Here is a 62,102-nt window from a genome sequence, read left to right on the forward strand (position 1 = left end):
TAAGCGGCTCGTACGTCATGTGGCGCTTGAACCAAAAAGCGTGCGTATTATTCACCACCCGAGGGGGCCATAGCTCAGCCGCAAACACCAAAAGCATGCCTAGAGCCGTATTTGAAGAGCACCTACTCGCTAAATATGTGTTTTACTCGGTGAATAACCGATTAATCGGAACAACAGTTCTTTTTAACAAAATTTTCGATTTGAGGTTGATGAAAATGAATATGAAAAATTTGTCAACCGACCACTTCTAAATTATAATAAAGCACTGTGTCCACACTATTCACTGTATCACATTGTATTCGATTGTATTGTACCGGCACTACACAATGACAGGTTCAAACATCAACACTTTTTCGCAGAGGCACGGTAACTAGGCAGAGACTACCAATGAGAAGTTCCTTTTTCGAAAACATTTCTTTAAAAAATCACTTAAGTTCCAAATTCAAAGTATAGTTCCAAAATACTGAACTGTCCTATGCATGACATTGACAGTGGGGCGCCACCGTCAATACCGGATCGCTAGTTCCGATTTTTGCCATGTTGGAAACCATATAGTTGAACGATGGTAGCGCCCCCCTGTCATTGAGTTTGGCGGGACAGTTCAGCGTGGGTCAACTATAATCAAATGCGGCTCTTTTTCAACCGACTTCAAAAAAAGGAGAGGTGCAGGCAAACTTTACATGTTTCATAATCTTGGCACCGACTCCAGAAGTATCAATCATGGTATACCTACATAAATATTAATTCGTCCTAATAAATAAGTAGGTTATTAGTAATTATTTTTCTACTTTTTAATGTAGGTTTTTTGGAGTCGGTTTTATTTTTTTTTATAAAATTTTTAATTTTCAAGCTGAATAAAAAACAATACGCGATGTTTGTTCCAAAGAGGTTGAAAACTATTTTTGTCAACTTATTTTATACTAATTTTGACATTCCAAATTCAAATCACTATTTCTGGAGTCATAATGTAAACTCTCTTGTTTTAATTATAATAAATCATGGCTTTATTGTGTTATTTTAGAGTACTTTGCATGACATAAACTAATAGACATCGTCAAGCAGGTGGTGTGAAAAGCTATTTCTGGTATGATTCGGCATAACATCATAACTTCTAACGCAAAGTAAAGCCGCTAACGTAAAAACTGTACATTTAACAGACCTATCAGACTTTTGACGTTTGTTAAAGTAAAAGTAAAATGGTGCAACCCAGCCTTAAGGTCATTATTTACTTTTTTTATTTAAGGACTTTTGTTGAGGTCATATTTACTTGTAATTAGAGGATGAATAAGGATGCATATTGTTAGGTTAGGTACATTTAAACCCTTAAATCTTATGTGTTAGACAATATGTGAAATCTCAATTGTAATTTGTCATGCTTCTTGAATAAATAAATAAGACCTTCGGCCTGATTATCACTTAACATCAGGTGAGATACAGGCTGAGAGCTTCCTCGTTGTGGATTGGAAAAAAAAAGATAAGAGACACGTATTAAAATTATGAAAATATTTTAGGTACAGGCAACATCGACAGCACATCAAGGAAACACTGTTAATTGATTGTAATACAATGATGCTATTTTTTTTTTTGGGTTGTTCGTTCGTTCTTATTTTTTTTTGGTAAAACAATGATAATTGAATGTAGGTAATGATGCTATTTTGCAACAAATTATGTAGTTTGTTAACCCTTTTGACTGAATTCACATTCATAATTTGTAATACCAAATGATCTCTACCTTAATCCACCTCTCAGATGCCCCAAATCTGGTCCTAACGTTACCTTTTCCAGGCTACTTAGTGTCTGCTTCAGAGGTCGGAGGAATTTCATAAAACGACGAGCTGGTGGATGCAGGTTGACGGCGCGTCGCCTCGGGTTTGTCACGCGCCACTGCGCTTGAGATGTGTGAAGATGTTTGGAAATATCGTTTGCCGTGAAGTTTAGATACAGGTTTTATGTGTTTCATGTAACCAGAAGTATGTTACTCGTGGAACAATAAGTGGTCGCATGAGATCGCGGTAACAATCGATTTCTAATTGTGTCTCGATTCACTGGTACTTGAAGGGTTAACGAAATTACCTCACTTTGGAACTAAAAAAGCGTATGAAAATTCGGCTCGTACAAACAGTTCATGAACACATTGTCATGTTTGCACGGTGCAGAATTCAAAACTTTGGCTACTACGCCAAACGCCTTTATTTTGTGGTAGAGGTACCTACTACTTTTTAAGCTCATTCATAACTACCATAATTAAATTTCTTGTTTATTTAAGGACGTGTGACATAGAATTATGACTAACGCCCGTATTCACAAACATTACTATGAGGTCTCACAGTGTGCGTGGACGCACAGGTTAACACACGAACCAATCACAGAACTTTATTCAACGTTGTGCGTTCGATTCAAGCATCATTTGTGAATACGGGCGTAAGTACCTAATCAGGAAAACATGGTAAATGAGTAGTACTTAATCAAGCTTTACTACAAAGTTTTCAATGACAATAAATAATCTCACTTCTATTATTACAATTACAAATTAACGGTCATATTGGAGCCTTATTATTTCTTTCCCACTAGCGGAGGCCGTTAACAACAAATGTTACATGTGACGACCAACTTCGGAACGGGTGCTTCAACTCAGGAGTTTCCAAACCTGCCCGACTCGCCTCAGTTCGCCCAACAATCGAACCTGCTTTATTTTTGTCACGAATGTTCAACGTGTCACGAGGTCCTAGTTTGTCTTCCATTCATGGTAACTTTTTGAAATCAACGAGTAGGTAAGAGATTCAAAAATCGGTGAATAATAAATTTTAACTCACACGGACTCTGTTAAAAAATTATGATTTTTCCCTCAAAATGAAATATTCTACATTCTGGCTAAGTGATGAATGTTATCAGTAAAAAACTCCGGGTTAATTCTAACAAAACAGTTTTTCCAAATAAGGTACTGAGCACATAAGGAATATGAGAGCACGAAGATATCATTTTTTATTTTCAGGATATATTATTTTGTAAGTAACTGAATTGATCTTCGAAGAAAATATCCCTAAAAACTGTCAAAGTTGCCCACAAACTCAAATTCGCCCCGTTTTACGGAGCCTCATTGTTCTCTAAAACACAGTTTCCTGTTTTAAGACAAGGGGTATAAAGTCTGAGGGTAGTAACTTTCTTTATTGGCATAAATAAGTAGCTCGCCAAAGGAAGGTGTGGGCAGCAATGGCTTGCAGACCATTAAGTTAGTCGTTGCCTTCATTATTCGCGAGAGTAAAATATTGAAACGTTCCATTGAAACTTTTTCGAACTCTTTGTGCCTATTTGAGAGAGGTCTACTTAAAGGAATAATGTTTAGTTATAAGTTTTTGTTCAGCTGTACCATTAATTATTACAAACTAGGTATGCTTGTGAATGTGCGTTCCGTTCGAGAGGCCACTGTGGAAAATGAAGGTTTCGTATACATAAAGATTTAGCAGAACCTCTAAAACAAATGTAGCCAGAATGATAAATTTGTAGATGTTGTAAGTTGGACGCTACAACTCGCCGAATGTGGTCCCTCAGATGAACTATATCAAATACCTACCAAATTACTGAATCTTCGACGTAGTAAACAATTACTAATACGGTGGTAGTTAATATTGGTTGAGGAAGAAACGTTCAGAGACGAAAAACACGATATCTCTGCCAACAAGGTACTCTCCTTGTAAACACCGATTCATGGTCCTTAACAAGATAAGAAGATACCGAAAATATTATCTAATTGCGCTGTAAGCTAAATTATGAATAGACATCACTCTATATTCTAAAGCTTTCGGCAGTGCTTTCGGTCTATATAAATGACTAGCGGCCGCCGTACGCGTGGATTTCGTTTTACCCCCTTAGGGGTGGAGTTTCCTAAAATCCTTTCTTAGCGGATGCCTACGTCATAACATCTACCTGCATGCCAAATTTCAGCGTTGATAGTCATTATGTCAGTAAATCAAGAAACTTACGCCCGCATTCACAATTGTTTGTGAACAATTGCTTGCTTAAGTGAAGCAGCAAATCGAAGCTCTGTGATTAGTTTGTGTGTCACCCTGTGCGTCCACGCGCACTGTGAGACCTCATAGTAATGTTTGTGAATACGGGCGTTAGTTACATCTTAAACTGTGTGAACCTTTTATATTTAAAAAGAAGACGAGTCACGGTCACACTCACAGATCACATGAGCCAATTCCTAGTTCTTTATGACTGATTGTAAGATTCAAATACCAATTATTGGAACTGGTATTAAAAACACACGAGAACCTTGTCTGCTAATATTGTAACTCGTGGTTGCCGGTAGAGTTTATTTGCCCAAAATAACCAACCGCCTAATGGCCAAATTGTATGTGATTTCGAGGCAAGCAACACATATCTTGCCGGCCATTGGTCAAACTGCCCAAGGCAAACGTAGGGCGGAGTTTCCCGACAGTGATAGACAACCGCGGGTCCTATTCGGATAAAATCAATTTATAAACTAGTTCCTAGACTGAATTTATTTTGGCTAATATCAAATTTCATATTGATATTAAGTTACTCGTACATAAATACAGGAGTTTTCAGTTCGACTACTTTCTTACACTTCAGGCTTCAAGATTCTATAGAGTCCAAATCAAGTTGAACTAACAAAAAGTCACTGTGCTTCAATGTTTTGAGCTCTCTATCAATTCATTGAGTATATTTACTTTATTAAAACAGATCGTTAAGCTTTCTCTATACTAATATCAATCGCAATCACTATAACTATGTTGGCGGCGTGCTCAGATGCCCTCAATGTGCGAGGGGGTTTGCTGCGAAGATCGGCTACGTAAGCCATCTTCGGGCACACCAGCGCCGCCAAGACAGCTAGGAGTCGGAGTGGTCGCCATGGCCGAAATCGGTCGGTGAATATGCATATATGAGTAAGAAATGCTAATGTGTGTGAAAGGGACAGAAGATTCGAACACTACATGCAATTGGAAGTAGACCCCTGTCGAGTAGATTCCTTTCTATCTTGGTATTGAAGGTTGGCAGCACACACTTTCATTTCAGATAGCGAGCTGTCCACTGCACTGGTTTAATCGTACACTACAACCCTGAAACCTTCCTAGTTTAGTTAGAGGCTACCAACTTGATGGATTGTTCACAGGGCGAACCCTTGCAAAAATAGTACACATTTTTCAGTTAAATCAAAGGTTAATAATAATCGATATTGTCTTCTCAGTTGTTACACTTTTGACGTGGTTGTGGCCGTCTTAAGTCAACATTTGGCTGGCCTGATCATACAGGCCAAGAGCGTCCTCGTTGTGGATGTACAAAAAAGTGTGATGGGTTGTGGACGGATGATGCTCGCCTTATGATATCTCACCATCTTTCCCTGATATAATCCTATCTTTAGTTTGAAAGAAAGAAATGGCGGACTTCAGACGGTTTCAAATTATAAAAATAGTAAAGTAATATTTACACGAACCTCAAAACCGTCATCAATTAATATAAATTTAATTATAGCACAATATAACTTGAAGCAAACGATAATGTTGTTAAATGGGGTCCAAAAACGATGCACAGTCAGTTAATGCAGTCGTTACCGTCCGCGCCTCATTACGATCGAGGGGGCTGTACGTACGCGCGGTAGGGGTTCCATACGTCTGGACATGTTTGGGAGGGCTTACTGATCTACTATGAGTATAATGCCCGTTTTCACCATTAATCCCTAATTTTTAAGTGACCCCTATGGTAACACAATAAGGGTCACTTAAAAATTTGGGATTAATGGTGAAAACGGGCATAAGAAGACTTCTAATAGGTAGGTACTAGTAGTCCGTTTACGAATACGATCGTACGAGGGGGCTGTACAAGAAAGGTTGTTGTTGTTGTTGTTTCAGCCAAATGACGTCCACTGCTGGACAAAGGCCTCCCCCAAGGTTTTCCACAATGAACGGTCCTGCGCTGCCCGCATCCAGGCTCTTCCCGCGACCTTTACCAGATCGTCGGTCCGCCTAGTAGGAGGCCTGCCCACGCTACGTCTTCCAGCCCGTGGTCGCCACTCGAGAACTTTCCTGCCCCAACGGCCATCGTCTCTACGAGCTATGTGCCCCGCCCACTGCCACTTGATTTTAGCAATTCTGCGAGCTATGTCGGTTACTTGGTTCTCCTACGGATACAAGAAAGGTTATAAGCCTAACATTTAGACTTTTCCGGGACAAGCTAGCAATAAATTGCAATTCATTTTACATGGAAACATCTAACTAGTTTTTTTGGAAATAGGCTAAAAGAAAGAAAGAGCTCAGAAACAAAAAAAACAATATCAAAACTGTTTGCAGTGAGCCAATACTTATTACAGTTTTGCTGTAGTAAATACTAAGTTCCCAAGTCACGTTTTTGTGTAAAAGGCAGCTAAATGCTAAAGTTTTTGTTGGTCTTAAGGTGTTTATTAAACACCAAACTTTTTCGGCCTTAGTACCGTAGAATGGGGTTACTTTGGCCAATTTTGAAATTTGAAGGTCCATATCTTTTAAATTTGTGGGTGTAAAAAAATAAAAAAAAGTCTAATAATCGGTTTTTATACTACTCTCGATTCGTGTAATAAAAAATGAAAAAATATCGTCGCTTGTACACAATTATAATACCAATAGATTTTAAAAAATCAAAATCTGCCAACGGGATAAATAGTTATTGACATTTTTGTCATATGGGGTAACTTTGATCTAGTAAAAGTCATCAAATAATTAACTGTATTTCGTTACTAAAATGTTGGTATTAAAATTTTAGCATTCAATGAGTATTATTTATTGATTTTACGAACGAAAAGAACTTAGTGCAATAAATTATGTGAACTGACATGTCTAACTAACCTTAGAAAAACATGCGAAGAATTCGATATTAAGTATTTATAAATAACGTGTGCCTCGGTACTAATAATTTATTTTTCCGATTTAATTTTGCCTTAACCTTGTCTTAAATGTCCGGCTTTTTGTTATTTGATGTTAACTCTACTTGTAGGCATCTCGGGTAAATGTAATGACCAGTGCTTTAGGGTTTTGTGACGGCGCTTCAGTTGAGCCCGAATGTAATTCAGTAAGCACCTAACGTCCCAGAGTTCTCATTTTTCGTGGAAATTAAAGGGTTTGTAAAATAATGTAACCTGCAGACACATTTACTTTTACTTTGTGGTTATTAGTTTCAAAATACCTACTGATACAAAAAGTAGAAAATAGAGTCAATAGAACTCTGTACAAGATACAAACAAACAATCTGAAATTTCATTGAAAACCATGCATTTTTCATGATTTAGATGCTACTCTACGTGTTAAAGTTTGCTCCTGATAAGTAGGTAATGCAATTATTAATCAAGAACCTGCATAATAGTTGCTTAAAATTAAATATATCATACAGTTACATGCTGTACACAATAGTTATTGAAGAGTTTTTGAATTCGGAATAGTCTGGCCCGCTACATAAAGAAAATGTTTGGACTTACTTGGCCAATGCTGATTCGTCGCTAACTTCTTGGATATATGATTTAATCGATTGGTGCTTAAATCCAATTAACAGGTCACGTAAAGTCACTCACAACACGGAATTTATTAATTTTAACAATTAGTTTTTACACAGACACCATTGTACGTAGTACGTGCGCAAGCGCCGTTGAGGCTTGACCACAGATTATGTGTTGACTGTCGTAGCTTTTCCCGTGTTTTCTTTTTGAAAACGCGCAGCGCCATCTCTCGACGTACGTGCGAACTGTTTAGAGGGAAATGGAATAAGATAAGTTTATTCCAAATTCAAAAGCTCTCTTTACTGCTCTCTACTTCTTTACTATTTTTTAGTTTAAACTTTGAACTTTCCCTTTCCGTGAAAATATAGAGCAACTAGCTTTTGCCCGCGGCTTCACCCGCGTGAAATTTAGTGCCACAGATTGGCATAAATTATAGCCTATATGTTAATCTGGGTTACAAATAATAATATTGTAAAGTTTCAACCAAATCCCTTCAGTAGTTTTTGCGTGAAAGAGTAACAAACATCCACACAAACTTTCGCCTTTATAATATTACTTAGTAGGATTTCTGTGGCATTTTCTTCACAGTTTGATAGTAAATTGCATGAAAGAGTGAAAGGTCCCTAGAATACACCTTTATTGATATAAAATCGCCGAATAGCAATAAATTGCCCTGCGGCCGCGACGCCTCGAGTGGGCCAGCTCAGCGCGGCCGAGAGTCCTTCGCAGGTGGCCCGTCATACGGTTTCGAGATACGACTGTGGATTGTGTAGTGATGTTCATGATTGATGTATTGTTAGATATATCGATGATTAGAGATTTTTTAAATTACTTCATTAAGTAGATTCAATTGTGTTTTTAAAAGGGACTTTAGAACGATATCAATTTAGTTAAGAGTAAACCTTTTTTTGCAGAAAATACTTAGGTTTAGTACCTAGTTTCCTACATTATAACTACTATACTATACTGACTGTCTATTTAACTCTTATTATGTAAGGTCTTTCTATTCCAATTCCCAAAAATGTACCGAAGAGGCATAGATAAAATTAAACACTTCACTATCACAATGCTTACATCCTTATCTAGGTATTCCACATACCTACTTACCAGCCACAAAAGGATAAGCTCGAACAATAACCATTAGGTACACAATCCACATTATCAAATTCCCGACCAACCAATAAATCTCGCACAAATTAACTAAGCTGGGAACGTGTGCCGAAGGACAATATATTGTCGCTTGTACACAATTAAACATATTCCTTATCCACCATCGAGACGCGCAATGAATCCACAGCTCGGGCGGTGCCAAATTCACTGCCGCTCGAGCGCCGATACCCGCCGTAAATCGTTTAATTGAATTCCGATTATATAACAATTGTATCGATACTTTGGCACGCGCCCAGCGCGTCACTAGCGCGTGGCCCAAGACACAGATCATGCATCACGCTAACACTTACAGAAGCTGATGTATCGGAAAGCAAAACTTGAGTTTGTATTTATTTTTATCTTTGCTTTTGGTTTGTGAATTATTTTATTTCAGCGAGGGTTTAAGTTGACTGAGATTGTTAATCTTCACACGCACTTCGCCTTAATTGATGATTCAAGTCAATCATTTAATTTTATAACCAATTCAATCATCACGTAGAAACAAATTACCATACATAACATCAAGACTGAAGCATTGTTTTAGGAGAAAATAACTAATGCATGCCGCTGATGCCACTACCAACCGCGCGATATGGAAATCATTGGGGGAGGCCTTATGTTCAGCAATGCACGTCCTGTAGCTGAAATGATGATAATGATGACGAGACAAAGATGCTGATGTGTTAATGTTTATAGTGATTTAATTTGTAATTTTCTCAACTATCGATATAATTGTAAGACGGTGACATGACTAGCACTCGAGCGAAGACGGCCACGTCAGCCGATGCGCGATGGCTCGGCCGAAGATTAAAACGGATTTTTTTTTTTTTTTTTTTTTTATGCTATCCAAGGCAGGTATTTGACCGCAATCGCACCTGGTGTTAAGTGAGATGCAGTCTAGGATGGTACATATCTGCCCTGTAAGTGCCTATTCACTCTCGCCTTGAAAACGCCCGGATTATAGTGTTCAGGAAATACAGCAGCAGGCAGCGGATCCTATTATTGTGGAGATTGCAACATGATGGAACCTCCAATTGCATAATATTTCTAGGGTTCCGCATGCTTTTGATGGCTTTCATTCTAGAAGTAACATAATTATTTCTTGAGGGTAATAGAAAGATGTTTCATCTTCATTTGTTGGTAATCATAATCACAATATCTTTACAACAAGGTTTTCAATCAATAAAAAAAAGATAGGTAGGTCCCTGAAGGTTGATTCAACTGCCTAAGCTTTTTAAAATTACAGACAATTTACTTACGGCCATACATTATAGTTAGACGTCATAATTACTTAAAAGTTATTATTTACATAATTATGTATTTGGGAAAATATTAGGGCCTAATCGCCTTCTTTTAGGAATACGTCGAACAACGATTAGCTCTTGCCTTTAACATGCATGCTTTCCTCCTAACATAAAGCCCTGTACACACCCAGACTTAGCAGCGCTTCTGAAGCGATTCAGTTGCGATGCAGCAACTACTTTCAGCCGTCCATAGATATGATAGAGCAGCTGCGTGATGCAGTTAGATCCCTACATGATTGAACATGACTAGAGTCACTAGCCACCAGCGCTTGTTCCCAACCAGTCACTACAACGCGTGACTCATCATCATCATCATCATCATCATCTCAGCCATAAGACGTCCACTGCTGAACATAGGCCTCCCCCAATGCTTTCCGAGTGACTCGTTGGGGGAAAATGCTAAGTCACACAGTGTCACTCGTCAGAACATCTGTTTTTTTAAACTACAACGAGGAAGCTCTTGGTATCTCGCCTGATCTTCCCAATAAGTAACTACTTACTATCTTCCCAATCGGTCACTACAGCTACAGGCCAATTATCGGGAGGCGCGTTTATTTCGCTGAAGTGTTTCGTGTGTCATCAGCCTAAACCGTATGTTCGTTTTCACTTTCGACTGGACGATAAGGCGACTGTAAACGACCCCGTTGACAGCGTGCTCGATCACCGCCCTAATACCTAGGTACTAATTTGCATCTCTTGCATGTTATAAATTGCACTGAAAAACCCAGGGTTTGTTATTATGAAAGTCAACAGGCGGGCGGTTTGATGACATTTTGCCAAGTGACGGACGCAGAGAATGCGAGTGGCATGAGAACTCTTCCATACAACTACCGCTCATCCGGCATCATGACAATGTGTGTAACAAATAAGTAGCAGTAAACGTATGTAAGTAAATAGTATGTAAACGAATCTTTAGCATATTTTAGATTCCAATGGTCCTTAAAACCTGACGCGTTTTTCACTACTTAATATCGCAAAAGATCAAGTCTGATACCTTCCTATCACCCGCTTTTGTGCCCGCTGCGTCTACGCTTACTATAATAGCAATTTAACCGGTCCAATACACCAATATTAATACCGTACGCGTGAATACCGTTTTACCGCCAGTTTCGTAAAATCCATTCTAGCGGGTCTCTACACCCTTTAACTTTAAGAAACCCTGCCTTTCATGTTTGCTGGTGTTTTAGTTTCTGAGATTTCGTGATTAATCAGTGAGTTTTCCAAGTTATTTCCTCTATCAAGAACCACTTAAGGCCGGGCCACTCTGTCCTCAGTTTTTGTCTACATCTCAAAAACTCGTTCGGATCCAGTCTAGATTTGTTTTGCGGAGCGCCCGATCTCGTTTTGTTTCTTCGTTACTCTAATGGGATTGGCTCGAGATGTTCCCAGTCGTTTTAGAGTTAATCTACTTGCGTTGCTTTTCTTCTAGGTATCTTCGAGCCAGTTTATATGGATTTGATAGTAGGTAAGAGGAATTTTTATTTGTATTTGCAAAGTTCAATTTCATTTTTTCGCTATTATAAGATGATTGCTGACTGATTCAATACATAATCTCCAATAAGTACCTAAGTAGTCCACTGAGCGAGTAATCACTAGTAAGTCTGCGATTTAGTAAGAAAAGAATAAATATGTAACGCCTATTTATACCAAGTAATTGTAGGAAAGTAATGTTATTCAAAATATAGTTTTGGTTCCTATATCCCCAGACATTAGTGACATTTTTATACCTCTTGTTGACTGCACTGTACATACTGAAACACTGCTATTCCGTGCGCTTTCGTTACAATAATATACAGAGTGTACAGTTTGCACGTCACACTGACACCTAATAAGACTACCTACTGGCATTGAACAAGGTGTCCATAGAAAAGTTTTTTTATAGACTAATTTTAATAGACTTAAGACTATGTTCGATACGTCTTAAGCACATATTATGTACCTCCTGTGTCAATGTGAAATATCTGATAGTTTAGTTAAGGACTGGCCGTTAAAAGAATCGCTTTTGGAGCTAGAATTGTTCCGTTCGACTAATAAATTGAACCTGAGACTACTTAGTTGCACTAAAACTCTACATCATTAGATACATCTCGGCATCTCCCCACCAGAATAATTGTTTTCATTCTTTCTATGTCCATCAAAATCTCTACTAAATTCCTAGAACCGAATTTACCTTTGGCGATAAACGGTAGTCTATGTCCTACCCCTAAATCTCATTCATCCCCTATACTAAATTTAGGATAAATAAATAAAAGAGGCGTATATTTTTTATCATTTATTGTACATTATTCTTTTTGTAACACGATACAATATAAGCATTTCTATAACAGCATGCACTTACAATATACACCCCGACAGACGGGCCCATACATAATGTTACAAACGTTTGAACCGATGTATTGAAGATGACAGATATCCCGATATTGCAAGAAAGGAAACTGTATCAAGCATTATTTACTATACTATATAGCTAATATTATATTACTCCATGTTACGATAGTGATATATTCAAATTAAATAATGTATACTTGCCATACTTACATACATATAGGGTGTAGGACAGGTTGACAAAAACTTATGAGTGAAATCATGAAACTTTTGAACTTGCTATGATAACTTTATTAGTCGTCGTTCTAGGAATTAAGATACGCTTTTTGTTTAAAAATAATCACGATTTAAACTCATTTTTGGTTTTTGTCGACTGTCTGTTACACCCTGTATAAAGGGGAGGTCTAATCCTAAGGAATGGTAAGGTGTTTGACCTTATTAATTGGTCATGATTTGGACATAGGACGCACATTTTTAGACTACGTGTGTAGGTCGTAAAATAAATTGAGTAGTTAAAGTAACTACAGAGGTAGTAGGGCGTTAGTTATGGTTCAATGACGACAATTTGTGTAGTGACAGCAAACCTAATATCGAATTTGTTAATTTTATTCAACATATAAAGTCTACGCTTCCTAATATACAATTAATACTTTTTGGTCTGCCGTTCAAATATTTCATAAGTTGTTGTAAGTAAATAAGAAAATCTGCGCACTCCATTGTCATATTATTTAGTTATTTACCATATTAGGGCGACTACACAAGAACGATCGTTTCTAAACATTACATCTAGCGCATACGTGTAATTTCATTGTATAAAATAAATAGTTTTAGTTGATCAACAACTTCATAAAAGTAAGCTGCCGTTTGTTTAGAAAAAACAATTGAGCATTACTACATTTAAATGATTTTTTGATAAAAAAGTCAATAAAAATCGCAAGTATGCGCCGTCCTTTACTAACATTCAAATATCTTTGTCCAAATAAATAATTTCGAAAACGAATTGCGCTATGAAACAAACTTTTCTACCGATTTGCGTTTTGTGCCTAAAACCAACATCAAAACCGTAATAGTACATTAAAATAATGAGATTCGATGTGGCATTAATGTATTACAATACAAGTATGTGACACCACAACTAAAGCCCGTATTCACAAACATTACTATGAGGTCTCACAGTGCACGTGGACGCACAGAGTCACACACGAACCAATCACAGAGCTCTATTCAACGCTGTGAATTCGATTTGCTGCTTCACTTAAGCAAGCATCGTTTGTGAATACGAATGTGAAGCACCTAGTACTTGACTTTGATCACGTGATATTTGGTCCGAACTCCACAGTTGATGCGACGAAAGTCATAAACTATCCATAGACTATGACGTCATTCACTCCTTGGTCTAACAAAATCCACTTTGTGGAATATGTTTTAAGTTTTTACAAATATTTGATAGTTATTTTTTTTATGGGAATGTATTTTTAATACAAAGGATGTCGCTACCAAGTCATCACAAAATGACCAACTTTCCCAATGAATTTGAAACTTAATACCTTTAGAATAAGGTCCAAAATCAATACAGAAAGTTTGGCATTTCTTTGTTCGGTTGGTGACCAGCATTCCATAATGCGCAGCTCCAGTCTGCGTCTAAGAGTAAACGGACTTTTTATAACAATTAAAATTGCGAAGAAACCTTCGAATGGATATTTTGTATTCAAAATCAAACACTAAGCACCTGCTAAGTGTAAACTGTACCTTACGCTATACAAATATGAAACACGAATAAAAAATAAAAACTATAATACGTATGACGCCTTGACATAACACAATTTATGTAAAATACCTTAAAATATTTCGACAAATCGAATCGGCTTTCCAATATCATAATAAAAAAATCTAAACAACTACTTAGAAAAAACATTTGAGGCCATTCGGACCAGGAATTTGACGTTTGATACAAATTAGAAAAAGCAGATTGATTTGTCGAGTTACCTTCTACTGATATCCATAGAGTAGCAGAAAAATAAAAATCACATTTAAAAATAGAAAAATAAAATCTTTTAAAAGGAATCTCATGTATCGAAGTTGATCAGAATTACTTGAAATTATATACAAAACTATAGTATTATGTAACATGCCATTACTGCTGAATCCCGCTCGCCACGTGTCCTTTCGCTGGCAGAATCCTGCGCACATAAAAAACATCTATTACTTTTTGCTTAGTCACTCATCTTTTTCAGACAGATGAGAGACACGTTTGTTGCAAAATGGTACCGGTTAAAGCCCGGTCTGTGAGCACGTAGAATTTTGTCCAATGACCCCAATTTACCCATCCTTATCGCTCGCGCGTAATATTGCTGTCGCGACTGTGCGACGGGCGCCCGTAGTAAGTGTGCGAGCGCGACAGCAACATAATTACGCGCGAGCGATGAGGATAGCTTGGGGTCATTGGACAAAATTCTACGTGCTCGCAGACCAGACTATAGATGTGTGAAATGATGCAATGAAGTTATAATGGAAGAGGCAATAGCCCAAAGATGTCGAATGTCGGACTGCCGATTCGAATTTTGAGAAACTCTGGTTATAGAACTCGGTGACGGGTATAGACCCGTCACCACTAGACTATTGGGGTGAAACCATTCCAAACACAAGCATACAATCCGGTTGAATTAACTGCGCACCACGCAACCGTGACGTCACATCGACGCTCTGGTACAGACGGGGCGAACGCGGGAAGGTGTGCGAGTAAAGTGGAAGAGTCGCATTCTAGCGAGTTGCGCAGTTAGCTCGATCTGGTTGCTATTTAGCTTACTTATAGGGGTTATGTGCGTATTAGCACAGAATAATAATAAGTACTACGTACAGAAGTTTTACTTCGCGAAGGTATTTTAAAAAATGTATGCTCAATGTCATTAACAATATGGTGTAATTTAGCTTGTCTCAAGAGTCAAGCAAGTTTGTCAGAAGTTTTGTTGACAAACGTCAGTGATCGGTACTGCGCCGAAGCTATAGGGCTGACTTCGGTAAAATGATGTGACGTGAGGTGCCAATCTGCAGAAAATGGCGGAGGAAATACATGATTTAGCATGAATTATCGTGAATAATTATTAACTACTTATTTACCTCTCAGTGTCTTGAGGCAACTTAAAAAAGTACATTCTGTGTTTTTATTATTATTTAGGCAGTTAAATACTGCACAGTATTTAGTACACCATTTTCTTTATCTTCTTCCATCATACACAAGAATACGCGTGCGTGAGTCAATGTTCGCTCGTATGTGAGGCCTTGTCGAATAGTACTCTTGTAGGGGGCAATCGTGCGTGTTTTGTTTTCGATGTAAACTCGCGGAGATGAACAGGCCTGGTATTAGTGAATTGCTTATCACCAATTACTGGTTACTTTTAAAGATATTTACTCACGTTAGCCGGTAGTCCTTAGCATCTGGTCTCGTAGAGCCCGGAGCGGCCGATGTAGCGCACCCATTTGATGACGTCGTGGTCGGAGTAGTTCAGCTTGGGCTCGAACACCTTCAGGTATCGAACCTGCAAACCAACGACACCTTAGGTAAATATTGCAGAACGAAGATCAAATATCGAGCATAGGTTTAGACTTATAATTGAATTTCAATACTAAGAGTTAGACCAAACATTATAACTAACTATTAGTGACAGACCTTTTTAAATACATATTGTTGGAAATAGAGATTCCTTACTCAAATTATTACGTTGCTACTTCGAAGTGGTGGTAGGGCAATGTACAATGTACATAACATTGTACATTAAGGACGAGTATGAGTACTCTGAAAAGCTCCTGAGTAAATTAAGTCCTCTGCTGCCTCTCCCTCCCTCATAAATTAGATAAGATAGTCCTTAGTCCCTGTGATTCTTCCCGTGGATATTTGTGGAGGCGACTAATTAGACTTCCACAATGAAGGCCAAATTCATTTGTCTATGGTAAATTAGAGCAGCGTGTTTTTTCAGTGGAGACTAAATGACCTGACGATGACATAATATTTATATGAAAGTACGAGACTATTCTCACCTCTCGTTCCCACCACTGCAACTCCTGTGTAGCCAGGATCTACAACTTGACCGCCAATAAAAACCGAACCAGTGAAGGTCAAGTTTGTCCCGGGGGAAAGTTAAACTGTCATTGGACCCGCAACAAAAATCAAAAGAACATAGGAGAATTTAATCAGAAGATATGAGAGTAGTGACCTTGAACCCTGAAGGTGCGAAAGGAACCTCGAAGCCCATGGAGATGGGCGGGCGCGTCCACTTCTTCTTGGTGTCCGTTTCCAGAAGCTCGATCTCTGCCGATAGTTGCGTCTCTTTCATCCCCGCCATGCGCTTGATCCTGGGAACACAGTTTGAACCTTGTGGTAAGGGTGTAAAGTCTAAAATTTATTTGAGCACAGCTAGCTAAGGTTCTTTCATGCCCGCCATGCGCTTGATCCTGGGAAAACACGATATTGAACCTTGAGGTAAGGGTGTAAAGTCTAAAATCTTTTGGGAAACAAATGCGTCTCCGTCATGCAAGCCAAGTACTTGATACTGGGAACACACGATTTTTAACTTTGTTATAAAGGTCCAAACTTGTCAAAGGGCTTCTTAAAATTAAACGTTTTGAGCAAGACGTCGTACGTTTGCAAGAACCGACCACTAAGGCCCAGAACAGACGGTGAAACGCAACTGCAACGAAACTGCAACTGCTAGTTACTTTTGAGTTGCATCTAAGTTTCTGCCATAGCGTCCGTTGAGAGACCACACATGACGCGACCAGTTTGAAAGTTTCAGTTTCATTCATCAGAATCATCAGAAAGTTGCAGTTTCGTTGCAGTTGCGTTTCACCGTCTGTTCTGGGCCTTACTGTGTTTGTTGCAAGTTGCTTGTAAAGCAATTTTATAAAATTTTCCGTGTGCGATTCTGTAATGAAGAACTAACGTCCGACTCCAAATGTCTTATTTAAAAGAGCCCTTAATCTGTTCTTACTATCGACTTTAATACAATTCAAGATGACAAAAATGCTTAGAAAGATCAGTTTCACGAAGTAAAAGAACCTTGCTTTTATTAGTTCTCTGTTAGCAAATAATTCTATCCGAAACTTAAACTAAAAGTTGTATTTTATCTGTCACAAAGTTCCTAAGAGGCTATCAAGGATTTCCTCAGTAAGTTGTGAAACAGCTCGTAAGACAAACACAAACAGGACACTTTGGTCGCAGAAATCTTTTTGGCCAATATCAAGTGCGCAGATTTTACACGTAAAAAAGATCGAAGTTTAACAGTGGTCTTAAATTACTATAATTAATGCCGTAACGTTATTATTTGGACACCAAAAAGCCATGAACTAGTCGTAGTTATCACTAATAAAAATTAAGAAGTGAACTTGAAAAAATTAAATACCATCACAATGCACTTTAGTTCGGATGACACGTGAAAACAATTGACAATATTGGCGGACTATGCTGGCAGCCGACCAACTCCCACCAGTGTTTTTAGCTAGTTATGTGTTGTTGTAAGTATAGTAGGAGGTAATAAAGATCGTGTAGTAGAAATGGCTATTGAATCACAGATTGTAACTTTACAATATCTCACCACACTGGGCTACGAGTTTGCGTAAAAACGCAAACAAGCTGATGGGAAAAACAATATAACTTGAAAAAGTTAAATTTATATATTCATAACATTTTATTTTTCTGTGATGAAGAGACAAACCTCTAAGCTAAATCAGTGTTATTGCATTATTTTAGTTTTAATGAACGATAAGGTTACTTTCTTTAAATGACTTCGACATGTATTAACAGCTGACTCTTTATGTCATGTACCTGCACAGCATTGCCCTGTATGCCCTGTATGTATAAATAAAAATAACTTCAATCAACGTATTATATTCAAGCTTTAACGGCTGGTTACTCTTTATATTATGGACCTACACAACATTGCCCTGTACGGCATTGCCCTAAATGACCTGTACATACAAATACAAAATTAGTACTCACTTCCACACGATGGCGTTTTCAGAGGCCTTGTACTTGGCCTTGCCCTTGAGGCAGATGAGCTGCACGCCACTGGTGTTTAGTGGCGTCGGGATTTTCACCTACACACAGAACAACAGGTTATAAATATGGTCATTTGTTCCAAAACATTTCAACATTTACCATATAAACAAATAGGTAAATCTTTGTTAAATCTGTGATACGAACAAGTCTTCCCAAGCACTATAGTGGCTACATTTGACTAATACAACCCAAAGGCATGAATACAGGGTGTCAGGTAAATGGGTATATGAACCAACACTAGCCCATGTTAACATATTTTATTCATACTAAATATTCATACAAAATAAAATTTATAATTAAAATAATTAAAATGATGATATCAATTTTCTGACTTCACCATACCATTTATATCATGCACATGTTAACATGGGCTAGTGTTGTTGGTTCATATACCCATTTACCTAACACCCTGTATAATTTTGTGAAAAGTTTGTATTCAGCAAAATGAAAGACTTAACGTTAGTATAAGTAAAGGATGCACAAAGTACAAACTGTACATGTACGGCCTACCCGCCAGCGACCTAATAAAAATAGCGAAGTTGTAACAACCTGAGGGTTTGAGTTTACATCAAACGTCGTACTAGTGAGCGCGTAAAAAAATTACCTCAAAATTACTTTCAAGAACTAAAATCAATATTTATTAAACGCGCTCACTAGTGACGACGTTTATTGTAAACTCACACTAAGCCCTCTGATGAGATAGCAGATATCACGCTCCAAAGAATCTGGAAAATAGACTCAACGGGACTAAGCAGTGAACTCTAAAGACAAGGGCTGCCACAATAGATCAAACCTGGTCGAAATGGCGCAAATGAAGGCCCAAAACCAATAATAATAATAAAGCCCTCTGAACCTTTATTCAGTTGTTTTTATTTTCTACGGCCCGCTTTTAGCTCACTATCTGCCCGAATAACCCCTGGTCCCAGTAAGTGTGTGCATCCCTGGTGTAAGTAAAGGCTGACCTCGATCTTCTGTCCCAGCAGCGAAGGCTTGAAGTTGCTCTTGAGCACCACCTTGACCTCCATCTTGGTGCGGCCTACCTCGCGCACCAGAGGAATCACGCGGAACGGCAGCGAGATGTCCTTCGTCGTGCGGTACCTGCGCAAACAAAACATAAAACAGCTGTTTTTCTTACTATTCAACCAATGAGGGCTATCGTTTTTATACTTAACAGTTGGCACCCCTGGCGATTGACAGGACCTTACTCTACAGTGGCGCCATCTTGATGAGTGCAAATAAGATAGTCCTCCTACCACTTTCGCGCTCACCAGTTGGTGCCACTGTCTTCGCTACTAGCAAGTGACAGGACCTTACTCTACAGTGGCGCTAACTGGTGAGCGCTAAAACGATAGCCCTCATTATTACAGTACCCGGCATTAAATATTGCACATCGACCTTTGGAAAGAGAATCGGATAATTTCGGCTTGTAGAGCGTTATCTCTGTCGCACACTACCTATACGATGACAAAACGTCATTGACAAAACAATTATTCAATGAAAATATTGTCCGAACCCTTAGTATTTCTCTTCGACAAATACTTTAACACATTGTGAACCACTTTTCTTTCACAACTATAAAAAGTTTTTAGCAATTTAATTTACAAAATCAATTGCACACATTTAAATTCAAATTCAAAATAAAGTTGGTTTACACTTTGACAAAACGTCATTGTCAGTCGTTGTTCAAGTGCGACAGTGATAACGCTCTACGAAACCGAAATTAGCCGATTGTCTCTTTCTAAAGGTCGATGTGCAATATTTATCGCCGGGTATTGTACCAACTCTTGTTCCCACCGCTGCAACTCCTGTATAACCGGAATGTACAGCTTGACCGCTAATAAAAACCCAACCAATGAAGGCCAAGTTTATCCCGGGGAAAGTTAAACTGTCATTGGACCCACAGTGAAATTAATCAGAAGTGCGAAGTAGGTTCGACTTCCCTTTAGTGCAAAGCGGATGACAGGACAGGTGACAAAACAAAGGTTTAACAACCTTTATGAAAAGATACACACCACGAATATAAGCAATACCATTGATGACTGACCTCATGAGCTCAAGCTCAATACAACCTGATCGAACTAACGGCACACCTCGCTAGAATGCGACTCTCCCTCCCATTAGCACAGAATAAGTAATAGTACAGGTACAGAAGGATTACTCCGCAAGACGATTTAAATAAATGCGAGTCTTGCTACGACGTGATACAGTGGAATTCAGCTCGCAAAGCACTACGTACCTACAATTTTATTCACCTACAAGTTTTGTCTCTTTCTATCGCGTGCCTCTGAACTCTTCTTACGCTGTTAGGGTTGCTGTCTAGTGAAAAAATAATTAATCTACTTATTTGTAATGAGGTACGTATGTAGGTAAGTATGCATTCATTATGGAAAACATTGGGAGAGGCCTTTGTCCAGCAGTGGACGTCATTTGGTTGAAACGAACGAACGCATTCTGAGCAGTAGTCATAGTAGGTTAGGTTCCTATACTATCCTATATAAGAATTATTGATTACCTACATGGCCAACATACCTTTCAGCATCTTTGGGAAGCGAAAAAAAAAGATAAATCCGGTAGATTTCTTTTCGAATTTAAACACCCGAACGCCGCACAATATTTCTTTCTCTTTATGTCCATTTTTAAATAATACTTCGATCATAGAATTATAATCATACTACAACGCACGCCAGCGTCCTGACGGGCGCGCGCGTGACACTCGACTGATATAATACCCGCCGGCGGGGCGCTTCGCTGTAGGTAATTATCGGATGTACCGCGCGGAGTGAGCCAGGCCTGCCATTAGTCCCACTTACCAGCACGCCTCCTTGCATTCGCCCTGTCTGTACCAGAGCGTCGATGTGATGTCACGACTATCAGGTGCGCAGTTAACTCGACCTAGTTGTAAGAGGCGTTTTGTTCCACTGACCCCATGAGCTCAAACTCCCCGTCGGGCGGGATCAAAGAGATGAAATGCTCCGTCTCGAACTTGCTGAGCTTGACAGAGCTCAAACTCGACATGAGGCTTTTTGTTCCACTGGTCTCATGAGCTCAAACTTGACACGAGGCGTTTTGTTCCACTGACCTCATGAGCTCAAACTCGACATGAGGCGTTTTGTTCCACTGGTCTCATGAGCTCAAACTTGACACGAGGCGTTTTGTTCCACTCACCTCATGAGCTCAAACTCGAAGCGTTTTGTTCCACTGATCTCATGTGCTTACTGGACACGAGGCGTTTTGTTCCACTGACCTCATGAGCTCAAACTCGACATGAGGCGTTTTGTTCCACTGACCTCATGAGCTCAAACTCGACATGAGGCGTTTTGTTCCACTGACCTCATGAGCTCGAACTCGACACGAGGCGTTTTGTTCCACTGACCTCATGAGCTCGAACTCCCCGTCGAGCGGTATGAAAGAGATGGAGTGCTCCGTCTCGAACTTGCTGAGCTTGACGCACTGGTGGAACTGGCAGTCGTCGATCACCACCACGGGCTGATCCTGGCTGCCCAGGAGTTGCAGCGGTGGGAACGAGAGGGAATAGTCCCGTGACTGACCTTATGAGCTCAAACTCGACATGAGGCGTTTTGTTCCACTGACCTCATGAGCTCAAACTCGACATGAGGCGTTTTGTTCCACTGACCTCATGAGCTCAAACTCGACATGAGGCGTTTTGTTCCACTGGCCTCATGAGCTCACTGGACACGAGGCGTTTTGTTCCACTGACCTCATGAGATCGATCTCGACACGAGGCGTTTTGTTCCACTCACCTCATGAGCTCAAACTCGAGGCGTTTTGTTCCACTGATCTCATGTGCTCACTGGACACGAGGCGTTTTGTTCCACTGACCTCATGAGCTCGAATTCGACACGAGGCGTTTTGTTCCACTGACCTCATGAGCTCAAACTCGACACGAGGCGTTTTGTTCGACTGACCTCATGAGCTCAAACTCGACATGAGGTGTTTTGTTCCACTGACCTTATGAGCTCAAACTCGACATGAGGCGTTTTGTTCCACTGACCTCATGAGCTCAAACTCGACATGAGGTGTTTTGTTCCACTGACCTCGAGAGATTAAACTCGACATGAGGCGTTTTGTTCCACTGGCCTCATGAGCTCGAACTCGACATGGAGCGTTTTGTTCCACTGACCTCATGAGCTCGAACTCGAGGCGTTTTGTTCCACTGACCTTATGAGCTCAAACTCGACATGAGGCGTTTTGTTCCATTGACCTCATGAGCTCAAACTCGACTTGAGGCGTTTTGTTCCACTGACCTCATGAGCTCGAACTCCCCGTCGGGCGGGATGAAAGAGATGGAGTGCTCCGTCTCGAACTTGCTGAGCTTGACGCACTGGTGGAACTGGCAGTCGTCGATCACCACCACGGGCTTGCCTGAGCGCGCCGGGTCGCTGTCCGTATTGCCAGAGATGCCACCTGGAACAATGATACAGGGTGAAAGATTAGTAATACGAGTAGAGCAGTTAGCATCAGCAATCAATGATTATTAAACAAATTCTAATATAACAGAATAATTATACTTCGGGCAGATAAAATTGTTCGCAAAGGTATTTTAAAAATGTCATCAATATAGTAAAAAATATGGTGCAATTTAGCTTGCCTCAGAGTCCGGCACGGCTTCGTTTACATATTAGAGAAATCCACTGCAAGCTAATTTCACTCTTTATTACTCGACAAAACTATTCAAATTACACTAATGAGGGTTTTCGCGTATGAAAGATCCGCTAGATGGCGGGACGTGGATGTGTGGTCTGACTGCTGCGTGATTGGTGGATTTTGACATATCTGTCAATGTCATGTCAAAAATAACCAATCATGCAGCATTTGGACCTCGCGTCTACGTATTGCTATCTGGCGGATTTTTCATACGCGAACACCCTCATTGTCCATGCCGACGTGGCCGCCTCGCGTGTTTTGTTTTCGATGCCTACTCGGGGAGATGAACAGGTCTGGTAATATAGCCCTATTTTACACTCAAATAGGAGTAACCTCATTTTGAACGTTACTGCCTTGTATTAAGGTCTACTCACCGTTGCCCTTCCCCTTGGCCTCCATGACGATCTTGTCGTTGATCCCGAACTTGCACTCAGGCATGCCCGACAAGTAAGACTTCATTACAACCTTGCCTGCCACGTGTGCTGACAGCACTTGACCTGCAGAGTATAATGTAACTTAAGTTAAAGGTGATAAGGTTGAGGATGGGTTGCACAAATGATAAAATAATAGGTTCCTTATCTATAATGATAGTGCATTGGATTTTTTTTAACAAGTGAACATGTCACTTTATTCATACCACTCTAATCTTAATGATACTGAAGTATCTGGAACCAAAATTAATGGTTAAAAATATTTCGTGGGAAAATGCATTCTTCAAAATCACTCAGTCTCATTTTCTACATTCATTTCCACGTTCGTGGGAAGACTGTCGGGGAAGATGGAAAATATCTCTCTAAAATTCAATTCATGATATTTATGGGCCCAAAAGATAAGGAGACATATAAAGTGCCCCATAAGGGCTACCTTTTTTTCTATTTACTATATTTTGACGTTCATAAGACCTGTGGTCTAAATTGAATAAATATTATTTATTTTGATTTTTTTGATTTTGATTTTAATGTACAAATTCTTTAATACACAATTAACCACCATACCTTGCGGCGACATGAGCAGATTGACGTATTCAAGAACGTCTAGGAACAGTTCGTTGCGCCGGTACTTGATGCCTTCGCGTCGCCAGCCGATCTGACCAGTCACCTGCAATGGGAAATACATCAGACTGTTTTTACCCGACTACGGCAAAGCAAAAGGAGGGTTATGATTTTGACAGGCTATGTATGTATGGTATGTATGTATGTATGTATGTATGTATGTATGTATGTTCATCTGTTCCCTCGTAACTTCTAAACTACTTATCAGAATTCGACAAATGACATATTATTAGAAGCGTCTTAATTGTCCGCTGGTTATAGGCTATATGGGGTTTCACAAAATCTAATGTGGCGCCCTCTAGCAGACAAAACATACAGAGTAAAATAAAGTTAAGATAAATATGCCGTGTTTGGTATCATTTGAAAGCGCTTTACTTGTACATTTAGAATATATATATTACTAGCATTTGCTTGTGACTTTACCTGTATTCATGGGCTGATTGCATATAATTCACATCTTTTCGTTCATAACTTTTGTTAATTTTATGCGCCACAAATACACTTTAACACCAAAATAGTACAAATAATAAATAAAAAGTAAAAAAAACTAAAACCCAACTACGACAAAAAACGACGCTGAAAAAGTATAAAACAAGATTTTCAGAATACTGAACTGAACAAAGTTGCTAATGTAGTTGCATAGTAATTTTCATGTTTGGAAAGGCGTAGTCACACGTTATATATACCTACCTACCGTAGCACTTTGACAACGTGTGACTGCGGTTTTCCAAACATGAAAATTACTATGCAACTACATTAGCAACTTTGTTCAGTTCAGTATTCTGAAAATCTTGTTTTATACTTTTTCAGCGTCGTTTTTTGTCGTAGTTGGGTTTTAGTTTTTTTACTTTTTATACTTGCGATACTGGCTGAATATGTGTCCCTCAAGGACAACTGGCAAATGTGGAAACAAATATCGCCATTATGAAAGAAGAGCGGGACCTCTCTCTTTTGTCATTCAGTTATTGCTAACTTCTTTTCTTCTTTTTGCGGTTACCGCGAGCCAACTTATCTATCAACGTGCTATCAAACTGGAAGGCGTTCTACACTGCGTTTTCAGAAATGTGGTCTCCATTCATAAAGAAACAAATCTGATGACCACAGATTTCTACTATTTACATACTAAAAATCTGGTCAAATGTATACTGACAGAAAAACAAAAGGGTTTGCAAAACCAGTAAGATTCCCAAATGAAAATTTTCTAAAAAGGGGTAGAATATCATCAAATTGAACTAAATAATAATAATCTATATATACAGTGTGTCCGGGCATGTAGTGATCAAACTTTAAGGGCGTAATCTATGGACAATTTCATCGATGAAAATACTTCAAATTTGGGGCCTGACCCATTTCTCGAAAAATTACATCGATTTAAGTTTTTAATTTTTAGTTTACACCTCTTCTTTAAAAAATAAGTGAAAGCGTGTGTAGCTTAACATTAATAGGCAAATATTTTATATCATGCGATAGCCAATAAAATTATCTATTAGTTGAAGAAGAAACCAGACACAAGTTTCATACATTTTATGGGAGTAAGAATGGATTTAATTAGAAAAATACATTACTTTTTTCACTTCTTTTTCAGTTATTTTCCAACACAAGAAAAACCAGGTCGTTAAGGTATGTTTTATTTGCATTGTATTTTTAGTATTTGAGCTATTCTATAAAACAAATGTAAATTTATTAGTCTACGTCTATTAGTTTGGACGTAATTGTTGAACAAAGATACCCCTTTCCAGCGGTTTCCATAGCGCACGCGACATGCGAAAATGCACTGCCTGAAAGAATCACACAACCTATTCCGATTACTATGGAAACCGCTGGGAAGGGGTATCTTTGTTCAACAATTACGTCCAAACTAATAGACGTAGACTAATAAATTTACATTTGTTTTATAGAATAGCTCAAATACTAAAAATACAATGCAAATAAAACATACCTTAACGACCTGGTTTTTCTTGTGTTGGAAAATAACTGAAAAAGAAGTGAAAAAAGTAATGTATTTTTCTAATTAAATCCATTCTTACTCCCATAAAATGTATGAAACTTGTGTCTGGTTTCTTCTTCTACTAATAGATAATTTTATTGGCTATCGCATGATATAAAATATTTGCCTATTAATGTTAAGCTACCCACGCTTTCACTTGTTTTTTAAAGAAGAGGTGTAAACTAAAAATTAAAAACTTAAATCGATGTAATTTTTCGAGAAATGGGTCAGGCCCCAAATTTGAAGTATTTTCATCGATGAAATTGTCCATAGATTACGCCCTTAAAGTTTGATCACTACATGCCCGGACACACTGTATAAAAGAAAGTCGTGTTAGTTACTCCACTTATAACTCAAGAACGGCTGAACCGATTTAGCTGAAAATTGTCAGGGAGGTAGTTTAGAGCCAGGAGAAGGACATAGGATACTTTTTATCCCGTTCGAAATAAAAAAAAGTATTGCCATTAAGGCGGAACAAAGTTCGCCGGGTCAGCTAGTAATAAATAAATCTTTGGACAATTTCACACAGCGCCAGCTAGCCCCAAAGTAAGCAACTTAATGCTTGTGTTATGGGTGCTAGCTTAACGGATATACTACTTATATACTTTTTTTTTTAAATACATAAATATTATACATAGTCACACCCAGACCCGTCACAGAAATTAAAATTCATCATTTCAATTTCTGCCCGGCCGGGGATCGAACCCGGGACCTCTCGGCATAGTAGTCCGTTCTGAACCACTACACCAAACGGCCGACATAATAAATAATGAAACAGAAGAGAAGAAAATAAATTATGTGGAACTCTCTCATCACATACCTGTGAGGTGATCTGTGCCTGTTCTTCCTTGGAGGCAGACTTGATGCCCTGCTGAGTGATGAATGTCTTCAGGACTCCAGTGTCTGAGTTCTGAGGGTATCCAAAGTCCAGGATCTCTGCAAAACATTGATTTGTTTAAATACAGCATACAATAGTGATAATTACTTGGAAATTAATAATAGGCTGTTGAAGTTCCGTGTGACGTCACAAAGTGCTACATTTTTAACCACACCTCGAAGTCACGAGCTTCTTTTGAACTTTGGCTTTGTCTATTTCAATTTTCATTAGTTTGAAAAATTAAAAAATACGTTTCGAGTATTTTTTGATAAATTATCTGACGGCCTCATTCAAACTCTTGCTTTTTTACCTAGAAAACATACCTATTGTAAGTGGTATTATACAGAATATCATTTTTTAACATTTTTCTTACCATCAAGCAACTCGTAGATCAGAACGAAGTTGTTCTTGATGTTCTCTTCGGAGATTTTTCCGAAGTAGGACTGCATGACATCGATGATCTTCAGAAGGAACTCGAACACCATGGCAGCGTTCACATTCTGCTTGGTAACTGCAGCCAGCCAGATGTTGGCTCGCTGTGGACAAACATTGGTTCAGTTTTATTTAATACTAGCTTTCCACCCGCGTAGAATTTTGTCTATCACAGAAAAACTTTATCGCGCGCATCCCTGTTTCAAAAACCGGGATAAAAAACTATCCTATGTCCTTTCCCGGGACTCTCTATGCCAAATTTCAACAAAATTGGTTCAGTGGTTTAGGCTTGGAAGTAAGACAGACAGAGTTGCTTTCGCATAATATAATATTAGTATAGAAGTATAGATAGTATAGATATTAGTACATAATATAGATTATTTTCTTCTTGTTCTTCTTGTCTTAACAACAATAAACCTACATAATGTCAACCCAATAATCTGCTTCAAGAGTGGCGTTTACTATTTTTATATGCACTTTTCCCTGTTTGTGAGATAATAATGAATATCTATTTGTGAGAACCTGTTTAATGGTTTCTTAGTTTTTTTTTTTAGTGTTATTTTTTCATTTACCTAATCAAACAGGTATTTTAAATCTTAGTCTTCCTTATCGTACTAATATTATAAAGAGGAAAGATTTGTATTTTAATACCAAAAAAATCTAGCACTATTAGACCAATCAAAAAGTTCTTTAGAATGCTATATTACTTAGGAATTCGTTCATTCGTTTCAGCCAAATGACGTCCACTGCTGGACAAAGGATTTTCAAAAGAATTTCCATAACGACCGGTCCTGTGCCAGCTTCCAGGGGAAGTATCTCACGATCTTTGGTCTGTCCTCCGCTCCGGCCCGTAAACTCAAGAGTAACATAGGGTTATAGCCAAATATTTAGGGGAGGCCTATGTTCAGCAGTGGACGTCCTATGGCTGATGATGATGATGATAGCCAAACCTTTATGTGGAAGAGTGAAGTCCTAGCGATGTTGGTGACGGGCGACCGCACTTGCTGCCGCGCGTGGATGACGTCACAAGTATACATATTGGAGATGTTTGAAACATAATATTGACTTCCTTGCGTTGCAAAGACAGAGACAAATGACTAATAAGCATGGGTACACAGGGGGGGGGGGGGCAATGGGGTCAGGGGTAGGGGGGGCAGCTGCCCTGCTGGAAGTCGCTAAAGTCGAAGTTTGAAGGAACTAAGTCAAACTATCCTTCGTTCGTTGGTTTCAGCCGAAAGATGTCTGATTTTTTGCCAAGGAACCCTAACTGATTATACTTTTCCTAGCGGAACTCCCGTACTACTCCGCCCGCACGCCCTGCCTCTCCCTTGTGCGTAAACAAGTCGGTGCGAGCGAACAACGTCGGTCACGAAACGTGGGATGATATTTTTTACGGAACCCTTGCGCCCTTTCCACGGAACCCCAGGGTTCCGCGGACCACCTTTCGGGAACCGCTGATCTAACCTTTATGTGGAAGAATGAAGTCCTAGCGATGTTGGTGACCGGCGAGCGCACTTGCTGGCGCGCGTGGATGACGTTCACTCGGAAGGCGTCCACAGCATTCCGGCCGATGTCGTCGCGGTACACCCGCGAGATCAACACCTCGCCCTTGTGGTTGTACACGAATAGGCCCCCAATCATGATGGATGCCTGGACATAAATAATATAAATAATAAATAAACAAATATCCTTGGATATTTTACACTGCGCCTCTAGTCCCAAACTAAACAAAGCTTGAAATGTACTATGGGTACTCGACAACGGATATAAACATGCTTAAACGCTATTTTTGTAAAATACATGTTATACATAGAAAACACCCAGACCCGTCATAGAAATTAAAATTCATCATTTCAATTTCTGCCCGGCCGGGAATCTAACCCGGGACCTCTTGGCATAGTAGTCCGTTCTGAACCACTACACCAAACAGCAGACTTAATAAGCTTTAGGCTTATGTAAAACTCATTTTGCAACTATGCTGTCTGTAATTAACAAAGCTGTATGTGTTCCTATAAAAATAAAGAAATGAAAAAATAAATCAGGATAATCTTATCGTCCAAAGCTGCAGTGGTACGGTTAAAACTAAGACATGTAAATGCGCTATTTTAAGACAACTTTTCTAAAAAAATTATTCCCCGAAACAGTTTGTAATTTTCTGAAAAATGTTATTTACAGTAGCTTCTATGAATACTTAAGAATAACTTTCATTGAGTAGTTAAAAAGTGATAGGTACTACAGGTTTTTTTTCCTTAAAAAATGTAAGAAAGAGATTAATACATTCCTCTTATAGCTAATTTATGTCCCAGTATAATTTTACCCCTACCTAGGACACCGTTCAAAAAAAGTATGTCCATTGAAGTCTTGCAATCACTTGCAAACGTTAGTTGTGTCACTGAGCTCTGTCTGTATTATTTCAAAATTCTTACTTCTACAATTTAAAATTACAGAATAGAACCAGAAGTAAAAAATTTGGTAGTTTGGTATTTTCTAATTTGATTGTGGTAAACTGGGCCCAGTTTGATTCATTTGTTGGGATGATTACACCACTGAATATTTTCTAGGGGTTTATTGGGCCCTATGTGACGCTGCCTCAAATAAAGGGAAATTAAAAACAAGTCTTAGACTTGTTAAACCCCTAGAAAATATTCAGTGGTGTAATCGTCCCAACAACTGAATCAAACTGGGCCCAGTTTACCACAATCAAATTAGAAAAGACCAAACTACTAAATTTTTTTGGTCCAAGTTTAAGACAGGAACGAGACACTTAACACATTATGGCAAAAGTCTAACTCGATGATTAGTAGCTAAATATTATGCATTTCAATTTCATTACACAAAGTAGGTATGCAAAAAAGGGGTGTTACAATAAGATTAAAATAATACAAAAATTAACTCCATGGAACTACTACTGTCAACTTCTATATGATATTTAAATAATTGCTGCTTCAACTACAGATTGATGAAGTCCTACGAGGAAATAGATCATGAATCAATAGGACAGGACAGGATATGGCCAATATACCGTAGGCACTGTGAACGGGTAGAACAGAAAAATAATACCTTAATTTATCCACTCACCTATTGTCCTTTACGGTCAGTCATCAGGTACAAAACGGTTCTAAATAATATCCTGCATACAGAGTACGCTAATTATTTCCATTTTTCTATCGAAATAAAATGATACCGCCCCCGAAATGAAACGTCAATAGTGTTTCTGCTAGTGATGTTACGCGATTCGATAATTACGATAAGCCGTTGTCGATACTAGCATGGACGATCGAGATTCATGAATCGTGCGATATAAGGCCGCTTTCTGATTTGTCGGCGTGGCAACGGCACACACGACTATCTGCACGCTCGCCAATCGCGGTAAAGAAAGCTTACCGAATGTCTATATTTCAATGGAGCGTTCCTGGGCCCCGATTACGCTAAATATTTTCATCTTAAACGTGCCCGGCCCGGACGTCAGCTGTTTTGACAAATCCGTATCGCAAAATCGAAGAAGCGCGTCTGTATTGGAGACATTAAAAATTAGCGAAATCGGGGCACTGCCTGGGTGGTGTGGCGTGGCATGCTTGGCAGCGGCGCGGCACACTCAATCAGGAATTAATGCTCCATTGAAATATAGGCGCTCGGCAAGCTTCAGAGTACATTTCAGTAAGTTTTCGGTAACGTGTATGCCGTGCGTCAAGTCAGAAAACGGCCTTAGAAAAATTCCTCACATTTTAAATATAGTGATGACTTTTGCTTGATGCATGAATGATTATAAAATTTAATAAAAAACATAGGTACAGTAACTTTGCATTGAGAAAATCAAAAACAATATCACCTTTACATTTTATAATAACTCATAATCAGATATTTACATTCTTCAATAATGATAAATAGATATTTTCCATTTTTGATTTTATAGAAATTATTATCGAGTTAGTAAATTAATGTAGATATATTAATTTTATCGATGCATACACATCACTATTAGCTATACCATAGACAACTTGTAGACCATCGATGACAAAAAGATAGTGTTAGGATAAAAATGTACTTTATCGGTTTTCTATTTCTTTTTATAATTTACCGGTTTTGAAAATAAAATATATTATTATATGTATTAATAATTAAATTTAAAAAAAAACCCTTTCTGTTGCACTCCACAAAGAAAAAAATTTGTTAGGTATTTTAACGAAAATCCCGATTGCTCAGAACTTTACGTTTTTGTATTTATAGAGTTGACACTAGCGCCACGGCTGATGTCCATATTTTCCTTTTTTAGAACGCAACCCATAGCTGTCGCAACAATACCACGGACAATACTCTTGTCTTGACTGACAGTTATCAACACAGTTATAAAATCTGTCATTACAAAACCCGGGACCTCAATAAATTAAAGTTGAACAATTTAAATCATAGCACTAAAACGCTTAGACTTTTCAGTCATCATGCTTTTATATTCATTGTTAATTTGTGGATTTTGTGTATTTTACTCGTCTGCTATTTACAATAATAATCCAGGGCCGAAATATCCTCCAACAAAAGGTGAAGTTTGGCCTAAACCGCAGTATCAAAAATCGGAAAGGTATTATTTTACTGTAAATACCTCAGCGTTTAAAATAAAGGTAAGTTTTTAATTTTAAAACCGTACATAAACTTTTATTTAAGAAAATTTTGCTTGCTTATTAACAATCACCAGATAATAATAATGTATTATTCTAAGCAATAACTTTTAAAAGTTTCAAATAACACTTTTCTAAGCACAAATCTAAATAGTAAGTACCAAATAAAGTTTTATACTTTTTTAAAACGTTATTAAACCACAACAACACGGGCTTGACGAAGAATGTGCACTTCGCAAAATGCGCACTTTTGACAAGGGTTCCGCAGTCCTGACAAGGAACCCTTAATCACATCAAAGGCTTAAGAGTTTGTTTATAATATTAGTAGTAAGTATAGCAAAGTACGCATTTTGTGAAGTGCTCATTTTGTGAAGTGCTCATTTTACGTCAGACCCCAAAACGCAAGTTAAATACTTTATTTATTCCTACTAATTCGCAGTAGGTAAGTACCAGCGTTGCCAGACGTCCCGATTTTGGCGGGACGTCCCGATTTTTAAATCAAATTTAAATGTCCCGCGCGGGACAGGCTCGGTCCCGCTTTTCGGAGTGAGACACTCACTTCACCAGACTATTGTTTGAAACGCCATAATATTATTGTAAAAGAATAAAACTTTATTAATTTTTTTCTTTTTTTTATTCTAAAGACGAATTTAACGAGAGTAAATCTGATTTAAAATATTATTTTAATACATTTTATATGGCTACTTTTGCTATTCTATTGTCACGTAAACGTAATTTGAAATCAAATAAAAAGATAAATATTTGAAAACCTTCGACTATTATACGTTTTTTTAATATGTCCCACTTCTAACGGAAGAATCCCGCTATTTTCACTCAAAAAGTACCAAAGTCCCGACTTGGCGAAAAAAAACTGGCAACGCTGGTAAATACCTACCCTTTTTAAAATAATCTTTGCCATTTAGAGCAAATTTTATAAATGAGTTTTGGAATGTTTTGTTCAAATTATCGATTTTTTCGAAGAGAGGAGCCACGGGTGGAGTTGTTGACCACGGCACGTAGGTACTAGTGATGGGTAGCTAGTAGCTAGCTAACTAGGATTCACTTTCTGGTTACAGATCGTCAGTGGTTATAAAAATACAGCAGGTAAAAATAGTAGGGTAATGGTAAAGTTGGTATAAACTACACAGTTTTTCGAGTAGATAATAAGGACAACAAAGAAGAAAATCGACTAACAACGTGATTTTATGAGACTAGACTAGACAGGCTACCTATTATAAACTTGACGTTGAGCGCAGCTTTACGGAACAAGGAAGGAAAAACATTCCAATCAAAACTTTAGAGAGCTTATCTTTTTCACAGGCAACCAACCACACATGTCCAATTCTAGCAAAAGCGATAGAGAGGCACTCATTCATTATGAGAAACACATTCAATTTGGATCTAAATCGTAAACCTAAGACATCTCGTCATAGGCTCCCGAGGGAGACCAACTCTGAAGATCCTTATTATCAAGGCTTACTGAAGGAATTGGATGTTGAATTGATTTCACCATGCGAAGAATATCCTTACTTCAACATGGATGAAAGTTGTGAGTAATCTTTTTTATATTTGGATGGTTGGACAGCACTAGGCTGCTCAACAAGGGTGAACTGCATTTCAATCGTGTGCACACCGTTACAGATTACTTATGTACCTAATCGTTACATAGTAATGTCTAGTGGAACGTGACTTGTTTATTTACAGCTCTATGTTTCACTCTAGGTATCTTGTAAGTAATAGGTAATAGTAGCATCCCAATCTGCGTGAGTGAGAGAGATCCAAGACATCGATAAAAAGTTAAAGTCTAAAACACAGAACAGGCATCTTACGGAGTAGCCCCGTAATTTGAGAGACGCGTTTGATATGATCTATCTTTAGATTAGGGGGACCGCTTTGGCGGTCACTAATAGAACTATGAAAGATACTTTTTTTGTGCAGAGCGTACTTAAAAACTGAATCGGTCAGTTTAGTCCCTAAACTAGAAGCGATCACAATATCGGATCAATGATGAATTTAACATTTTCTAGAGGGGCCTTTAAGACAAACTCAAACACTAATCAACTAGGTACAGATTCAATCCTGATAAATAATGGGGTTAGCGACTTATTTTTAACTTGTGGACAACAGCTAAAAAATATTTTGATAACGAACTGCCATGCCACGGCCAGTTTGAAAGGTCGTTAGTTCATTCCCCTATATCGAACCGCTGGACTAATCAACTAGTGAACCCTCTCCTTGCACAAGGATAATATGTATAGAAGGAAGGAGAAATATAAAGAAAGTCTTGCGATGGTTTTACCTACTAAAATAAGAATAATAATTGACAATGGTACGCATTATAAATTCCGCGAAGACACGGGAGGTCCAGACCAGAATCCCGATAAATGAAAAAGAAAAACAATGTGTTGCTGACCCCAGATAACTGGGTTATCATATACCATCTACTATTACCGAATGACAAATTCTGGTCAACAAATAATATAGAAATAGCAAGATAGTTTTAAATTTATTTATTTAAAGGTATAACAGTAGTCTGTTACGTGGGGTGATTGGTTCCTATCTCCCTTTATAATAATACCAGAACACATTCCATCTATTTCTTTATTACAATGAATGTGATTAAATGGTTATTAACCATTGTTAATTATTAGCGTCCGTTTAGTCAAAGTCATTAATGTTTACCTTGGATCGTTTTCCACTTTTATTAGGTATTGAGTGGTCATCTCATACAATCTTAAAAGGGTTACGATAAGCTCACATAATTATGTATCGAACACTCATGATTTCTTACTTGAAAGAATGTACTTTCGTATTATAAATAATTTTAGACACAGGCAAATCAGATGACGGCACATCAAGGCCCGATTACCTCCAAAGTGGAGAGGAGAAGAAAATCAGATTTTGTTTCCACACCACATTTCGGCTTTGCTCAGCTTCGGTTCCAAGTCTGATTCAGAGTTATTAAAAACACAGAATAATATTATTATCCTCTTATCGCCTCTCCGCTATAGTGGAAACCGGACCTAAGATAAACACTAGCATCTCCCACTTATTATTATAATTACGTGCTATTTTGCCTGAATTGATGTGCTGTTGATTCGACTGTACCTACTCTTGTCACAGCACTTTGTGTATTTCAGATGAACTAACCATTTCAACAACAGCAAAACTTTTGAGCAGTTCTATATGGGGCATACTCAGAGGACTCGAGAGTTGGAGTCACCTGTTATACCTAACAGATGATAAGGATGGAGTAAGCATTGTAGGTATACAAGTGATTTAAAGAAAAATGTGTCTCATTAATCTACCTTCATACAAGTTACGCTGATTAATGATTTTTAGATTTTTTTAACGTTTTCATAGACATTTTTAAGACATTTTGTTTAGGATTCTTTACCTAAAATTAATAAAATTACAGGATATTTGTGTAAACAGAACGCATATTGCTGATTTTCCGCGATACGCCCACCGTGGGCTGTTACTGGACACGGGTCGGCATTTCATATCGATGTCCAACATCCTCAAGACCCTGGACGCCATGGCTATGAACAAGTTGAATGTGTTCCACTGGCATATAGTTGACGACCAAAGCTTCCCCTACCAGAGCGAGAAGTTCCCAGATCTAAGGTATCTAATTTAAAAAGGAAAGTTTTCGCTTGAGTACTAGAATCGACCGATATCTCACAAGTGTCATAGCTAGTAATTTCCATTCAGATAAGAAATAACGTACTATGATCAGAATGAACTTACGACCTTAATTAAGTGAGCTATACCTACGTTTAAGAAAGATAAGTCTTATATGAATTTTTCAGTGGCAAAGGCGCATTTGATCCATCCTTGGTGTACACCAAGGATGACATAGCGAGGGTGGTGCAGTATGCCACAGAGAGAGGCATCAGAGTGTTGCCGGAATTCGATGTCCCTGGTAAGTTACTGCAGCAAACCCAGATTGAAATATACAATAATTTACAGTAAAACTTTAAAATGAATCCCCATTGTTACAAGATACTCTTATTTAGCTTAAGTATGTATCGTATAAATATTTATCTCTCCAAGCTTCTCGATTCGCGTCGAGTGAAATAACAATTATAACTTACGCCAGCGAGTCTTATCACAATTCCATTGAACACATACTTCAATAATTGGTTAATGCGATCGATAATACTTGTAAAGTTACATTTTACTGAGTGCTGTTAGTAATCTCGTATTTAAAATGTCATTAGTTGTAAATATTAACTAAGTACTTAACTACGTTATCAAAGTTTCGTAAAGGTCTTAAAATAAAAATGTCCTATAGGTAGGCATCTAGGGATAAGGTAATACTGTACGTTACCTTTTATCCAGAACCCTGCCGAGCATTTATTATGAGACGAACTTGTTGCTAGCTCCCAACACACAACTTTTATTTGTCTCCAAGCTTATCAAAGCTTTATTGTTAACATCACAGGTCACACGAGGTCATGGGGTGAAGCTTTCCCAAACGTCTTGACAGAATGCTTCTCTGACGGCAAAATCGTTGGACTCGGTCCCATGAACCCAACCGTCAACACCACGTACAAATTGTTCCAGGAGCTTATGGAAGAAGTACAGGAGTGGTTTCCTGACAAATACTTTCATATTGGCGGTGACGAAGTGCAGTTTGATTGTTGGTAAGGGATCTTGGGGACATCCTTGATTCATGAAAAGTAAATTATTGATATTGGTTATGTTGGCTATTATTACCTACTTCAGGGAATCGAATCCAGATCTTCAACAATACATGAAAGATCACCATATGACAGCGACACAGCTCCATGCGCTCTTTATGAAGAATGTGATTCCACTTCTAGGAAATAATACGAAACCTATAGTATGGCAAGTAAGTTTCCAAATGAGTAGGGTCATGGAGGCAACAGTGACTCGGTCGGCTACAGTGGCTCAGTCATGTTTCGACCTAAAGGCATAGGTATATATATTTGTCTCTTTTACCGATTCAAAGGTCTTGGTACCCGAACACGTTTAAACCAGTTTGCTCGCCGGTCAAGTGCCGTGCGGAAGGGTGAGGGAATGTTTTTTGTTTTCGCGCCCACTAAAACATTCTAAGGTGAGTTTCGATTGTTTTCATATCTTTGTTTGTTGCTATAGGTAATAGCCGTTATATTTATCGGATAGTAGGTCTTGTATCAATTGTCTTTAATCCGAATTTTGACTTATTTGTTTTACATCTTGGTTTTTTTGATCAAATATTTACAAAATGGCGTAGAAGTACACAGTGACTCAATTTTAATACTTTTGTAGTTTATAGGAATTCAATATTTTTCTAACTTTAAATCGAATTTTGTTTTTTTATTTACAGAATGCCACGGAAAAAAACCGACAGAAAAATAGGGAAGAAATAAATAACGAAGAGATTGAGATGACTTAAGATCTTATAGGTAGCAATAAAAGTACTAAGAGTCGTGTTGAACTGTTGATTATAATAAGAATAGCTTGTGCAGTTTTGTTATTATTTCTAATAAAAAACTACGCGGAATGGGCATTTTCTTTTCATATAAATACTGCCGTACCACGTTAATACTGTGTACCACGGTAGTGAGTCAGTGTGTACACCTAGTAGTCCACAGTGGCTCAATTATCATTTTTTTGTTTTAGGTTCCTACTTTGACATAAGTAGTAAATAATGTAGAATCATGAGTGCTCAGTTACAGTTCAATAGTGTATCTAAAATGTGAGCAAATTTTAGGCCAATATTAAAGCGATATCTATTTTTATTAAGCTTCGAAAAAAAAGTGAGTCACTGTTGCCTCCCTGACCCTAATAGTCATTCCTAGATAAGCAATAATAGCTATTAATTCAAAATATAGGTCACACAATTCATTTTTAGTAGTATAATTTTCATTTTTAGGAAGTATTCGACGTTGGAGTGCCCCTATCCTCGGACACAATCATTCATGTATGGAAAAATGGATGGGTGGAGGAAATGGTCAAGGCAAGTTTTATCAGAGGGCTAGTGTGTTAGTTTTTATCAAACGCGCTCACTAGTGAGCATTGTTTTTGTACAATTTGTTATCTCATGCATTTTTTTAAAGCATTAATGGCATGTTTGCTTCCTTTTACATTCTTATTGCAAAAATGGTTTGCATTTTTCATTTGTTATAAAATGTTTATAATTTATGTCTATTTTAAATGACATAACAAAATATTATTGTCTTTTGCATTTCTTATTATTGTTAAGTTTTTCAATACAGAAAGTATAATATTTTATGAGGTATAAGAACCTATACCAATAAATAAGTAATTTATGAATAATAATTACCTACTTATTATTTATCAATCCTACTTTCATTCCTAGATACTAAAAGCAGGCCACCGTCTTATCTTCTCCGCGTCGTGGTATCTGGACCACTTGAAGACCGGCGGCGATTGGGAGGACATGTACATGGCCGACCCCCGGTTGATGGTGAACTTAGTGGACGATACGGCACCATTGGACAATATCGTCGGGGGGGAGGCTTGTATGTGGGGTGAAGTGGTCGACGACACTAATGTTATTAACAGGTGGGTAAGATTTAAGAAATAAAGCTATTTATAGCCAGTCATTATACCTAGTTAAATTACTTTAAGATCGTGCTGACAAGATTAAATTAAAACTTGATGAATTTTCGTTGCAATCTTTACATAATATGATAGTAAAAAATACAATAGCCCCGTCTATCTGTGGGCTGAGTGTGAGTTTACATCAAACGCGCTCACTAGTGAGCGCGTTTAAAAAATGTATGAAAATTTTAGTTTCTTGAAAGTTTCCCGCTAGGGGCGCTGTACAATCCGTCATTATATTTATTGTAATTTTTTGACGTGCTCACTAGTAAGCGCGTTTGAAAAAACTCACACTCAGCCCTCTGTCTGTCCGCTTATTCAATCAGCATTATCAATATCTGTAGTGATTCAAGAGGAAGGTTTATGTTACATACATTGCACTGTGCGAAGACAGGGTTAATCGCTGTAATTTTTTTTTAAAATAAAATGTTGTTTGATACCCAAAACAGGGTATGGCCAAGGACTAGTGCAGCCGCCGAACGTCTTTGGAGTGCTGGCCTCGCTTCCAATTCCCTTGAGAGGAACGTGAGGCTTAGCATCCTGGACAAGGCTCGTCATCGCATAGAAGAGCATGCCTGCCGCATGAGACGCCGAGCCATTAACGCGCAGCCTCCGAATGGACCTGGATTCTGTGTTGGAGCTAAATTATTTTAAACGCCGATTATACTTAACACACAGACGACTGCATAACAAACTGAATTCTGTATCATCTTACGTAGTGGCAATAAGAGCGAGTTTGCAAATAAAATGTGTACTCTGAAGTGTTGTAGTAGAAGTAGGTAAATTAATTTTGATAAAATATTTACCTGTTAGTTATTAGGCTAATTTAATATTATTACTTAATAAAACTATGCTATTTCCTAGGGTACTACCACAAACTCACGATTAAACCAGAAAGTTGTTTGGAGTTAACAGTATACTCAAAAATAACTGATAGTCCTTAAAATATTTATTTCTAAGCGGCATCAATGTACACATACAAATCTTTCAATTTATTTTATTTTATTTAAACTGATACTGAATGAAAACTTGTGGCTAGGCTGGATCAAACCTTTTGTATTGACTTGTGGAAATCCTTGGAGGAGGCCTTGTCTAAAAGTGGACTTCCTATAGTTGAAACCATTCCCTGGTATTACAGACTCCATTTTCGAGGAACCATTTTTGCAGTTGATAGTTGGAGATATTTAATAAATAAAATGATGATTTTATTTTATAAGATTTTAATAAAGTTTATCTTTGTTTGAATGATTTATTGACTATTATTTTCATTTCTTAATATGTAGTTTAAAGGTGTTATAATATCATAATTATTACGAAACGGTTCCTTTTTCCCCCACATTGGGATCGAACCAGGAACCTCTGTAGCCACTAGACCACAGAGACTGAAGTCTTGGTTAAATTAAACGTTCCGCTAATGTAAATCAAAATTGATGAATAATCAACTTCGATTACCATACTGTAAATCCTTTTCATGCTAAAACCAAAGCGCCATCTGCGATTTGTTCACACTCTTTTTAGAACTGAAATCTGGCGTGTGATGCTTATCTGTGGAAATCTTATAGAAACCGGTAATTATGAAATTAAAAACAGCCCTATTGCCATAAACAAAATGAAAGGAAATTCTCTATTTTGTTTATGGTTTGTGAATTGGGTCGATTATGTCATGGCGGGTTAGATGTTTTCGGCAGTTAATTTTTGTTGAATTTGTTTTGAATTACGCCGTCAATGACCTCGTTTCAACCGCTGTTGTTTAACATTAAGCGTATTTATATATTCGTGACCGTTTCATAAACTGTTCAAATGCTGAAACAATTGCAAATGGGCCTTCGCACGTTCATGCTTCTCGCATCTAAAGTATGGAGTTGTTTTTGTTATATGTTTAAGAAGCAATATCGAGCGGTAAATATACATTACAGTGTTTACAATGCTGTGCATATTTTGGTTTCTACGCAGATGTAAAAAGGCTCACGTGGTGTTCGTTTTCAGTTGGCGCAATATCAATCTGTCAAATATGAAATCTATCCACTGTCCCCGGTATCTCGACACAGGCTGAGTAAGTTATTCGTATTTATCAATAAGAGTTGCTATAACCAAGCTAACATCCTGTTTACAACCACTTCTGCTGCATCTGTCCTGTATAAATTGTCTATAGTCACGCTGATAATGAGGTTTCCTTATTGATAAAACTATAGGTACCTATTTGGTGTGTGAAAGTGACTATTATTATTACTTTACCACCTACTTTCACGTTCAGCTATAAACCACATTTTTAACTTAATTAGATTCTTATTAGAATTCTGCTGTAAACTAACATATTTTTATTCAAGCACTTGTACAGCTTATTAAATGTTTTAATTTTCAGGTTTAGTTAAAAGAAAAATGCTGGTATTAGATTTAGATGAGACACTAATTCATTCGCACCATGATGCGATGCTACGACCGACGGTGAAGCCTGGCACACCTCCAGATTTTGTCCTGAAAGTGACGATTGACAAACATCCGGTCAGATTTTTTGTTCATAAGAGGCCTCATGTGGATTATTTCTTGGATATAGTAAGTAGAATTTTATAACAAGTATAAATTTTTGGAACATGTTACATTCAAGTTAACGATTGCAATGCGCTGTTTTGCACATAAAATATGTACACATGGCTTCTAGTGTGTGGACTCAGTCAGAATATTGTCCAATCCGATTTTGTCTTGCTTTTGCTTGAGAAAAATCAGTGCCTTATTACATTTCTATCAGTTATTTTTATGCAGAACAAGGCAGGTATTTGATTGAAATCACACTGAGATGCTGTCTATTCACCATCAAATGTCAATGTACTAGATTTGTCTAAAATGTAGATCTAGATTTCAGATTATAATTAATACTTAGGTAAAGTCTGGTCGCCGAGCATGTAGAATTTCGTCCTATGTCCCCAAGCTACCCCCTTATCGCTCGCGCGTAATTATATTGCTGTCGCGCTCGCACACTCACTGCGGCCGCACGTCGGACAGTCGTCGACTTTAGACCCTTTCACCACAGAAAAAACTCATAATAATCAACCAACAGAAAAATAGCAGACTAAAGGCTGCTTGCCCTACTATTATACATTTATTAAAATTTAATCATTGTGGTAAGGATTATTACCAGCAGGAGGTCTTTGTTCAGCAGTGGAAGTCCATTGGCTGAAAGTTTAAAAATTCTAGACTGGCTTAATAAAAGTTATTTCATACTTCTACACATGGTTTTATGTGAGAAATATCATCTGGTTGTTACAATTACCAAAAATAATCTCCCATAACCATGTGTGGCACATATGGTACACTTAATACTTATGAATAATGTATGTACTTAAAATCTAACCAGTCCATGTGATAGTGCTAGGAATATGTAATATGTTAAGTAGCTATTTGCTGAGTTTTAGGTCCAGAACAGACGGTGAAACGCAACTGCAACGAAAATGATTCCTTAATTTTGCTTATGAGATGCTTAAGAGGGCTTTCTCATGGCGTATCCACACACAGGCGGCCCGGCCGGCGGCCAACCCGGCGGTCGTGCATCTTTTACTGGCAAGGCAGACTGAAAGCCGGCGGCATGTGTGAATACGCCATCATTTAGGCGTCAGACGCGATGTTGATATCTACTACGACAGGCATCCGCTACTGTCGCGCTTCTGACGCCCTATTGTAAAAGCGGTCTTAGGCGGTTATCACACTGCGCCGCCGCTATATGAAAATAAAAAATCCGCCGCGGACGCGTTGTCAGTGTGAAGTGCCGCGCGTGTTTTCTATACAAACTGAGGTACTTGCATACAATGATTAAATCTGTCACCCCGCGGCGGAGCGCGGCGCAGTGTGATAACCGCCTTATGCCCGTTTTAACCATCAATCCCTAATTTTTCGTTACCCCTATGGTAACACATAACAGGAATTTTGTTTTCTAAGGGGTGACTTAAAAATTAGGGATTGATGGTGAAAAAGGGCATTAGAATCGTCTTTTTTCATTGCTATGACCTATGAGTTTTGAATTCTTCTTCTTCTTCTTTTCGTGTCGACAACAAACCTACACAGTGTCAGCCCAAAACTCCGCCACAAGAGTGGCGTTGTCAGTAGCACTCATGGGGCACACTGAAAACCAGCGCCGTGGCCTTCGTCACCGTGGGCCACGGCATATGCTGAGTGGGGTCCCGTTGCAGTGGGCATCTTGTTGGTGAATGGGTGGCACTGCTCAGTTTACTCTTGTTTTTATTTTTTTCTTCTTTTATTATTATGTGCCACTGTCATGTCTATGTAATTGCCTGTATTTGTGTGATGTCCATTGTAATAAATGTATCTTTCTTTCTTTCTTTCTTTCTTTCTTCATCAAATCCTCCTGAGTGCAGTTGAGTTTTGAATATGATTGGATTATTATTTATTGATCCCATTGTATTGTCCCTTAGGTGTCTCAGTGGTACGAGCTGGTGGTGTTCACAGCCTCGATGGAGATATATGGCGCGGCGGTCGCCGACAAACTGGACAACGGCCGGGGGATTCTGCGGCGACGGTTCTACAGGTACTACTTATTAATTTGAACCTTGTTAAATAAAAAAAATACTTGGAGCCAAAGCACATGATGCGTTGCGACGGCGATGCGGCGTTAGAGCGGTTTCTGTCGTTACATAGAAATAGAAATGTTTTTTATTAGGAAAAGATTAGTGATCGGCCGACTATGGTCTTTGCCGACTAACCGACTAGCCGACTAATTGGTTTTCAAATTGCCGACTAGTCGGCCGACTAATCGGCAATGCCGATCATTCTAATACCTACTTGTCCGAAGAATAATATCTAGATTTCTCTAAGAAATAAGAATATCTAGATTTCTAAAGAGATAAAATTAAATATAATTTCTTGAGAAATGAGATTTCTTTAATATGAGAAAAAATAAAAAGCAACATTACAATTGCCTAACAGTTCGACGGCGGAGAGGTCAGAGGAGGTGACAATATGATCGCCTCCTGCTGGGTTAGGTTCCTGCACGGTGATGTTCAGCGAGCTGGGGGCGTGGGGGTACCCCCCCCCCCGCCTGCATAGCACGGACTACCACCACCGTCAATAGGCAGGGCTCGTCATACAGGTGGGCAATTGCCGGGATGGACTGTGAGTCTATGATAGTTGATGGCTTTGTCCAGATTTCCATAGTTCTTCACACTAAGGCGATCGACGGAGCTCAGCGGCTATTATTTATGTGGGTATTCCTCATCTTTCCGATGAGAGGAGCCCCACATAATTTACCACTTCCCCGTAGGATAGGTATGCAGTTCCATGCATATTTTCCCCGAAAAAAAGTCATAATTTTTATATGGACAAATTACATAAACTTTACACATTTTTGATAATTTCCTAGGAATTTTAACTAATCTTAACTTTATATGAATTTAGACTGATTGTCAAAGTTTTAAATCTGGTGAAACCACTTTATCCTGATTTTTTGCAGTCAAAAGTGGTTTAGATAAACGCCCTTGGTCTACCTCATAATCATCTTGGTGATTATGAGTTTTATTCGTTTACACATTTCATTTTTTAATGCGCCGATTATAATCCCCATATTTTGCCGAATAGTCGTCACTAGTCGGCCGACTACAAATGATGCCGAATAGTCGGCTTTCCCGACTAGTCGGCTACTAGTCGGGCCATCTCTAGAAAAGATACAGCTTTTAGTCTACACACAACCTGAATAAAATGTATTTTCAAATCATTAATTTATTGGCATGAATGAACCAAAATCAGAATCCCCAAAATAAAAATTATAGTATAATCTAATCTTCAATCAAAACCCATCCTTATTACCAAACTAGCTTTGTTCCCTGTTGGCATTGGAGCGTCAACAATACATTGAAATTTATGTCATTAATTCACGATTGCGAATACTAATAACTGATGGCGCAGCGCAGGTAAACTGCGCGAAATTTATCAAGACATAGTGTGAACGCACATTTTCAGTTAATTTCGCCGTGTGTCGCCCATACTTCGGTGCGCGTGTTCGCGTTTCTGTTAGATCAATTTCCCGCATAGTGTACCTGCCCCATGAAATTGTGGTTACAAGTTAACTTGCACGTGCGTTTCTTGTTTACCTGTGTGACCTTGATACAGTGATAAAGTAATAAAAGGGACAAGTCACGAACGCCGCATTCGTAAATTTATCGTTTCGCGCAATACGACTTTGTGGAATTGCCGTTTGTACGGTTTATATTTCACGGAAAGGAGACACGCGATCACACGATTTTGGCGATAGAGTTATCGTTAGATTTGCTTTATCATAATGTTATATTATCTAATATCTATAGATAATGACATTATTTATTTACGTATGTCATTGTGTGTACAAGAGAAAGTAAAATCGTGAGTTGTAGCATGCTACATTTTTGCATTGAGGTTGAAAGTTAAATTTTATTATTTTTTAATACAGGCTGTGTCAAAAAGGCTCAAGCTTTGTCTCAAGCCAAAAAAAGCCTGTTTGGACCACTGCTGATAATTTTCTAAAAGCGTTTCTTAAGACGTCAAACGTCAGCGAGACTTCAGATTAGCTACAGATTTATTTATATGCTCTGTCGCGTCATAATCGGCCGTTTGCGCGAAGTCGGCCGTTTGGTGTAGTGATTCGAAACGGACTACTATTCCGGAGGTAGCGGGTTCGATTCCCGCACAGTACAAACATTTGTGTGCATGAACATATCTGTTCGTATTGGACTGGGTGTTTTCTATGTATAATAAGTATGTATTTACAAAAACAAAAATATTTAAGTATGTTTATATCCGTTGTCTAGTACTCATAGTACAAGCTTTGCTTAGTTTGGGACTAGAAGCGCAGTGTAAAATCAAGTAAAATGTCCAAGGATATTTAAGGATATTTATAATATGCCAATGTCACCGCTCCAGTGCCGCTCCCATACCTCAGGCACTAACTGAGCTAATTACTAGACTTATAAATAAAAAAACGCTTTTTTCCAGACAACACTGCACCGCGGAACACGGGTCGTACACCAAGAACCTGTCGTCGATATGTGACGACCTCAACAGGGTCTTCATTCTGGACAACTCGCCCGGGGCCTACCGGGACTTTCCAGGTATGTTATTTAAACAAATTGAGACTTTAATACAATGGGCAAAAAAGTTAATTCTAAACAATACATTGATATATCGAGACAAATACAAATTAATTATTTATTTATTACAGCTTTACATTCCACATAACAGTTGTATTTCATTAATCTGTATTTCCTTTCTTTGTGGTCCCACTTGGATAAAAACCCATCCATCGTTTTCTACCTTTCCCTGCCGTTGGCTATGTGCATTAAATTTTTCCCTGCCTTGTTTGTTATGTCATTATCTTTTTTTCGGCCGCCCTACGTTTTTTCTACCGACAAATACCAATAAACCCTTTTAAATTCATGATTTTTTAACCATTTTTATGCAGGAAACCCTGTATATGTTCTAATTTTCAGACCCACACACACACACATTCACTACACTCCACACTCGCTACACTCTACTCCCACTACACTAACACTCACTAAACCTCACAAGTTCCTAGTAGATTTTGTCTTTTTTTTGTAAAATTTTTAGTTATTGTTAAATTTTTTTGCTTTTTTCTTAATTTGGATGTACTTTATAAAATTATGTAAGTATTGTTTCTTGGAGGAGGGCGTTGATCCCTGCGACACAGTTTTATACTTCTGCAGGGGTCATCGTTTTTTCATGTATTATGTACCCTTGTACTACTATACGAAAATAAATATAAAACGGCGAGAAATCACTGAACAGGTGAAAGAAAAAGATTGTGCTACCAATAACAATATAACCAGTTATTGTTCAAATATTATGTACAATGTTATCTAATATTCACTGATAAATAAGTCAAAACTCCACACGATAACATCTCAGTGAAGCCTTATCAACTTTGTGTACATATTTTGTTAATCTTGTTAAAGGCGTTTTCGTATAAAATATGTTACTGATATAATTTTGATGGTCAATGTTTTTGTACTTATGATTTTAAAGTCATTTACGGAGTACAGCACATTGAGCTAAATACTGTGAAATATTCTAAATAGAGTTGGGTGTAGTAGTAGTAGCTGTAGATCCTGGCTACACAAGAGTTGCAGTGGTGGGAATAGTCCCGTTAGTAGTGAGAGCCTCAATTCGCTTGTACCGTTTCAGACAACGCGATCCCAATCAAATTACAGGAGTGCTACTCCGAAACGCTGTTTACGTAGTTTCGGGTCTATCTGTCACCGTCGCTCATGCTGGCACCTCGCTTTGCGTGAGAGGTATGGCAACATTCGAAACTTCGGGTAACGTTTTTCGGGGTAGACCCGCAGTTGTAGTATCACAGTCCAGATCGACTGAATTGCACCATATTGCGTAGTAGTAAAAGTCCCAATAGGGTATTTTACTCCATGTAAGAAAAAGTATAAAAATGCATGTCTAATAGATTTCATAAAAACTAAACGGGAAACGCTGATATTTTTACATAAAAGTGCAAATAGAATTTTTAAATTCACTTAAAAGGTTTTTTTAAAAAACGCATCTCTTTAATCTGTTCTTCAAATGTCTAAAACGCCATCCGCCATGACGGATCCGCAGTGACATCACTCCGTTAGTAAACAAGTAGATTTTGGCTTGATTTATGTGTAAAATATTGAATTTGTTTGTGATAATATCACGTTAACGGACTTTTAAGTTTTATTTTATTAAAATGGCGTCATGGAAGACGGTTTTGTGAAAGCAGAAAGTTAAAGTAAAGTTAAAGAAACTAACGGAGTGACGTCACAAGCCGAGTCAGCATGGCGGCTAGCGTTTCCGCGCGAAAAGTCAAAATCATATTTACACTCAAGTTTTTAAGTCATATACAGGGTGTTACTTAACACCCTGTATAGGCTTTTAAAATTAAAATTCCACTGGTTGTCGCGTAGTGGGAAATTAATAAATAATCAACACTAGCGTACACAGATAAAATTACGGTTTATTTACTTTTACAAAAAAATATGAGGGCGGGGTTCGAATGCCCGACTGTGGGTATGCTTTCGCGGTCCGTGACTTCCCTGGCGAGGGCGACCGAAGGTAGATGGTGGCCGTAGGTGCTGGACGTAGTCGCTGTCAGCTGGAGGCGCCTTGGATCTCGAGCCGCAGATGGTACGCGTTTGCCTCCGCGTTAGTCCCGAAATTCGATCCCTGGGAATGAACATTCCAGCTTAAGCCACTTCCGGTCTCAACATCCGGAGACTGCAATCATCGTCAAACCAAGCCAAGAAAGTCGAGCCTAAGTAAGTAGGATAGCAGGCGAAGTGGCGATGAATGCAATCAGATCGGAGTTTACAAACACAGCATAATCAAAATGAAGTAAACAATATTATGATTTATTATTAGGTAGGTACGCCAAATGCTTTAAATTAACAATTTGTATGAATAATTACGCCAATAGCGAATAATTACTAACTGATCTCTGCTAAAGGAATTTGCGACATAATTAGGTTTTCAACAAAGCTGGATAGATAGGCACTAACTAATCGCAACTTGTAGTTACATTATCTGCTTAAAACTAAAGCGAAAGAAGAAATACTTGTTCATCACTTACCCTATCGGGGATGTATTCACTACACAGTTTTATCGTACTTATTTATGAAACGACTACTAGTTTTATTGTACTTTATAAGTTTGTATTTAGTGCATTTGCACTACACACTATAAATTATTTGAAATGGAATCGGCGCGGCGGCGATAGGCAGGTACGCGGCCGTACTTTTCAAGTTGGTTTGTCGAAATGAAGCCGGGGAGACGTGCCCCGGCCGTCGATTTTTAAAGGTCAAACGGCCTTAGGCACCGCCCATTAAAATCATACGATGTTTTTGACCAATGCCCAGACGCAATAAAGGATTGAAGAGAAAGCTGCTTAGGGTCCCGCGCGACCGATAAACGAACCATTAGCAAGGTCACTGTAAGTTGATTTATTTTATTTTAAGCTAGTTTTAAGTGATTTATGTAATTATTTGTTTTGTAAATGTTATTTATTTAGTGATAAGAATAAAATCTTGTTTACAGTTTTTTGTTGTTTTAGGTATTTGATAGTTTTAGTTATTTTTATTCATTATTATGTTAATTCAATTATATTTTATTCGTACAAAAATCAATAAATGTAATTATGTGACGTATAACGTTACATGGTTCATTATAACCTTAGGATTGATTTACAACATACACTGGTCATCATAAAAATCGACTCTCCCGCGACAAGCACTTTCAAACGTATGCATCCCCACTTCCCACCAATATTACTATACTATAATATATTACCATTTAAAAGCCTAGTTCTAAACTTCATTTCATTAAAGGAAAGGTTTTTACCCCAAAAATGTGTCTGTAGAAGAATCCAGTCACCTCTTCAAAAAATAGGTAGTTACGCTTGAGCCAACTTTTATGGCTATAAAACTGTTAAGTTGGGATTAATCGCTATCCATCTGTTAAAGAGGACACGTGAGATCATTATTTGGTTTTATAACCATAAAAATTGGTCTAATTGATCCCAGAGGTGAGCCCAAAGTGATGTCTTTTTTCAAGTTTTTCAAGTCACATTGTATATGTTAACCGTTTATTACGAAATTAAATGTGTTTTTCTTTAAGGATATTTATTGGGCTTTCAAATAACACCAATATTGTTGGGGCACCATGATTGTGTCAGTAGAAACGAGTTTTCCTGTAAAACGTAGGTGGGCCGATTTTTGTGATGACCAGTGTATTTCAAAAAAAGGTGTAAGACCCTATTCGCTCGTTCGTTCCAGACAACGCGATCCCCATCAAGTCGTGGTTCTCGGACCCGTTAGACGTGGCGCTGCTCAACCTGCTGCCGGTGCTGGACGCGCTGCGGTTCACGCACGACGTGCGCTCCGTGCTGTCGCGCAACCTGCACCTGCACCGCCTCTGGTAGCCCCGGTGAGTGTCGTGAATAATAATAAGTACTACGTTCGTTCGTTTCAGCCAAATGACGTCCACTGCTGGACAAAGGCCTCCTCCAAGGTTTTCCACAATGCACGGTCCGCATGTCGGTCTGTCGGTTTCCACAATGCACGGTCGCGGGAAGAGCCTGGATGCGGACAGCGCAGGACCGTTCATTGTGGAAAACCTTGGGGGAGGCCTTTGTCCAGCAGTGGACGTCATTTGGCTGAAACAACAACAACAACAACGGTCCGCATCTAGGCTCTTCCCTGCCCACGCTACGTCTTCCAGCCCGTGGTCGCCACTCGAGAACTTTTCTGCCCCAACAGAAGTTTACTTCGCGAAGGTATTTAAAAAAATGTATGCTCAATGTCATTAACAATATGGTGTAATTTAGCTTGTCTCAAGAGTCAAGCACCATTTTGTTGACAAACGTCAGTGATCGGCACTGCGCCGAAGCTATAGGGCTGACTTCGGTAAAATGATGTGACGTGAGGTGCCAAACTGCGGAAAATGGCGGAGGAAATACATGATTTAGCATGAATTATCATGAATAATATTAACTACTTATTTACCTCCCAGTGTCTTGAGGCAACTTAAAAAAGTACATTCTGTGTTTGCCAAAATGGCGAAACTCAAATAGGCACAAAAATATGACAGCCAGTCCAGTGTGTAATAATACAAGTAGTCCGTTAGCGCTGAGTGTACTATAGATCTACGCTTAACTTAGTCAGTGGCTAAGATATGGGTATGGCACGGGAGAGTGTTTTTGTCAGCGAGACGTCAGATTTGTATGCTGTCACGTCATAATATTGTGTCAACACCATCCCTCCTACACCTGGAGAGACTACTGGTGACCTGCAGCGCCGCCGGTGACGAGTGATCGCGATTTGGAATCTATCTGCTGCACGTAATGCCGGCTGTACACTCGCCGAGAGCCCACGAGACAAGCCGAGTGCGAGAGTGTATAGGGAAGCTCTCGCTACCTCGTCGGGTGTCTCTATTGCTCCCGTGTTCGCACATGGGGCTGTCTCGCGAGACATTCAAACGAATTTGGGTGAGAGCTCTCGGACGAGACTGACGATAGTGTACAGCTGGCATAATGGTTGCTGCTATACTTATACAGGCCGGCATTGTCTGGTCGTTGCTTTGAACGGAGGGCACATCGATATTAAGAATCCCTGCAGGCCACACATTTTTTGTCGTTCGATAGTTGAATCTTTTTTTTCATCACTCAAAATAATGTAATGTATTTATTTCAATATTTTTTCTTTTTTGTTTCAGATGATAACTGGCTTTTGTACAAAATAAGGACGCCACAGGCCTCCTGAACTTATTTATTATTATTTTTTCACTTGTTAGGCCGTTCAGCGCTTATTCAAATATACATATAGATATAAATATAGTTAAAGTTTTTTAAGTTTTGTTTTTTACGTAAACAAGTGATTACGCGTGTATAGACTTGCGTATAGAGTTACCTACAAATGTAGGGGAAGGCGTTTTTAAATGCGCCGTCTTGTCATCCAATTAGGTAAGTGGAACAATAATTTTGTTGGTATTCGTGGCTTCAAAACGTATTTTGACTGTTCTATAGAGTAATTGACATTGTAAAATTTAAATTACCTTCTACCAATATCTTTGAAAACCCTTCCAGTTATTGCAGTCACGAATAATGCTCAGTCGGATGGTCGTCTCTTTCAAATGTCAAATAACTGAGAAAGAGTACGCAACTACCCTGCTCAGCTGTATGGAAATGTATAATACATAGGGTTGTCTCTACACAGATTTAAAACAAAAAATTTGATGTTATCGCCGAAGTATTAGTACCTCAAAGAAGTATTAAAAATAATTAAATGTATGACAAAATTAATACTCATGTTAATTAAACGTAATAAATAAACTAGTATTATATTATAACTACTTGATTTTATTTATGAGTACAGTTGTTACAAAATTCATTAATTAGATATCATCGTCGTGTTATAAAAGTAAACACATTTTATAAACATTTACATTTTATATTGGTTTTGGTGTTCATTCTTAATAATAATATAATATTTCCAACGAAAACTAGTTAATAAATGTTTTTTTTTTACTTTATTAAAGTAAATAATTTTAAGACAAGTATCTCGACAGAAATATGCAGGCAACACAGTATACATGACAATAATACGAATAGTAATTGGATAGAGACAACCCTGTATTGATCGAATGAAACAGTGATAGAATCTATCTATCCTTATCCAGCATAACACTAACAGACGTGATACCCACCAAAATGCAACGCAATATAATAGTACCTACCTTCAGTTAAATAAAACAAATATTTAAAATATTCCTGCTAAGTCAACTGCATTATGTTTACAGTTCGCATATTTTTGTTGAAATCGACAAATTGTTGAGATATTTACACTTTAAATTAATTGGGCAATGTGTTCTAGCACATGTATCTTTTTTAAAAGGTGTCATCTCAGGGTAAAAAAAACTCAAGATTTGTGTTGGAAAAAAATATGCTTAACAACCCAACTTATCTTACAGTGAAGAATTAGTTTCTATATAACATTGTATTAATAATCGCGGTCAGTTAGAAGAGTGGTTTGCCCATTTTTAAGCGTCACAGTTGATCTCTTAGTTTTAAATATATTTTAATGTCTACAAGAAATACAACGCCACAAAAATATCGGATACCAATTGAAAAAAATAGCAAAAATCAGAAATGAAAAGTTCCTTTCGTTTTCATCCAGTCTTAAGTAAAGGGTTTTATTTATTTGAAAATCGGCAAATCACTAAGGCCTATCTCCCTCTATGTAGGTATAATGTAATATTTTTTGTCATTATACCGACATACACACCTCCTTCTTGATAGCAGTCTTGGATACACTATAACAAATGTTGCTCAACAAATAATATTTGTTGAGCGACATTTGTGACGCACACATAATATTATGTGTGTGATGTTGGCGAATTTTGTCCCATGTTTCCCAGACTTTGAAGAAAGAGGTGAGGGGTTTCAGAGTTGGGTAGGCCCAAATCGTGCACTATAACTTAAAATACAACAAAACAGGTTAATGACAATAGGGTAACTCTCCATTGTGTACAAATAAAGAACTCCGTTGCAAAGTCATTTCGTTTTCTAATAAATGTTACAGTTGTGTAATACTTGCGTTTGTAAAGTTTCAGAATTAATTTTATTTCAAAATACCATAATGATCCATACCGACATCAATATTGGGTCATGACTGATGAGCTATACGAATTATTTAGAAACTAAATTACTATACAAAGATGTTCAATATTTTGTTTAAAGTGGATTTGTGTTCTCTAATATTCTTATAAAACATTTATTGGCAAACGAAATGCAAAATTACAGAGTTTTATTGAACTTGTTACAGACTTATGTGGAGAATATTCACCCAGTTTTAGTATCTAGTTAATTTTCTAATTAATTCGTGTGTATTTCTGTTGAATCGTTAGAGAAATGAATGTTCTTTTAAAACCAAATAGTTGGAATAAATATAGTCTTTAGGATATACTTGAAATAATTATGTATAAATTGTATTTCCGGCTACTAAACTGTCCATATTACTTATATTAGATTTGCATTTTATTTCTATAATTGCATAAAAGTACTTATTGAAATCTATGTTATATTGTTGCAAATATTTCAGTCATAATCTTAGTTTTATTTAATTTAGGTAAATTGTAGCAATAAATTCTTGTAGAATAAAAGTCACACTTTTTTAAACAACAAAAACATGGAAACTTTTTTATATTAAAGACAAAAAATAAGCATGGGCAGTTTAGTCACAAAGCTAGGAACTCTTAGAAAGCGCTGATGAAGTGAAAACAGTATGTACTTGGTAAGATTTTTCTAAAATAAATCTAGTACTGAATAATAAAATATTAGCTTAGATAATTATAATGGATTGGTCATTCATGCCAGTGATTATTTGATACGCAACTGTACAAAAACATATACGTACTTGTAAAAAATGATAATAAATTATCAACATACGGTGGTCACTTCGTCTAGTGTAAATATAGTCCTTTATTGTTAGTTCCTAAAATTGTGAGTGGCGATTACTCACGTTTTACGAATTTTCTATGTTTTGTATATAAAACTGGACTTCCTTATTTTATAATTTTAGGTTTCGCAATTAAATAATTTCGACCGGGATTTCACTAAGACCACGTGACGGAGTTTAGCAATGTTAGTAACAGAAGAAAAACCAAAATAAGTAGTTGAACAGCCCACAATTACATTTTTCGCACATAAATATCTCACACAGAGATATAAAATTTAATACTGCATGACCCAAATTCAGAAGTTGTTTTCTAATTTCATAAATCGAAGACAATCTGGTTTTCCTACTCCCTCGAGAAATACATGGATTTTGATTTAACACCTGTCACAGAAATCATGCAAGTAAGATTTCATTTGTTTTAGTGACGTCCCGGTCAAAGAGAAAAGGAAAATGTACTGCAATCATGCTGTTTCTCATATGTTACATGTAAATAATTAACAAGTAGGCATATCAAAATGTTCCACTGTTGAAATTCACAGGGTGATTTCATTACGAAGTGAGATTAAAGGTAATTTGTGTTTGTTACAATACCTATGGTGATAAATAACTTACCATTTAATGGTGTCTCAAATTATATAAATTATTTTTTAATTTCTGAATTGGTTTAGTCAAAATTATTAATAGGATTCACACTTATTACCTATTTTGAATGTGTTAATTTTAATTTTACCTTTGTCTTTAATTTGGTCGAATTCATTTAGCAAATAGTTTTAGTTTAAAGCATCTGTAAAATCTAAGGAAAGGGTAACTAATTGTACCTGACTTCGTATTTGAGACACCTATATTATAATGATTATGTATGAACCATATGCAAAATATTCACAAAACGCATAGCACAATGATAACTATCGAATCAAGCTGAATTCATTATTTTTTCTAAAAAAATATTCTAATCATTTTCTGTTGAAATACCATGTACCTACATAAAATGTATTTGCAGATGACGGAAGGGCCGGTAGGACTTTATATTCAAATTCAAACAATGTTAATTAGACTTCTTTTCAATGTGTATGGATTACGAAATATTTCAACTATTGTACCCTTAACCGACTGAATACATTGGTTGAATATGAAAAGCATTTCTAACTCCGTATGTTTGTTATTGTTTTTCAAGTTCGAAATAATAACTTAAGAAGACATTACAGATGCAATCTTTTTCAATGTTAAGTCAGGTAAAAATAGTGATAAATAAAATAACTGTGAAAAATAATGCTAAAACTTTAGTTGAAATATTTCAAATGTCTGAAAGATGTATTGTTGACCATAGTAAGGACATTCGAAGGCGGCTACTGACGCCAAAAATTGTATAATTGTGGTCTCAACTGGTTGTTCAAAGTTCAAAATGCGATTTGTAATATAGCAATATTAAATCGATTTCAGAATTTACTTGTTTAATTTTAAGTTTTCCTCTAGCTACCTACTTATTTGAGTAATATTGAAAAAATCTACCTACGACTTAAAAGCAAGTATGTTGTATTTTAATGTGTATCTTTATGTCCCAAGTGGTCAAACTCAAAGCAAGGTATATACCAGAGGTGAGACTTGGAAATGTGTAATGTTTTCTTCTGCCAAAAGTACTCCTAGCTCACACTATCCCATGTTCATATGAACATTCTGAACCTTTGCCAGGCTACACACGCGGGTTGGACGTGTTGTTCATACTATTTATAAAGTTTTGTGTCCACACTGGCACCCGCGTGCGTTTCATATTATACAGGGTGTTTGGTAAATGGGTATATGAGCCGACACTAGCCCATGTTAACATGGTCATATAAATGGTATGGTGAAGTCAGAAAATTGATATCTTCAGTTTAATTATTTTAATTTTCATACAAATCGGATTTTATAACATTTATTTTGTATGAAAATTAAAAAAAATAAAATGATGATATCAAATTTCTGACTTTACCATAGCATTTATATGAACATGTTAACATGGTCTAGTGTCGGCTCATATACCCATTTACCTAACACCCTGTATAAGGTCACCTCCAAAAGACATACGAGATTTAAGGGACTAATAAAACATTTAAATTAAATTGTTTTAGATAATACATATATATATTTTTACAATGCTAGTTTTCGAGATTTTTTGATGTTATGACGAGTGAACTCAAGTCACTCGAAGTGCTCAGCGCGGTTCCGGAGGCATGGATGGCATCGATCGTGCCAGACAGTGCATCCGTGTACAAGGACGTCACGTCCAGCAGCTTATGTAAATAATGTGAAAATGACAGAGGGCCGATAAACCAAATTAAGTACAGGAAGCTCTTAACCCTTAAATGCNTTTAAAGCAGCAAGAGCGGCCTCAATTTCCTTTTCAGATAGCGAGCCAAACATGCTGAAAAGAAAAGACAAATAAGCAAACCATAGAACAATTTTATGGCATAAACGCATGGTGTAGACATTTGGCTACATACACAAAAATCAAGTCGAAGGCACATTCGGGATCGATTACCAAAAAAATAAGTTATAATAATGAATTCTTACATTATTTCTAACACGCATGTATTTTTTTCCAATCGTTTTAGCAATTAATTCTCACTGAATCCGAAATTGAAATACCACAAATTTTAACACTACCAATTTTTTCTCTTTCGCAATCGCTACGTCAAATATCGGTTATTTTTTTTTTCAAATCTACCTTCATTTGCGTTTTTTTTATTTTTATTATGATGTTTTCTATGATATTAGCATACGTTCAGAAACGCTTATAAAATGTGTTACTTTTTATAATTAAAAAAGTAGTTCGTAGACATATGGCAACACTATGCATTTAAGGGTTAAAAATATTACATTTAGTTTGTTAGGAAAAGTAAAAACAGAAACTAGCCTATTTTTTTGGTTAATGCTAAGGTCCAATTTTTCTAATATAATTAGATGCCCTATTAAAATTTCGTCTGTCTTTTGGAGGTGACCTTATATTAGTAGGTACTGTGTAGGTACAGTCAGCGTAAAATAGTTCGTGGACACCCAAGGTAGGTAGCCATTGGTTGTGTTATAAACTTTTTGACCACGTTTTGTCACGAACTATTGGACGCTGACTGTACAACGCGCCGCGACGCGTGCTCAGTCTGGCCAAGCACTAAACGAGGTACATATTGGGATTGAAATAAAATAGTGAAATAGCTCTTGAACTCTTTAATTTGACTTGATGATGATGATTAGAATTTTGTCCAAAATTGTCAATTACTGATGCTATCATTCAAATGTAACAGAAACTTTTTAGGGAGCACCCAAAGTATCTAAATTCGTTATTAGCTGTATCACACAAAATCACTAGTGCAGCTGTATAGTATTATCCTGTAGGCCAATTTTATTACAATGGTGATGGGCAAATTACTCCCTATTAATCACTATAACAATGTCCATATTTTTAAATATAATTTTACACTGGTTTTATAACATTCAGGTCCTACATAGTTTTAGTTAGACCATTACTTTTAAGTAGATGTTTAAATCAATGCAATCAAAAATACATTTTCATTTTATGGGCATCAATAAAATAAAATGAAATCTATACCACATACTGAGTAATCCTCATAACTTTACTTTTCACAACATTTTCTGTAAGAAAGTGTATAAAACACTATCAAGTTAAATTATTTTATTCTTAGGAGAAATGAAACTTAGAAAAATGTTTCTCCCTAAATGTAAATGTGTATGAAAATTTTTATACCGGTAACAACTTGTTTTGTCTTACTTTATCAACATTAAAGCCCATTTCAATTCAGAAAATCAGTTTTATGAGAAAACAAAACTAATAATTTATACAATATGAAAGTACTGAAACCTAAGCGGGAACTGATAAATTTTAATGAATTAAAAACATTTCACGTATACAATAAAACTAAAAAAACTGATGCATAAACTACTAAGGAGTACTAATGAAATTATATTTTTTGTAAAGAAATAGCAAATTTTTGCAGTCCTTATAACAATACAAACAAATGTTTACCTTCAAAATTATGTCCTTATTTTCAAGAAGTTCATTGCAACTAAAATATTCACAAAGCCACTATCTCTAATTATCTCCAGGAGACAATTTAAATATCATACTTTAAAAAAAATAAGTAATTTCAATGAATTTCATATTATTGAAAAATCTATTATTGCAATGAACTCGTAGTTAAAACTAAACTAACCAGTAAGAAATGTAGTCTTTAGTTGACTGATTCAAGCTGAAGCCAATACATATAATATCACAAACGATCGCTCAAGAGATATCATTTAAATGTCAGGCTGACTACAGACAATCCATCACTAAAATTCATTCTGGATACAGATTTAAATGATACAGTCAAAGGTTTAAAACTTATTTAAAAATACTCGGTCGAAACAATGAGTTACTACAAAACTATAAGGTCTACATTTTAGTGGATTTATACCTCAAATTACAACTGTACATCGTGAGCAACTGGCAATATCAGCTGCTTGTCCAAAAGAATGAATTTTATGACACAGAGAAAGCCTTTTCTGAAAAAGATTTTACATAGGCTTCATGTAACTTGTTCACAAAGTCAGCATCATGTTTTAAAAGATAATTAAAAGCTTGAAGAAGCTGGTTTCTAGTGAGAGGTTCAGGGGATGGTTGGATGACATCTGCTCCGGAACTAGCGGTGAACATAGTCGGCGGCATCAGAGCCGGTTTCTGCTGGGAGTTCAGAGTGTTGATCAATGGATACATCCCCACGTCATCCATCTTGCTTCCATTAAAACTGCTGGCGGAGAGGCTCACATCCTGAGATTGATTCAAGTATGAAGCCAACGGTGACGTCGGCTTGGGCGACGATATGTGCATCAAGTTGATATCTAGATCTAATGGATTCGGACCATTAGTCTCAAGAACATCTAACGTCTGCCCCTTTTTCAAACCTGATATCCTCTGCTGGCTCGGCTTTTCAATCGGTGTAGATTTTAACTGATAACTGCTACACTGCCGGATAGAAGAATCGGTTAAGCTTCCATTAGAGCTTTGACCTTCTTGAGGAGTAACAGAGCGTTGTTGTTTCTCTATATGCTCGACAGAGTGGGCCGGGTTGCTCATGAGCCTCTGCAGTAGCAGGGGCGCCTCGCGCGCGTCGGACTGCCGGGGCCCGAATATCCCAGGAGACGGCAAAGCGGACACAGACGGTATTTGCGAAGACGCGCCGCTTCCGGCCTTCGCGAAGAAGTCCATCACACTCTGCGACGCCATGTCTGGTGCTCGCGCCGGGTTAGATTCCGCCTTGTTACCTTGCCCCTTGTTGGAGTTGAAATCGTCTTGCGCCTTACTCAGCATGCTAAATATATCGACGGGTGCGGACGGCGTCGAACTGTACACAGGGTTCGGCTGCGCCATGTTTTCACCGGGAACTTGCTTCACGGACTCCTTCACCAAGGAATTCAATTTCGTAGCTACTCGAACACACTCGTCCTTATCGTAAAACCATATGCCGTAGATGCGACACTTGGCGTTTCTATACAACAGAAACGGTGCCTTCAATTGTAACTCTATTCCTTTAGACACTGGTTCAATTAAATTATTCGTACTCAATCTGTTCATAATCACCAAACTGTGATACGGCTCCCCATTTCTACTGTACACAAACAAAGCACCCTCAATATCAGTTTTCTCCCATTCGTTTTCTTCGAATGTATAGAGCGCAACGTGGGTAGCACTGTCAATTATTTCTCTAGCGTATGGATCTGCCCTCTTTAAAGCAGCGAAATTCATACGTAGACCGGTGTCAGCCATTTTATAGCAATAAAATACGAGTTTTTGTATAGCAACCTAGCATCACAGCAAAATGACAAGAACGAATAATCCATACTCTCTCTCATCTGTGGAATAATCTCGCCATATTGCAACGAGTGTTTCGTTTCATGAATTTTCACTATGAACAATAAATATATTTTTCTACCTCCTTTTATTTATATGTTTTTATTATAAAACCAAATTACACCATATGTGTATATAAATGTTAATTTAATATAAAATACAAGATTGGCTTGAGTAAAACATAATTACAAAGTCTGTACAAAGACGCGTGAGGAACAAAACGCAATTTAGCTTTCGTATGATGATAAGTGACGTCAGCAGTCAGCATTTTCACGATGAATTTTTGAGAACTCGATAGCCGTATGTCGATAATTCCCGGTGATATTATGAAAAATAAAATACCCATTAAATGTACCCTCTAAAATGAGTAGGTATACTTGTTTTCTTTTTATGTGTGTTAGTCATTTTACTTATTGCTGTTACACATTCGCAATTTAAATTGTCTTAAGTAAGCTCATTTTAGGCCTCAATATTACCTACCAAACCGAACAGTAGACCTATGTATAACAAGACGACGATTAAAATATAGCTAGACCCCAGGCAGACAAGTTTATATATTTTTTAAAAAAGAGTGAGACTATTTTTTAATGCAAATCTATCAGAACTAAATTATGTTAACAGGACCTAACCTAACCTAACCAAACAGAGATTATTCAATTTTTTAAATATCCGACCTGGGAATCCACCAACCCAAAGACTCCCGGATCGAGATTTCAACTCTCTTATCACTAGACCAAATCGCTCGCGTCGTGTTTTTATATTCAACATTTTATCGATAATGTATACAATGTCCATCCTTATTATAACCTAAACGGCTGAATCGAATGTCAATAATAATGTCATTTGTGAGTTTACGCGTGTTGATGTCGGTGGTGGTTTCAAATTAATAAATTAAATACTAACTTTTCTCATAACTAATAAGCATAAAATTAATATTTTAATAATATTAAACTAGATTACCTTGTGTTCTATAAGTTTTGGCGTCGTTTATAGTTTCTACCGGCTGTATAAACACGTTCAAAGTTTTTAAAAGTTAGTTGTAAATAAATTGTTTTTCTACGATGTCCGAAGCCAATGTGCTCGTAATTGGTAGCGGAGGCCGAGAGCATGCCTTGTGCTGGAAGTTGGCCGACTCCCCGTTCGTAAAGCGTATTTACTGTGCACCTGGAAGCGTCGGCATTTCCACCACGAATAAAGTAGAGAGTGTAGATCTAGACATCAATGATTATCCGGTAAGTTTCCAATTGGAATACGTTTTTGGTAATATAATCAGGAAAATATGTAAATTTTGCGAATATCGTAAACAATGTCAAATGAATCAACAACTAGTTTATTCTAAATTCCATATTTTTTGTGCTTTCTAGAATTTAACTGGCAGCATTAAGTTAAATAAGTTTCAGAGTTTTAAAAGAGTTTAAACTATTTTTAAAATATTTGCTACCATTTACCTTAATTTTTAGTTTCCGAGATATTTCGGCACTGTTGCAAGTGCCATGGTGACTATAAAAGTTTAAAACAATATATTTTAAGCTCAAGTCCCTTGTTGTGCTAAAAGGCCTTGTAAAAGCTACTGAACTTGTTATTTGATCGTATTGAAAACAAGTACACACCGCACAAAATTAAACTTCATTTAGTGTCAATTGATATGAGCCTCTTTAATAAACATGCCCTAAATCATTCCAAAACAACATGCTATAATATTTTTTTTTTTTTCTTCTGTGCTTCATCTGCAATCAGTCTTCCGACTATGAGCGGATGAGTTGTAGTGCCCTTTGCATGATAAGTGTCTTCTCCACTGAGAAGACTACTTCTTTATGTATTTCTACACTCTCCGGTGCAGACTTAGGATGTCATGCCTCTTGAGGCGTTTACTATAGCTTTTTTGGAGCAGTTCCGAGGCCAGCTCATTGGGGTGCAGGGCCAGCCGTTCTTGGTAGTTTTCTGCAGTGGATCGTATTTCCTCCAACACTGTGTTCATCTGCAGGGCCTCGTGGATTTCGGTGTTTGTAACTAACCATGGGGCACATGATATGGTACGCAGAATTATATTCTGAAGCCTCTGTATCATGGAGAGGTTTGAGTTGCATGCACTACCCCACAGCTGTATTCCGTACATCCAGATGGGTTTCAGTATGGATTTGTAGATTAGCAACTTGTTGTCTGTGGAGAGTTTACTGTTGCGTCCGAGAAGCCAGAGCAGCGACTTATATTTAATATTGAGTTCTTCTCTCTTTGCCTTAATGTGGTATTTCCATGTCAATCTGCGATCGAGGTGCATACCGAGATATTTTACTCGGTCGGTGTGAGGTAGAGTATTATCCCCAAGATGAACCGGTGGACAATCCCCTCTTTTGAGGGTGAATGTTATGTGCATGGATTTAGCTGCACTTGCCTTTATTTGCCATTTGTTTAGCCAGGTGTTGATTTCATTCAGTCCCCTCTGTAAGTCCTGTGATGCAGCCGTTTGATCTTTATTGCAGGCGATTATCGCAGTATCATCTGCGTATGTAGCTATGGTAACCCCCTCCACATCCGGTAGATCCGCAGTGAATAGCGTATACAGTACTGGACCTAGCACAGACCCTTGCGGGACACCTGCTTTGATGTCATGGAAGTCAGATGTTTCTCCCGATTCTTTAACCTGGAACAATCTCTCTGTTAGGTAGGAGTGAAGAACTTCGTAGTAGCTGTGAGGGAGACCATTTTTTATTTTGCTAAGAAGGCC

General features: G+C 37.7%; 4 protein-coding genes across 7 annotated transcripts; 2 read left to right on the forward strand and 2 right to left on the reverse strand.

Moving 5' to 3' along the window:
- Positions 1-12,198: 12,198 nt before the first annotated feature.
- Positions 12,199-30,553, reverse strand: AP-2mu (adaptor protein complex 2, mu subunit). Of its 3 annotated transcripts, XM_028319513.1 has the most exons (13): positions 30,408-30,553; positions 28,794-28,979; positions 27,271-27,433; positions 26,841-26,956; positions 23,977-24,079; positions 23,356-23,478; positions 22,689-22,741; positions 21,690-21,796; positions 19,279-19,414; positions 18,257-18,354; positions 16,476-16,614; positions 15,678-15,800; positions 12,199-14,444 (listed from the first exon to the last, which is right to left on the reverse strand). In XM_028319513.1, exons 2-12 carry the CDS (start codon positions 28,968-28,970, stop codon positions 15,693-15,695), a joined length of 1,323 nt encoding a protein of 440 aa, XP_028175314.1. In that variant the 5' UTR covers positions 28,971-28,979; positions 30,408-30,553; the 3' UTR covers positions 12,199-14,444; positions 15,678-15,692. The 3 variants fall into 3 exon arrangements, with proteins under 3 accessions (XP_028175314.1, XP_028175313.1, XP_028175315.1); XM_028319512.1 differs by lacking the exon at positions 21,690-21,796 and having other exon boundaries at positions 22,582-22,741; XM_028319514.1 differs by lacking the exons at positions 12,199-14,444; positions 15,678-15,800; positions 16,476-16,614; positions 21,690-21,796 and adding an exon at positions 16,665-16,713 and having other exon boundaries at positions 22,582-22,741.
- Positions 30,554-31,642: 1,089 nt separating this feature from the next.
- On the forward strand, positions 31,643-39,760 carry GlcNAcase3 (beta-N-acetylglucosaminidase 3). 2 transcript variants are annotated; one of them, XM_028319519.1, is made up of 10 exons: positions 31,643-31,945; positions 33,263-33,491; positions 35,083-35,195; positions 35,361-35,569; positions 35,755-35,867; positions 36,390-36,591; positions 36,674-36,800; positions 37,827-37,910; positions 38,274-38,479; positions 38,968-39,760. In XM_028319519.1, the coding sequence occupies exons 1-10, from the start codon at positions 31,769-31,771 to the stop codon at positions 39,170-39,172; spliced, it is 1,665 nt and encodes a 554-aa protein (XP_028175320.1). In that variant the 5' UTR covers positions 31,643-31,768; the 3' UTR covers positions 39,173-39,760. The 2 variants fall into 2 exon arrangements, with proteins under 2 accessions (XP_028175320.1, XP_028175319.1); XM_028319518.1 differs by having other exon boundaries at positions 31,644-31,945; positions 35,083-35,204.
- Positions 39,761-40,151: 391 nt separating this feature from the next.
- Positions 40,152-54,938, forward strand: Dd (CTD nuclear envelope phosphatase 1-like protein dullard). The gene is made up of 7 exons (XM_028319515.1): positions 40,152-40,417; positions 40,505-40,571; positions 40,881-41,071; positions 42,943-43,055; positions 45,491-45,606; positions 49,318-49,468; positions 50,756-54,938. The coding sequence occupies exons 1-6, from the start codon at positions 40,319-40,321 to the stop codon at positions 49,461-49,463; spliced, it is 732 nt and encodes a 243-aa protein (XP_028175316.1). The 5' UTR covers positions 40,152-40,318; the 3' UTR covers positions 49,464-49,468; positions 50,756-54,938.
- Positions 54,939-56,682: 1,744 nt separating this feature from the next.
- On the reverse strand, positions 56,683-59,355 carry DCP1 (decapping mRNA 1). The gene has a single exon (XM_028319516.1). It carries the CDS (start codon positions 59,291-59,293, stop codon positions 58,010-58,012), a length of 1,284 nt encoding a protein of 427 aa, XP_028175317.1. The 5' UTR covers positions 59,294-59,355; the 3' UTR covers positions 56,683-58,009.
- Positions 59,356-62,102: the final 2,747 nt, after the last annotated feature.

This window comes from Ostrinia furnacalis, unplaced genomic scaffold, assembly GCF_004193835.3.
Source record: "Ostrinia furnacalis isolate ACB-3 unplaced genomic scaffold, ASM419383v2 OfSCF7238, whole genome shotgun sequence".
Lineage (NCBI taxonomy): Eukaryota > Metazoa > Arthropoda > Insecta > Lepidoptera > Crambidae > Ostrinia > Ostrinia furnacalis.

What these genes read in the sequence shown, in the direction of transcription:
- GlcNAcase3 (XM_028319518.1), top strand. Translation starts at nt 31,769, where the DNA reads ATGCTTTTATATTCATTGTTAATTTGTGGATTTTGTGTATTTTACTCG. An exon ending in CTTCAACATGGATGAAAGTT is followed by an intron (nt 33,492 to 35,082) that starts GTGAGTAATCTT and finishes TGTGTATTTCAG; the next exon opens with ATGAACTAACCATTTCAACA. An exon ending in GAAGTGCAGTTTGATTGTTG is followed by an intron (nt 36,592 to 36,673) that starts GTAAGGGATCTT and finishes TACCTACTTCAG; the next exon opens with GGAATCGAATCCAGATCTTC.
- AP-2mu (XM_028319513.1), bottom strand. Translation starts at nt 28,970, where the DNA reads ATGATTGGGGGCCTATTCGTGTACAACCACAAGGGCGAGGTGTTGATC. An exon ending in CGCGCTCAGGCAAGCCCGTG is followed by an intron (nt 21,797 to 22,688) that starts GTGGTGATCGAC and finishes GATCAGCCCGTG; the next exon opens with GTGGTGATCGACGACTGCCA. An exon ending in GGGGAGTTCGAGCTCATGAG is followed by an intron (nt 19,415 to 21,689) that starts GTCAGTGGAACA and finishes TTGTTTGCGCAG; the next exon opens with GTACCGCACGACGAAGGACA.
- Dd (XM_028319515.1), top strand. Translation starts at nt 40,319, where the DNA reads ATGCTGAAACAATTGCAAATGGGCCTTCGCACGTTCATGCTTCTCGCA. An exon ending in CTGCGGCGACGGTTCTACAG is followed by an intron (nt 43,056 to 45,490) that starts GTACTACTTATT and finishes GCTTTTTTCCAG; the next exon opens with ACAACACTGCACCGCGGAAC. An exon ending in GGCCTACCGGGACTTTCCAG is followed by an intron (nt 45,607 to 49,317) that starts GTATGTTATTTA and finishes CGTTCGTTCCAG; the next exon opens with ACAACGCGATCCCCATCAAG.
- DCP1 (XM_028319516.1), bottom strand. Translation starts at nt 59,293, where the DNA reads ATGGCTGACACCGGTCTACGTATGAATTTCGCTGCTTTAAAGAGGGCA.